This window comes from Lolium perenne, chromosome 7 (assembly GCF_019359855.2).
Source record: "Lolium perenne isolate Kyuss_39 chromosome 7, Kyuss_2.0, whole genome shotgun sequence".
Taxonomy (NCBI): domain Eukaryota; kingdom Viridiplantae; phylum Streptophyta; class Magnoliopsida; order Poales; family Poaceae; genus Lolium; species Lolium perenne.
The window spans coordinates 280817301-280888271 of NC_067250.2; the positions used below are offsets into that span (position 1 = coordinate 280817301).

A 70971-nucleotide genomic window follows, 5' to 3' on the forward strand; every position below is an offset into this window, starting at 1 on the left:
ATCTGTTGTCTATGTTGTCCCGGTATGGATGTCTAAGTTGAGAATAATCAAAAGCGAGAAATCCAATGCGAGTTTTCTCCTTAGACCTTTGTACAGGCGGCATAGAGGTACCCCTTTGTGACACTTGGTTGAAACATATGCTATGCAATGATAATCCGTGTTAACCCAAGCTAATTAGGACAAGGTGCGAGCACTATTAGTATACTATGCATGAGGCTTGCAACTTATAAGATGTCTTATACATAACTCATATGCTTTATTACTACCGTTGACAAAATTGTTTCTTGTTTTCAAAATGAAAAGCTCTAGCACAAATATAGTAATCAATGCTTCCCTCTGTGAAGGGCCTATCTTCTACTTTATTGTTGAGTCAGTTTGCCTATTCTTTCTATCTTAGAAGCAAACACTTGTATCAACCGTGTGCATTGATTCTTACATGTTTACTTATTGCACTTGTTATATTGCTTTGTGTTGACAATTATCCTTGAGATATACATGTTAAAGTTGAAAGCAACCGCTGAAACTTTTATCTCCTTTGTGTTGCTTCAATGCTTCTACTTTGAATTTATTGCTTTATGAGTAACTCTTATGCAAGTCTTATTGATGCTTGTCTTGAAAGTACTATTCATGAAAAGTCTTTGCTATATGGTTCAATTGTTTACTCATGTCATTTACTTTGTTTTGATCGCTGCATTCATTACATATGCTTTACAATAGTATGATTAAGATTATGTTGGTAGCATGTCACTTCAGAAATTATCTTTGTTATCGTTTACCTACTCGGGACGAGTAGGAACTAAGCTTGGGGATGCTGATACGTCTCCGACGTATCGATAATTTCTTATGTTCCATGCTTGTTTTATGACAATACCTACATGTTTTGTTCACACTTTATATCGTTTTGATGCGTTTTCCGGAACTAACCTATTGACGAGATGCCGAAGTGCCAGTTGCTGTTTTCTGCTGTTTTTGATTTCAGAAATCCTACAGAAGAAATATTCTCGGAATCGGACGAAATTAATTCCCACGATCTTATAATTCCACGAAGCTTCCAGAAAGTCAAAGGGGGACCAGAGGGGGGCCCTGGGGGCCCCACACGACATGGCGGCGCGGCCACCAGGGGGGGGCGCGCCCCCCTACTGTGTGGGCCCCCCCGTGGCCCTTCCGACTCCGCCTCTTCGCCTATAAGATGCCTCGTGACCTAAATCTTCGACACGATCGATGAAACCCGCAAAAACCTTCCAGAGCCGCCGTCATCGCGAAGCCAAGATCTGGGGGACAGGAGTCTCTGTTCCGGCACGCCGCCGGGACGGGGAAGTGCCCCCGGAAGGCTCCTCCATCAACACCACCGCCATCTTCATCACCGCTGATGTCTCCCATGAGGAGGGAGTAGTTCTCCATCGAGGCTAAGGGCTGTACCGGTAGCTATGTAGTTCATCTCTCTCCCTATGTACTTCAATACAATAATCTCATGAGCTGCCTTACATGATTGAGATTCATATGATGATGATTGTAATCTAGATGTCATTATGCTAGTCAAGTGGGTTTTACTTATGTGATCTCTGGAGACTCCTTGTCCCACGTGTGTAAAGGTGACAGTGTGTGCACCGTGTGGGTCTCTTAGGCTATATTTCACAGAATACTTATTCACTGTTATGAATGGCATAGTGAAGTGCTTATTTATATCTCTTTATGATTGCAATGTGTTTTGTATCACAATTTATCTGCATGCTACTCTAGTGATGTTATTAAAGTAGTTTTATTCCTCCTGCACGGTGTAATGGTGACAGTGTGTGCATCCGTGTTAGTACTTGGCGTAGGCTATGATTGTGATCTCTTGTAGATTATGAAGTTAACTATTGCTATGATGGTATTGATGTGATCTATTCCTCCTTTCGTAGTGTGAAGGTGACAGTGTGCATGCTATGTTAGTACTTGGTTTGGTTATGTTGATCTGTCATGCACTCTAAGGTTATTTAAATATGAACATCGAATATTGTGGAGCTTGTTAACTCCGGCATTGAGGGTTCGTGTAATCCTACACAGTTAGTGGTGTTCATCATCCAACAAGAGGGTGTAGAGTTTAGCATCTATCTATTTATTCTGTTATGTGATCAATGTTGAGAGTGTCCACTAGTGAAAGTATGATCCCTAGGCCTTGTTTCCAATACTGTTATCGCTGCTTGTTTACTGTTTTACTGCATCTGTACTGTCCGCAATATTACCACCATCAACCACACGCCAGCAAGCACTTTTCTGGCACTGTTACTACTGCTTATATTTATTCATACCACCTGTATTTCACTATCTCTTCGCCGAACTAGTGCACCTATTAGGTGTGTTGGGGACACAAGAGACTTCTTGCTTTGTGGTTGCAGGGTTGCATGAGAGGGATATCTTTGACCTCTTCCTCCCTGAGTTCGATAAACCTTGGGTGATCCACTTAAGGGAAACTTGCTGTTGTTCTACAAACCTCTGCTCTTGGAGGCCCAACACTGTCTACAGGAAAAGGAGGGGACGTAGACATCACACCTCTAAAAATCATAGAAAATCACCCCCCACTGATTTCCATATTTGGAGACCGGTTTATAGTTTAGTTGCCGTTCTATCAAGAGGGCTCTCGAGTGAGTAACTCGATCGTATCGTTCGGAGAGAGCTCAAACCTTTGCATCCTTGCATCATCTTTCTTGGTTGTTATTTGGATCTTATCCATGTGATGTTTTAGAGCTTGTGTTTACTCTCGTGACAAGCTCTAGTTCATCGAAAACGGATTTTGCATAGATCACTTGTCGCGTTTTCGAGTTTGGTGATTTTCTCAGTTTCTCATGTTGAGGTATTGCACCTCTAAAAATCATAGAAAATCACCCCCCACTGATTTCCATTTTTGTTGGGTAGCTCTTGTTGTCCTCTTTCCAACAAAATTGGTTTCATCTCGTTTGGATTCTCCAATCTCAAGATATTTGCATTTCCATATTTGAGTTTAAAAGAAAGAAGAAAAAGAGAAGAAAAGGAAAGAAGAGGAGGGGTGGTCGCCGGCGGTGGTGCGGGCGGTACCACCGGCCACGCAGCGGCCGGAGCCTCCGGGCTTGGTACCGCCCGTGGTACCGGGGAGCCAATTGTGGCTCAGTACATGTGCCAGGGAGGTTGGAGCCCCGGCGGTACCTTGGCCGGTACCCCGGCCGGAGGCTCCGGCCTCCCCTCCCGGCCCTCGCGCCCCAGGCCTCGCCCTGGCCACGTGGCCCGCTCCTACTCGCCGCGCTGCTTGACCATGGCCGGTAGTACCGGCCCTACCTGGCCGGTACCTCCGGCCTCCCCCTCCCAGCCCACAGCAGCCTCCAACGGGCAGATTTTTTGGGGGTCTCTTTTTAATCCCCCCTTCTCTCTCACCTTGGTACTTCTTCTTCAACCTTTGTCTCTCCACCATTGTTGCATCTTGAGAGGTCCTCCTCTTCCCCAATCCCTCCATGATTCTTGCTCAAATTTGAGGAAAAGAGAGAGGTGGTCTAGATCTATATCTGCACCAATCAAATTCCCCTCTTTGTGAGGGAATCTCTAGATCTAGATCTTGGAGAGAAATTTTGTGTTCCTCTTCTTATATTGTTCTTCCTCTCTTATTCCCCCAATAGCTTTAGTAGCTTTGTTGGAATTTGAGAGTGGAGGATTTGGACATCTTTGTGGTGTTCTTGCCATTGCATTTGGTGCATCGGTTTGAGTTCTCCTCGGTGATTTGTGGAGGTGAAAGCAAGAAAGTTGTTACTCTTGGGTTCTTGGAACCCTAGACGGATTCTAGGCCTTTGTGGCGATTTGTTGGGAGCTTCCAATTAAGTTGTGGATGTGTGCCCCAATCTTTGTGTAAGGCCCGGTTTCCGCCTCGAAGGAAATCCCTTAGTGGAACCGTGACCTAGGCCTTTGTGGCGAGGGTCACCGGAGATTTAGGTGAGGCGCCTTCGTGGCGTTCGGTGTGTGGTGTGAGTACCGCATCTTGGGGTGAGGCCTTTGTGGCGTTGGTGTGCATCGAGCAACCACACCTCAAGGTGAGCCTCTTGTGGCGTTCGGGAGCACTAAGCAACCGCACCTCTCCACCGGAGATTAGCACTCGCAAGAGTGTGAACTCCAGGATAAATCATCGTCTCCCGCGTGCCTCGGTTATCTCTATACCCGAGCTCTTTACTTATGCACTTTACCTTGTGATAGCCATCGTGCTTGAAGTTATATATATCTTGCTATCAAATACTTGCTTGTATTGCTTAGCATAAGTTGTTGGTGCACATAGGTGAACCATTTCTTAGAATAAGTTGTTGGTGCACATAGGTGAACAATAGTATATAGGCTTTGGGCTTGACAAAGTAAACGCTAGTTTTATTCCGCATTTGTTAAGCCCATCTCGTAAAAGTTTTAAATCGCCTATTCACCCCCCTCTAGGCGACATCCGTGTCCTTTCAGTGTTCCGGGGCGCACCCTCGAAAACGTCATCCGCGGCATCCGCAACGGCGCTCCAAGGTTGGAGACGCCGTCATCACCGCCACCGTCTCCTCGAGGAGGACCAGCGCAATGGCAGCCGAGGAGGACGACGTACTCGTCCTCCTCGAACTCTTCTTCCTCAGGACCGTCCCGATCGACGCCGACCTCGTCGTACCGCTCGACGCCCTACATCGTCCCCAAACGCGAGGTGAAGGAGGAGCCGGCGACGCCCGTCAACACGAGACGTGGCGGCAGCGGCAGCGGCAGCCGGCGGCAGCAAGAGAGGCGCGGCGGCGCCGTCCTCATCCCGAAGCCGGAGGTGAAGGAGGAGCCGGAGGAAGCGGCGCAAGCGGCGCTGCTGGCGGAGTACGAACGGCAGCAGCGACGACCCCGAGGACTGCCCAGGGCTGCGGGCGGCGTGCTTGGCGTCCATGAACGACAAGGACGCCTGGAGGGGCGACCTCGACATGGCGATCGCCATGTCCATCCGCGACTCCGACAAGCCGCTCGTCGACCTCACCGACGACGGCGAGACAGGACCAAGCGGCTTGGTGAAGGACAAGCCCGTCGACGAGCGCGTCAAGCAGGAGGTTGTCACTGACGACATGTACAACTTCCAGCAGTACTACGACGCCTCCGGCCGCCGCAAGTACTTCTAGATTAGGTTTAGTTTAAATTTAGTCAAATTTTGTTCAAATCTATGTAAGTTTGGATGAATCTAATCGAATCTCGCTTAAGTTTAAAATTTCCAAAATTTTGTTTGGGGGACGCGACTGGGGAGCGACATCCTCCAAACACGGCACGAACGAAACACGTCCCCTAAACGCTCAATCCGACGCGTTTTGAGGGACGGTTTGGGGGACGCGACTGGAGATGCTCTAAATCCAGTTACTACTTTTACCACAAAAATAAGTCCAGTTACTACAGTGAGCATTTTGACATTTATCTAATATAAAACTAATAACTAAACCATAAGTGAAATTTTTATGAAATTGGACTAATACATGGGTAACGTTGTGAAATATTTTGGCAAAAAATGAAACTGTTGACGTCATTGTGGTATATTTCACAAAATAATCATGTTTTAATTATGTTTCAGTTTTATTTCACAATTTTGTGAGAGAATTGGGTCATCACATGGCTGATGTCACCGTTGATGTCCCTGATGTAGGTACTGTTGCCTTTAAAAAGAGGTTTTCGCATGAAGGAGGTGTTGTAGAGGATATGGCCCGTGGGGCTCGTGTACACTAGATTGGTTGCCCGGACCCGTTTCTCGTATCCTATGGGTCAACAAACGGCCAATTAGTTACCCGGCCCGTATCAAAATCTCGGGCCGCATGCTTCTTAAAGCACATTTTCCCCTGCACGCGGATTCCGCCGTTTCCAGTGAGCCAAGCTCGGATTGGGAGAAAAGGGAAAACATGCGCCCCGCCCGTGTAAGCTCGATGATGGCGGGAGCACGTGCACATCTCTGAAAAGACGGGGGAGAAATTTGGTCACCTCCCACCGATTTGAACCATATATGCAACAAACTTGACAAACCTTTGGTGCAAAGTAGGAAGAGATAAGGACTGATTGGATCCCATGTCTTATCCCCTAGATCGGACAATCGACAAAGGGAGTTCCCCATCAACCCGGACCGCATAACGAACACTCATGACACATCTCATGACCATTTCAATCCACTTAGGTGTGAAACCCAACTTCCCAAGACAGCCATGTAGATAATCCTATTCCACACGATCGTATACTTTGATCATATCAATATTCAGGGTAAAGTAAGGTCTTTTTCGTGTTGTCTTATGATTGTATGGAGGCATTCGTAAGCAATCATTGCATTGCCAGTGATCAATCTGTTAATATCTATGGATCGACTAGTGTAGATCTAAACGAATAGTATCTATCTATGTAACATAAAGTGTTCATGTTCTGAGAGAGGGAGAGAGAGATGTACATGTACCGTGGGTTTACCTTCTCGTTTGGAGGAGGAACTCGCCGATCTGGACATGGCGAGGACGGCGGTGCGTTGGGCGAGGTGGTGGTGGTGCTTCCCGTCGGCACTGCACTACCCTGATCGGTGGGCTGTCTGGTGGGGCGAGTGGCAGCTCCGGGTAACCTCGTGCCTTGTGCCACTGGCTCCCACCACTCTATATAGTGCAGGCGACAGGGGCCCACCAACCAGGGAACGGTTGGGCGCCCCCGATCAGGGCGCGGTCAAAGGGTACGTCGAGCCGTTGGGCTCGAACGTGGTGGAGATCAACCTAACATTCTCCCCTTTGATCTCAACTTTACTTTTAACTTTATACTTTTATTTTATTCGTTTCATTTTGGATCAGTCCATAGGGCATGTTTCATCGTCACAGCTCTATTGCCGATAGAATCAGACAGCCACCATACACTTCTCTGTTTTGAAACAAATTCTTTTACTTTTGGGCCTCTTATGATCCAGGATAGGTAAGACTTTTCCTTAAACCCATGCCGGCTACGTGCTCCTTGAACACGCTGGGTGGTAAGCCTTTCGTTAGCGGATCCGCAAGCATATCTTTTGTCCTTATATGCTCGAGACTTATAGTTTGATCCTGGACCTTGTGTTTCACAACATAATACTTAACCTCAATCGGTTTCATAGCTGTACTAGACTTGTTGTTGTGAGCATAAAATACTGCGGCCTCATTGTCGCAGTACACCTTTAGTGGTTTGTCAATACAATCTACCACTTTCAAGTCGGGTATAATTTTCTTTAACCATAATGCCTGCCCCGTGGCTTCATAACATGCTATAAATTCTGCATACATCGTGGATGATGCAACTATCGTCTGTTTGGAGCTTCTCCACGAAATAGCTCCCCCTGCGAGGGTGAATACATATCCAGATGTGGATTTTTATCATCTTTATCCCCCGCAAAATCTGCATCTGAATACCCTCTTATTTCAAGGGAATCAGATCTTCTGTATGTTAGCATGTAGTTTTTTGTGCCTTTCACATAACGCAATGCCTTCTTTACCATTTTCCAGTGTTCAAAACCTGGATTTTCTTGATATCTACCGAGTACTCCGGTGATAAATGCTAAGTCAGGGCGAGTGCACACTTGTGCATACTGTAGGCTTCCAATGGCCGAAGCATATGGAACCGCTTTCATTTGATCGAGCTCGTATTGATTTTGGGGACTTTGATGTTTCCCAAAACTGTCGCCCTTGACTATAGGGGCAGGTGTGGCACTGCACTTATGCATATTATAATACTTAGAATCTTTTCTAAATAAGCCTTTTGCGATAGTCCTAATACTCCATTGTTTCTATCTCGGTGAATTTCTATGCCCAAAACATATGACGCTTCACCAAGATCTTTCATATTTTCTTTAAATCCAAATATCTTAATTGTTTCATTAAACTTTAGATACCACTGTCTGGAGGCTTGCTTTAATCCATAAATGGATTTCTTTAGGCGGCATCCCATTTCTTCCTTGCCTTCCATGATAAAACCCTTGGGTTGTTTCATGTAGACATTTTCTTCTAAATCTCAGTTTAGAAATGCCGTCTTTACATCCATTTGATGCAACTCTAAATCAAAATGTGCAACTAGTGCCATGATGATTCTGAAGGAATCCTTACATGAGACCGGAGAAAATGTCTCATTGTAATATATCCCTTCTCTTTGTGTAAATCCATTTGCCTATAGCTGTTATTCTTCCCTTTCATGCTCAACAAATGGTTCATTCGGCTCCTGACGGATAGGTTCCGAATTTTCACTCACCGTTGTCATGGGTGGAGTTACAACAGGCGCTTGCACCACAATCGCAGGGATCGTCGGTACATGTGCACATGGTAGCGCAAAAAATGGATTCTGAGTCATCGGATTAGGTGCATGCACCCTCTTCTCCTCAAGATCAATTTTCCGAGCTACCATGCTCCCCCTCATCATTTCGTCCTCTAAGAAGACAACATGTCTCATTTCCACAAACTTTGTGTATTTCTCTGGGCAGTAGAAACGATAACCTTTTAACTTTTCAGGATAGCCAATAAAATGGCAGCTGACTGTTTTGGTATCTAACTTTGCGATGTTTGGATTAAATACTTTGGCCTCAGCAGGGCTCCCCCACACTTTCAGGTGGTTTAGAGAAGGCACTCTCCCTGTCCATAGCTCATACGGCGTTTTGGGCACCGATTTGCTTGGTACTCTGTTTAGAATGTGAATAGCGGTTTTTAACGCCTTAATCCACAATCCCAATGGTAGGGTGGAATAGCTCATCATACTGCGCACCATATCCATAAGGGTACGGTTGCGCCTTTCAGCTACCCCATTCTGCTGAGATTCGCCCGTCATCGAGTACTGGGCGACTATTCCAGTCTCCTGTAGGAACCTTGCAAAAGGTCCAGGGACTTGGCCATATGGAGTATGTCGACCGTAGTACTCCCCTCCACGATCAGACCTGACTATCTTTATTCTTTTATCATGCTGAATTTCAACTTCAGCTTTGAATATTTTGAATTTATCCAACGCTTCTGTTCTTTCTTTTATTGGATAAATATAACCATATCGGGAGTAATCATCCGTGAATGTTATGAACGAATCATAGCCATCCACACTTTTTCACAGTGTTGATGTGCTTCGATTTGCATCCTTTTAAATTTGCTTTATAAATTTTCCTTTAATGCAATCGATGCACTGTTCTATGTCTGAGAATTCTAATGGAGGAAAAATATCATTTTTAACGACGAGTCTTTCTATTCCCCCCCTCGAAATATGGCCTAAACGACAATGCCATATTTCGACGATTCATCAGTTATTTTCTTTTCTTTTGTTCTTTGTCCAACGCGGACAACACTTTTTCACTCACATTACACACAAACAACACCCAAATTTAAAAGGATGATGCTCACATAAGCATTATTACACCATATGGCACACTTGCCATGTCCTTCCTATCCATGTGTACTTTTCTGTCACCAGTTGCTTCAGCAGCTGGGTCGCACATATCTTTGAAGAACCAGTGAACTGGCTCTTTATTCTTTCAAGATACTCCCCTACGGAATCACACTCTGCAATTGAGCCCACAATAGCGTTCTCAATTGTATTCTTTACAAATGGCACTTAGCCACCTTTTATACTGCCATGCAGCATCATCATTCTTGTCATTTCTGACTGGATCTTTGGTCTGACCGACTGTGGGAACCCAGTCCACCTCAGCACAAATCGACCTTCTTTTCTCCATTTAGTGTAGTTGTCACCTTTGAGGGTTGGAACATCCTTGATGCAGCTCATCAAGTAGTACCCTCCTTTAAACCATAATGAAATGAGATCATAGCAACAATTGCACGCAATAATCCAACGTTGGTCAAAATTAGAACATACAACTGTTTGTGCAATCTATATCACCGTTGAGCAGAAAATAGAGATAAATGCACACCTTATTGCAACAAATCATGATCATGTCATTAATAACGTTGGTTAAAATGACATATCATAATTGTTTCAACAATCACTTTTAAGCAACTTTTTAAATTTTAATCATCACTTTTGCATTTTTCCAAACTGAAAATGCATGTTAACTATTTGCAGCGGAAACTTTGAAGTCAAACTTTAAACTTTTCAGTCTGTTACTTTTTAATTCCCCAAAACAAATATCTCGTTGGTTCAATTTGCTCAGGGAAAAACTTGACAAAAAATGTTTCTTTTACTATATGCAGCGGAAACTTTGACTTTAAACTATTAACTTTCAAACTTTTCAGAGGCATAAATTTCACTTTATAATTTCTGAACAAATATTTCGTTGGTCCTATTTATTCAGAAAAAACTAGACAAAATTTGGCCAAAAATTTGACCCAAAACTGCCTAAAAATGCCTCTATAATAAATAAAACTGTAAAAAACTGCTGTTACTGTTGAGGCCCACGCGGCCCGCGGCCCGCTCGGCCTGCTCGCATTGAGAGGCACGCAGCCACGCGGCGCCCACGCTGCCGAAACCGCGGCACCGACGTGGCGGCCCGCACGCGGCTTCGCTGCGGCCTTTACGCGGCTTTGGACGCGGCCCGAACGTGGCCTCGCACGCCGCTTCCACACGGCCCAAGCACGCGTCGCCCACGATGGATCCCGGCCGTCGGATCTATCCGACGGCCAGCCTTGTTCGGGCCGTATAAAATAGGGCGGCCAACGGCCAAACCCTAACCCTAGCTCACTTTTCCCCTTCGGTCACCTTCTCTCGCCCCGCGCGCCTCCTCTCCGGCGGGCGGCGACGGCGACGGCGCCTTCTCGCGCTCGCCTAGCTCGCCGGCGGCGGGTGGCGGGGGCCCCGACTCCCCGAGCCTCTGTACACACCGGCGGCGGCGGCGGGGCTACTCCTCCCGCGCGCCTGCCCCGCCCCTTTCTGTTCTCTGGCGGCGACGTGGAGGATGAACCTCCCGCGCGCGCGGCCCATGGCGGCTCGCCGGCGACGGCGTGCCCGCCCCTTTTTCTTTTTCCACCTTCCCTTGGCCACCTGCTCCATCTCACCACCAAAACACGACGGTCCGGCGGCACAGACGAGCGGCGGCGCTCCCCTGGCCCTCTTGCCGGCGGTGCGTGCACCCGAGGGTGGGCGCACCCCCGTCAAGCGGCGCAGAGTGGTGGTGCCTTTGCCGGCGGCCGCGCAGTAACAGCACAACAGCCGGTGTCCTGTCGGCAGTGGCGGCGCTGTGCCCCACTGCCCGTGTTCTTTCTCACCGACGACCCCAAAAGCCCTTGCTTCTCAAGAAATTTTGCCCCTCTTTATCACTGTTAGGGTTAGGGTTCGGTGTTCGCGTCGATCTAGGGTTTTTTCTTTCTTTTCTACCGATTAGGATCTAGCACTAGAAGCTCTGATACCAATGTTAATATCTATGGATCGACTAGTGTAGATCTAAACGAATAGTATCTATCTATGTAACATAAAGTGTTCATGTTCTGAGAGAGGGAGAGAGAGATGTACATGTACCGTGGGTTTACCTTCTCGTTTGGAGGAGGAACTCGCCGATCTGGACATGGCGAGGACGGCGGTGCGTTGGGCGAGGTGGTGGTGGTGCTTCCCGTCGGCACTGCACTACCCTGATCGGTGGGTTGTCTGGTGGGGCGAGTGGCAGCTCCGGGTAACCTCGTGCCTTGTGCCACTGGCTCCCACCACTCTATATAGTGCAGGCGACAGGGGCCCACCAACCAGGGAACGGTTGGGCGCCCCCGATCAGGGCGCGGTCAAAGGGTACGTCGAGCCGTTGGGCTCGAACGTGGTGGAGATCAACCTAACACAATCTACCCAGTACAAAAGTGATTTGATGTTCAGAAATGACCACAACTAGTATCAACTTCAACCTATTGACAACTACCTTGGATGCAATCTTGTACAACACGTTAGATAAACTGATAGGAAGGAAGTTTTTCAGGTGTTCCGGATTATTCACCTTGGGATCAACACGATTACTGAGTCACAGAAGCCAGTAGGAATTTCTTCACCTAACCGCGGAGCAAATATCATTCTTTAGCCGGTCTCAATGTTCCTGGTAAAGCAAAGGCGCGAAGCCATTTGGGCCTGACGCTTAAGTTGGTCCCATCTAAAAAAGAGCAATCCTAAGGTTTCAGTAACTCATAATGCATGTCATGCATTACCTTAGATTGGATAGCATCAAGGACAATAGAAGAATTACAAGGTTTAGACGTGAAGAGGTTGCCATATAACTTCTCGATCATACCTTTAATTTCGGATAGCTCCTCGCAGCGAGTCCTATCCTCATGGACTAGGGCTCAGATCTTCTTTGTGCGACAATGAGGAGATGCACATGCATGAAAGCATGACATGTTTCCATGTCCCTCCTTCAACCGGGTCCTCCTATTTGAGGCTTTTAGCATCAGCGATGCGACGGACGCACGAGCGACAGCGTGGTGGGCCAAGGCCGAGCAAGAGTGTCTTGTTCCTCCCACGGTCATCTTCTCCCTCAGACCACACCGAACCTCTCATCCACTCCGCCTCCTCGACCCCCCTCTCCAACGCCGGTCGGACCTCCTGCTGTCGCCACCCGCGGTGTCTCGCCGCACCACCCTCCTCCATCTGCCGCCCACCGCCCGTCCGTCACCGCCCTTACCTACCTCTAAACCCACCCACCTCCCCCAACTCCGCGAACCCCTGCTCCCAAAGCCCCAAGAACGGATGTCAGCGAGCACCCCGCACCCGCACCTGAAACCCTAAGTACCATTCCTCACCTCCGCTGGAGACGCCGCAGCCAGCCGCGTCGACCCCATCTCCGGCGAGGTCCTTTCCTCGCCTCCGACGGCGATACCGCGGCCAACCGCGGCCATTCAACACGTGAACGCTGGCGAGCCATAACTTGGCCCAATCTTGTGCGCGCATGGGCTTGAACCGTTTTTGCTTTTTTGTGAAATAGACGATCGCGCCAACTCGGCCCAACTCAGCGACTCAGAAATTGGGCCTTATTAGTTGGAGCGACTCAGCCCAACCCCTATACATAACATAACCCTAATCCCCTCACCGGTTCTTTCATTTTCCCTCCCACCTCCCACCTCCCAGCGCCGCCGCCACCTCTCCCTCGCGGCGCCCCAACTCCGTCCGCCTCCTCCTCTCCGCCACCAGCAGCCATGGCGACCGAGCTCGCGTACGCCCCACCAATGAAGGCCGGCAAGGAGGGCTTCCAGGGCACGCAGGAGGTGCAGCACAGGATCCGCATCACCCTCTCCTCCAAGAGCGTCAAGAACCTCGAGAAGGGTAACCATCTTCGTCCGCTCTCCGCCATCGACTCTTCGTCCTCTTCTCGTTTCTGATCCGATGTTTGCTCTTGTGTCGCGACAGTCTGCGCCGATCTGGTGAAGGGAGCCAAGGACAAGAGCCTCAAGGTCAAGGGCCCCGTGAGGATGCCCACCAAGGTGCTCAACATCACCACCAGGAAGTCCCCCTGTGGAGAAGGTGATGCCTCTAGTCCTCTCGTGGTTCGCGCTGTTTGATTTCCATTTACAAACATAAACCCAGCAATATTTATAGAAAATAATGGGTTACACTGTTATAACCAAGGAAAATTACACCGTTGAAGTGCTGGCCATTGAACTTCTTAAGTAAACCTATATCTTTACTGATCAAACACGGTCGATACTTCCTTTTGTATGAGCTCGATGCTTAGCCGGGGAGATAGTCTCGGAAGTACTTCCTCTTAAATGAGGCGTCAGAAGGCATTTAACGCACTTTGGATTGTTCTTTGCATCTGCTCCCGTAAAAATCGGGATGTTAAGTTTCATGATAATGTGGTGCATGATAATTGTCACAATAAATTGTTTTTTAAAGGTCATTACCTTTTTTTATATTGTTGCAGTCATGTTTCATTTCTGTTATTTCCTTTTTTTGAAAGCTTTTTACCATCTGGAATGATGAAAGTTAGCCAAATCATATTATGATGTGCTCCTCTATATCCTTTTATCTGTGCCTTTGGCGAAGTTTTCTCTTTGCCAGGCACAAGAAAAGATGCAGAGTTGAAGTTTGCATTAATGATGATAAAATAGAGATCGGTAACTTACTGACTGGAAACTTGCATGGACCTGGATAAAGTGTTCCCATAACTTGAGATTTTATTCATATGTTTTCTTGTCTGGGTGGTAAAATTTGTACCTTGGGATTGAAAATAATAGGAAAATAAGCCAACATTGCAGCAAATGGATGGATGGCAGCTTCCAACCATATGACTGAGTTGTTGTAATGATGATGTGCTGAGCAAATGATGTGAAACATTTAGATCACTGAGGCCTTCCTGGTCCTTGGATGTCTCTAAAATCGAGCTTTTTAAAACTGATGCTTAGCATGCCATCGCTGTACTGTTTTGTCCTTGTGTATCTAGTGATGTGTGTGGTTAGTTCTGGTTAGTTTTTGGATACTTCAGTTCTATGATTGGCTGGTCAAATGATGATAAACCAAATTATTTCTGAGATTTTCTTTGAGGTATTACAAATCGAGCTTTTTAAAACTGATGATCAGCCTTTCTAATGCTTTGTATTTTCAAAACTTTTGTGCCTGCTAGTTATGTCCATTGCAATTGACTTGTTCGTGGATATTTGGAATTTACTTGTATATTATTGGTTACCACTATGATGTGATGATTACTTGTTCTTGTTCTGCAAATAGGATTTCTTGTCATTAGTTGTTGAACATCTCATTTGATAACAGAATGAAGCTGATGTACTTGTGGTTGGGCTGAGCATATTATGATGATTCCATATGTTCTCTTTTGATACATTTGATGTTTTAAAATGGAGCTTTTTAAACTTATACACAGCCTGTCACAAATCAGTCATTTCTAACTGCAATTATGTGAAGTTGCGATTACAAACTGAAAATACAAACTTCACTCTTCTTGGTAATCAGGTACTAACACCTGGGATCGGTTCGAGATGCGGGTGCACAAGAGGGTGATTGACCTTGTCAGCTCCCCTGATGTTGTCAAGCAGATCACTTCAATCACCATCGAGCCCGGCGTTGAGGTGGAAGTGACCATCAGCGACCAGTAGAATGCTACCACCCCCAGCTTCTTGTATCTGTTTACAAGTGTGGAGAGAAACAAGATATGTTTGAAACTTTGTAGTATGGGAAAACTGGATTTTATATGACTAGGTTCTTTGCATTCTGCTTCTGAGTACCTGTTGTCTAAGTTACCGTCATCAATTTTCATCGTGTTGCGAGTTGCGTATTTCCACTCGGAAGAATCCCCTCTGATCCATTGGAAGTTTCGTTGTTTTTCAAATTTGAACTAAAACGACAACACTTATTATGGATTGAGGGACTACTATTTATTGGCATATGTTCATAAGGTTCTGCTATATTCAGCCTATCACCTGCTCTTATAACCGCAATGGATGGTTGATAGAAGCAATTCCTTTGACATACAAATAAGCAGAAGTTTATCCAGATTCATTTCTAGTTTTCCATCATTGTTTTTTTAGGCCACTGCCCCATTCCATCTCCATAGAAAATGACAAGAAGTAAGAGCAGCAGTTTGTGAGTCCATCATTGTTTGTATGTGTTGAAACTGACAGGAGGCTTTGGAGATCTCTTCTCTGGTACTATATAGTGAGTTTAATTAAAGATTAGCTAATAAAATTTATTTATTGTAATTCCGTATTATTTTCATTGATCGTGTTTTATAATCCAGGGAAATGAGTTCTCATATACCATGATCTATTCAAATTTAATTTTAAACAAGTATTTCAATCTATTAACTCTGCCATTGATATTTATATGTGATCAAGCACCTTATTTTATCGAGTTATGTTCATAATGCTAGTACACTAAATATTTCTATCAGCATGAAAGAGGCGAATAGTGTTGAATCTATCCTTGGATATACAACAACTGCAGTTCTCTCAGGCAATACTTATCAACTCTGGCCTGTTTCATTTCATTATATTCATCCCTCAAGGTACAGTAAACTGTTTTCAAAATTTTATCATCTGTGTAATGTTGCCATGCTTCGTATGTACATTTGGTGCAAACTTTATAAATGCATTCCTGTTGGATGCATTTGGACTCTAGTATTCTCATGGGACAGTGTATACTTAAGTTGATTAGTAGGCAACTTGTGTTGTAGGTTTCTGTATGTAAAACAGAATCATATTATGGAATATTAGAGCATTCTAGGTCCTAAAACTATTTCTGTGGTCTCATGTCGGTCCTAGAACTTTGAAATTTGCCATCCTGGGACCATATGATGATTTTCGACGTTTGAGAACCTATGTAAGACTAGGAAAACAGTTCGAGGACCTATAATGCACTTTACTCATTTTAGAATGTCGAGTACCCTATTAAAAGCTTTTGCAAAATCTACAGATCGAGTTGCCGTTTGGATGTACAAAATTTGCATTTGGCAGCTGGCACTATAATGTGTTGTGACATAATCACGTTTGACTCTAATCTAAGCTTCCTTTTATTTTAAAGTTGGGTTTAAGCTAACTTGTTTCAGTTAGCTGGCATTATTTATATTGTAGGTTATTGATTATGGACTTTAGGCAAAGTCGTGCATTAAAGATCATGCAAATTAAAGTGTGTCTTATATTTTAGAATATAGGAAGTATGTTAAATAAGAGTTGGTCGTTGTCATTCATCCGCCCTCTCATTTGAGTTCCATCTCCCCCAAAAGGGAAGGCAATAAAGAAATGAAATAAATGTTTGTCTTTGATTGCAAGGAAAAAGCTTTACCGAATGAGTTGGTTGATTAGATCATGTTAAAATGTTGCCTAAAATTTGTCTAGATTCACCCCAACACCAATTGATTTCGAACGGAAGAAGTACTAAATCAAAGTTGGTGGCGGTCAATCATCCCACCTCTCTGCCCCCACATCTTCTCATAAAAAATAAGGCAATAAGTGCAAGAAAAAATAATAATAAAATATCATTTGTTTTATGTTCAGGAAGAAAAGAAGTACCCAACAAAGTTTCAAAACATGGATAGACAATGTTTATATTTTGAAATAATAAACATTTAAAACATATATATGGACTCATGGTGGTCGGTCGTTTTTTCACACACGCTAGCTAGTACAAGACGTCATGAAATGCCTCCTCGTATCATATTTTTCGAATATTTTCTCTTTGTGTAGCCACACCCAAGGATTTAACTAGTCATTTTTACCTCCTCGTTGTCTAGGATTACGGGCCTGTTTGGTTTCCAGCCACACTTTGCCAAGCCAAAGTTTGGCAATTTGGCATGTGTTTGGTTCTTGCCACACTTTAGAGCTGCCACACTTTACTATTCATATGGCCCACTTGTCATAGAGTGAATTTTTTGCCAACTTTTGCCACACTTTGTGGCTCCAAAATCATAGCCACACTTTTGTGGCTGCCACACTTGCCAAAGTTAGGCTTGGCAAAGTATGGCTGGGAACCAAACAGGCCCTACGTAACAAACTTGATTAACTTACCTAATTTTAACCGTTCAAACATAAGAAAATACCATACATACCATTAGAAGCTTTATTCAAGTACAAATGCAATGGTATAATGTTTAGGACGCCCTTAACTAGCCAAATAACGACTAAAGTTATAACATTGACGAATCAATACAAGTTTGACCAACAATTTGTACTTTCTACTAATAACTTGCATGTTAAATAGTGCAAAGATGTCAAGTATTTATGGCTGATATCTCTGATCACCTATGCCCACTAATACATCTACACACTTCTCTATTTCTCTTTCTCCCACTTGTTCATTGAGATGTACGCTGCGCATGGGATCTGTGTAACCAGTCCTGTGTGCTGCCGTACATTGGAAGGGAGCGCACCACGTGTGCTCTCTTCCCTTGTTAAGAAACTGAAAAACCGTTTCCTGCATACTGCATGCCACAGGAGGAGCAGCAGACTCGATCGTCTGCTCGCTCGCTCGTCAAAAGCAGAGACGAGGGCGCACTCCGTCGCCGCCCTCCTGCGGCTCCGGTTGTCTTCACTCGCCCCCTCCTTCTCCGCCGTAGCCGTCTCCTGCTCGCTCCGCCGTCGCGCTCTCCTGCTCGCCTCCGCCGTCGCGCTCTCCTACGCCGCCGCCTGGACCGCCTCTGCTCTTGCCCCCTCGCTCCTCGAAGGGGAGAGTCAGAGAGAGACAGAGAGCCAGAGGGGGCGTATCTTCCTACATCAACAATGGTGGTATGTGCTCCACTTATCCTCTCACCCGCTTCCCAGTTTTACGCCCCCTGATTCAAAGCTTCCGTTCTTTTAGGACAGAGAATCGCAACGTATCCTAAATTTTCTACGCCAGGAATCTTTCTAAGAGTTCTTTCGCACCGCATTTAGTTCCCGTTGATTGACTCGAAACAATCGGAAAGATTCGTTCTTTGTTTCTCATAGGGCAATCAGGTTTTTGTGGTTTTGCTTGATCGAAAAAAACATGTTTCCCCACTTCCTCGATGTGTCCTGGAACCAGTTAGCTGTATGCAATCTAGCATCAGAGCATGGCCAAAATACAGAGATTAGAAAGCACCAGCGGATGGACAGAGAAACCGCATGGCCACCAGGCTATGTTCCTACGGTCTCCTCACTTCTGATGCAGATGCGTACATACTGCTAGATAACGTTGGGCCGGAATTAGCTGGCATCAGCTGAAACTAGATAACATCTCATGCATTCGAGCAGTTAATTTTGACCTTAAAGTATCGTTTTTTAAAATTGTCCATGTGGTACAAAGTATCAACAAGTCGTACTGCACCCGTGTCTTTTTTGGTTAACCTTTGCTCCAGGCGACACTCTCATGTGTATTTTTTTTTAATGGTCTGTTCAGTCTGATATATGTTTTCCAAATATTATTTGATGCATTATGGACCCTAGAGGCTGTGCTGATTTTTTCCTTTGGGATTTCGACCGTCGTTTCGTATGTTGTTCATGACCAACACACTCACACACAGTGATCAGACATAAGCATTTAGCAGGTCGGGACTCTTTTAACAAGGAATTATGCGGTTTTAGTTTTATGGCCCACCTATATGTTCCAAAATTCTTACTTCACTGGCACTACGTATCTTGCATTTAAGTAGTTAATTTTGACCGCAAAGTGCCATTTTATCTATTTGATACAAGGTGTCATCCAGCTGTAATGCAGTAGTGTCTTGCTTGATAGTCTTATGCCAGTGGACACAATGTGGCAAACCTGGTTAACCTGATCGCCTTCTTAGATTTACGAACCTGGTCGCTTTCCTCCCATAAAAGCTCTGTTATGCATAATGTGTTCTACTATTTCAGAGAAAAGCTAGCATACTTCAGTTAGTTAGGCATCCCTTAATGAAACTCAAACTCTTCTCTTCTGGCTATTTTAGCCCCCCTGATTCAGAAGGTTCTTTCAGTTAGTTAGGCATTCCTATAACCATAACTTAAACTATTTCTAACTGTACAAATGTATTGCGCATTAGCCTAATGTTTTGTTGTGACCAGGGTGGTGGGGGTTTGTTCAATAAAAAATATGGACTTTTCTTCTTTCTATTTAATGCTTCATAGACTCTAGAACTGTATCTTGCTGTTCTGATTTCAGTTTGTGAGATCTTGTGGTTGTTCTGGTCTTACAAACAACAACAACATCAAAGCCTTTTTCCCAAGCAAGTTGGGGTAGGCTACATATGAAACCCAACACAAATAAAAGGAAGCCAAAACATGAAATTGTTCTGGTCTTACGGTGCAATTAATTTTTTTCCTTTGTGTAATTTTCTTCTCTACTATTCTATTGCTGGTGATTTTCTTTTAATATTGATCCAAGGCGTGCTTAACTCGTGGTACAGGATAGCGATGATAGTTTTGAGTGGGAAAGTGATGGTGACGCTGAACCCTCATCAGCCCCGGCCTTGAGGAACATGGATGCTGCTGGTCCATCAACTTTGGTACACCAGGTAGTAACTGACAGAAAATTTTATCTTTCAGCACAAGAGCTAGTCATGACTTGTTATTATAATGATCTTACTGTGATATTTGTTCATCTGCCTGTCTAAAGGATCCTAATGGGCGGGCTAATGGGGAAGCACCACCTAATTCTTTATCTATTTGATACAAGGTGTCATCCAGCCGTAATGCAGTAGTGTCTTTTTGATAGTCTTATGCCAGTGGACACAATGTGGCATACCTGGTTAACCTGATCGCCTTCTTAGATTTACGAACCTGGTCGCTTTCCTCCCATAAAAGCTCTGTTATGCATAATGTGTTCTACTATTTCAGAGAAAAGCTAGCATACTTCAGTTAGTTAGGCATCCCTTAATGAAACTCAAACTCTTCTCTTCTGGCTATTTTAGCCCCCCTGATTCAGAAGGTTCTTTCAGTTAGTTAGGCATTCCTATAACCATAACTTAAACTATTTATAACTGTACAAATGTATTGCGCATTAGCCTAATGTTTTGTTGTGACCAGGGTGGTGGGGGTTTGTTCAATAAAAAATATGGACTTTTCTTTCTATTTAATGCTTCATAGACTCTAGAACTGAATCTTGCTGTTCTGATTTCAGTTTGTGAGATCTTGTGGTTGTTCTGGTCTTACAAACAACAACAACATCAAAGCCTTTTTCCCAAGCAAGTTGGGGTAGGCTACATATGAAACCCAGCACAAATAAAAGGAAGCCAAAACATGAAATTGTTCTGGTCTTACGGTGCAATTAATTTTTTTCCTTTGTGTAATTTTCTTCTCTACGATTCTATTGCTGGTGATTTTCTTTTAATATTGATCCAAGGCGTGCTTAACTCGTGGTACAGGATAGCGATGATAGTTTTGAGTGGGAAAGTGATGGTGACGCTGAACCCTCATCAGCCCCGGCCTTGAGGAACATGGATGCTGCTGGTCCATCAACTTTGGTACACCAGGTAGTAACTGACAGAAAATTTTATCTTTCAGCACAAGAGCTAGTCATGACTTGTTATTATAATGATCTTACTGTGATATTTGTTCATCTGCCTGTCTAAAGGATCCTAATGGGCGGGCTAATGGGGAAGCACCACCTAATTCTTTAGTTGAGGGATATGTGGGAATGGGTTTCACAATAGAGATGGTCGTGAAGGGCATTAAACAGATTGGTAATAGTAAAAGTAATAAATTCATTTCATTTGTCATACGTGTTTACAACTTCTGTTTCAGCCGAGTATTTTCTTTCAGGGTACAGTGATTCAAATGCATTGCTTGAGCTACTTCTCACATATAAGGTACTTTTTTTTACAAGGTACTTGTATATGTGCTTATGTTATTTAATTTATCCTATAATTCTTTTGCTCCATGGTCGCAAGGATTGCATATTACAATTGGTCATATGAAATGCAGGCAATTGGAGATGAGGCTGCGGGTAATTGCTCTACTTCTGGTCTCATCTCCCAGAGTGTTGAAGATGATGATGATTTTGATTTTGAAAACTGGGATGGAGATGACGATGCTGATGGGAGAGAACCCAACTCTGATGATTCTGGTCATGAGGTAGATGATTCCCTATCATTAGTTCAGGAACTGGAATTTTTTTGTTCATATAAATGCTGATGCCTGTGACATCTTTGCCATGCATACCTTTTTTTAGAACATGAAGCTTATATCGAAATGTCAGCAAAATTACAGTCAAGGTGAATACACATTGCTAGAAACTCAGGAACTTGGTCAAGCCAGACACACACCGGATTAGTAAGGGATGCAGATTTTGCAGCTATATGTACCGGATTAGCATCCCAAGCCTATAGATCATTGTCTAGTTTTCCCAAGGGTTTTTTCTTGATAGCAAGTACGTCTGGGCCTACAAAATTTACATCGATTGCTTCAACATCCCATTTGGAACCATCATGAGAGATTAACTTAGCCATTTGAATTACTTCTGCCCCAGCTGGTTTAAAAGGAGGTTTGCCACCAACAACATCAGGGATCCATCTGTCTTGCCAAGCATTAGTCCACCCCCAGTTCTCCTAGTAAGTCCAAACTCCAGAGTCTTTCGACCCTTAAGGATTGCTCTCCAGGTGTGGGAAGATCCCCATTTGTGAAATATTTGCCCTTAGAACTCTAGCACATAGAGAGTTTGGGTTGGTAATAAGCCACCAACCTTGCTTGCCAAGCATTGCAATATCGAACACATACCATCAGCATATTTAGGTTGATCAATTTCAGAACATTTACGCCAATGCATTTTCCTTTTGTCACCATCTCCTCCCTACAAGTAGCAAGCCATAGCTGAAGAGAGGTGTTTACATGTTGTTTTGGAAAGAGCAAAACAGCTCATTGAGTATGTTGGGATTGATTGAGCCACAGTTTTAAGAAACACCTCTCGCCTGCCAAACTCAGCTTCTTTTCACACCCGCCACTAAGTAAAGAAAACACCGAGGTACACACCTTCTCAGAGGCCTCTGTAGTGCTTCTTCCAAGGCAGCAGGGAGACCTACTTATTTTTCTTCAAGGGCCTCACAATCAATATCGAGGATATGAAGAAATTCAGTTTTGCGATGCATACCAGAGAAATCTTTTATCACATGTATGCTGATACATGTGAAATCTTTGCCATGCATACCTTGAACACCCTTTTTCTTATCTTTTGATCTCTTTGTTTGTTTTGCTCCCAGCCTTTCATCAGTGTAGAACTGCATTTTGAAGTTTGATCACTTGTGTTGTTTACATAAAGTTCTCATCGTGTTAAATTTTTATCGTGTAAGAGTGCAATATATTGAGAAGTGAGGTTAAATACCATCAATCTATACCTCTCACAGAGTAATCAAACAAACTCGAAAAGAATATAACTGAGTGTGCTATTGTCCTGCTTGTCTTTGATTGAGATGAATAAAATGAATAGTTCTATTTACACTCCACTCACATTCCTTTCAATTCTTACGCATTTGAATATAAGTTGCAGCTTGTATGCATTTTGCTTAATCACTGATACACTCACCCATCAACACCATCATATGAAGCTACAGATTTGGACATGTGCCTTCAGTTTATTCCAGCACAACCTGAAGTGCTTCCTATTGCTAGTGTAGGTAGTTATTTCAAGTGTAAGGCGACTAGGCGAGGAGCATTTGTGTTCATGCATACATTTAGTATTCTATTTGCTCAAACAGCACTGGAGAATAACAAGTTGAGTTCCTAAATTATGTCATCGATTTAATTCTCGATCAGTCTTGGTTACTGCTCTGTGTATTCCGTGATCTCTCCCCCTCTTTCGTATCACTAGTCACTTAGCATTAAAAAGGAAGTAAGATGTAGCTAGTCATTTCTAATCTCTGGTTTTGTTTTGCTTTTGCGCAGGATTTTCCACAAGAGATGTCAGAGAAGGACAACAAGATAAAGTCCTTAGTAAACATGGGTTTTGCTGAAGATGAAGCAAATAGGGCTATTACCAGATGTGGTATGTTTTTTTTTTTTAAATTGCTACCTTGTGATCATGCTTCCATGGAAAAAACACCTTATGTTGTATATTTTGGTTAAAACTAACTAGGTGTGGATGCCTCTGTGTGTCTATTAGTCGATTCGATCTATGCATCCCAAGCTGCAGGAAATTGTAGTTATATGAATCAATCTGAATATGAGGTAACTATTGGTTTGACTGCACATTTGAATAACAAAACTATTTCCTCGTTTAACTTGATGTAATGACACTGGAAATTTGTGTATAATTTGGCAGGTTACTGATAGGGGCTTTGATTCCTTTGGAGTGAGAAAGAAAGCAAGATTGATGGAGGAGAGCAAGAAAAAAATGAAACATTATGGAAGTGGAGCACAAGGAAGTCGCTCCTCCTTGGATGGTAACCATGGTGAACTAATGTGGCTCCCACATCCGATGGTTGGATTCAACCTACCTACTGATAGGCTACGGTCAGTGACAAGAAGTCTTCCTAAACAAGCTAGTGGCCCACCTTACTTCTACTATGAAAATATGGCTAGAGCTCCAAAAAATGTATGGAAGGAAATTTCCAGATCCCTGTATGACATAGAACCTGAGTTTGTGGATTCTAGATTCTTCTGTGCAGCTGCTCGGGAAAGTGGCTATGTCCATAATTTGCCGATTGAGAAAAGGTCACCTCTCCGTCCTCTCCCTCCAAAGACCATATTTGAGGCCTTTCCTCATTATAAGAAGTGGTGGCCTACCTGGGACCACAGAGAGCAGCTCAATTGCTTTGAGACCCGTGTGGCAAGTCCAAAACAGATAAAAAAGATCGAATGTGCTCTTGTAAGGTCAAGTAATCCACCACCTCTAACAGTTCAGAAGTATGTAATGGACCAGTGCAGAGAATGGAACCTTGTTTGGGTTGGAAAGAACAAGGTTGCCCCTCTAGAGCAAGATGAGATGGAATATTTACACGGTTTTCCAAGAAACCATACGAGAGGAGTGGCCAGTAGAAAGAGGTACAAGTGTCTTGGTGATTCTTTCCAAGTTGATACTGTCGGCTACCACTTGTCGGTGTTGAAGGACATGTATCCGAATGGTGTTAATGTGCTATCCTTATTCACCGGTATTGGAGGAGGAGAGGTAGCTTTGCACAGGCTTGGAATCCACATGAAAACAGTGATATCTGTTGAGATAAGTGAAGATAACAGGAGGATTCTGAGGGGTTGGTGGGATCAGACACAAACTGGCACGCTAATTGAGATTGCTGATGTGAAGTCTCTCACTAATGATAGAATTGCATCATTTATTGGTAGATTTGGTCGATTTGACTTGGTGATAGGGGGCCTGGAGTGTGAGCAACCTGCTTTATTCTACCACTATTGTAGAATCTTGAAAGCCGTCAAGTCAGCTACGGCAAGGATGTAGCTGAAGCTATTCCCGTATCAGTCGAAAGGATCTTGTTTCCTGGCCGTCATTATGTGAGTATTCTTCTGCTTGCTGTGTATAGTTTGTTTTGATCCTAGTCATAGTAGATATATCGGTTAATACTTGATAGTTGTTCTATCCTGTGTGTATGGTTTGTTTTGATCCTAGTGATAATGGATGTTGGTTGATATTTCTAGGTTTGAGTGATACAGGTTTTATCATTAACGTGTGATGCCACGGTTTTTTTTTTCTCCAAAAAGGAGGTTGAACCCCAGCCTCTGCATCAAAAAGATGCATACGGCCTTTATTATAATTTATTCAACAAAGGTCTGACAAAATATACATCAACAGCCCGAAGCCACCACTCAACACCTACAAACCTGACAATGATGGGAAGATCATGCCATCAGGGCCTTGTGCCCTCACACACAAACAACGCCCCACCAGCTAGGTACCAGGTGCATCACCGAGTCACCCTATAGCAAACTGGGAGCACACTTACGGTCCAGCAGACCCTCAACGTGATGTTCCAGAAGTCTCCACCACCGTCGTACCGTCGACCCATCTCTAGGGCAGAGATGGCGTTTCTTTTTGGCGCATAGGGTCAACTTGTTCCTCTGTACTTCCAGTGAAAAGTGAGGAGGATGACCAAGTAGATAGACTAGTTAATACATAGTTACTGGTACCATTTAGCAACAGACGCCATATTTTCGATCATTCCTGTAATATTGGTGCCTTTTTCCACACTACAGTGTGATGGCTTGATAATAGACTGAAGACCCTGTTTGACATGTCCAGGAATTCTAGCTATACATTCTCCCATTGTCAAAGAACGTATATGTAACTTGACAACATACATTTCTTTCGCGAAAGAAGCCATAGCTTGCATTTCAGGACCACTTGGTTCCTGTCTACCATCTAGCCAAAAAGAAACGCCATCTGTGTGCTGATTCAGAACAATGCATCTGTTCTTACAACTTTGCTTGCTGTGCTCTGTTCTCCAGCCAAACATTGGCTTCCTTTTCACTGCTGTAGGTCACTACAGATAGCCATCTTAGTTTAAAAAAAGAATATAAGCATCTTATGCGTGTCTTAATTCGTGAACCAATGAGGTGGTGAGCTGAATTTCTGAGCTACCTGTTTCTGTCAGTACCAGCTTGTTCCTTTCCCTGCAGTCCAGGTCAAATCACATAGTTTTTCACAAAGAATTGGAGCATTGCATCTCCTGCTAGTAATTTTTTTGCAGGGGAGCAGTGATCAATCCTCTGCATTCTGGCACACTTGATAACGGCAACTGAATATTCAGTATTTTTTTTCTTTGTTGGCAAATTAGCTCTGAGATTGTATTTGGTTATGTGCATCGCACAATGTAGAGTCCTGGAGGATGATCTTTCCATTATCTGGGAAAAGAACTCCGAGATTATGTGGTCTGATGTCTATGTTCTGAAGAAAATTGCTGCCACTGAAACATGGTATTCTTCTATGACGTTGACAAGTCGTCTTTGCACTTTTTGGAGCATAAGGTTGATAACTTATTCCTCCGCACTTCAAGTGCAAATCGAGGAGGATAACCAAGTAGATTGGGTATTTAATACGGTAGATGGTAGCATTTAGGAACATACACCATGTTTTGGACCATTCCTAGGCTATTGGTGCCTTTTACTCCACTGGAGTGGGATGCCTTGATAGTAGACACAAGTCTTCTTTGACATGTCATTACCACAATCTGGTATAGGTCTGGGAGCGCATGCTATGTTGTCGTCTCATAGAAACATTCTGCCACTGCCAAAGAACTTATCTTTCACTTGAGAACTTGTATTTCGTTGGTGAAGGGAGCCTTTGCTTGTTGTCATATCAAATATTTTACTCCAAAGAAGCAACATTTTAGTCGCCTTGGGATTGTCATCATCTGTTTTATCTTCTACAGTGGAGGTTGTTACACGATTTGATATGTGTCACCTGAACGTAGGCGTGCTGCTTTGGTATTTGTACACTTTCTTCAGTTTTGATGTTGAAAATTTGTTGTCGACTGCAAGATGTTAACAGTGATATGCTTCGCTTCAATGTCAGGTCAAATTCAATGATGTATCTTGTTCTTAATATTTAAATAAAAACATTTTAGTGTAGAATTGCACATGAACCATTTGCCTTTCTAACATGCTGAGGTTTGAGAATTCCAGATTGACGGACAAGTTTGGTGTGCATAGCATATACGCCTTCATGTTTTATACCTTTATATGGAACAAGTCCACTCCCCCTCAACGGGCGTGTAGTCCCAAAAAATATCCAGATCGTCCACTTTACACTAGCCAACTATCAAAATCAGTGCAACCTGCCTCCTCGCTCCGAACCACATTGTTTTGGGCTTTGTCCTGGCGTGGCATGTATCTTGTGTTCTTGATATGTTGCATTGATATGGAGCCAGTAGATCTTGATTACAATTTTTTTCAAAAGTGTGTCCCAGTAGTCACTAGTCATAGTCATTCTCTTCCATGATTCCATCCTCCTCTGCCTACCTTCAGTTCTTCATATCTATTTTTCTGCTCAAGCCTAAGCGAGTGGGTATGAAGTGGACATGTTCAGACTAAGGTTGCAGTGTGTCTCAGTCAAGAGTAATTATCAACTAGTAGATGATTATCTTTATGACATACAAGACATTCCTTATTCAGGATACATGTGCATTGGATCAAAGGCTAGTTACTAATAGATTGCCTGTGCTCTTGCTTAAGATTGCCATAGCTTCGTTCTCGTTCTTGATCTACCCATTTTGGCATGTGCTCCACGCTGATCAGATTGTTAACGTTGGAGTTCAATGCATGCTCAGATAATATTGAACTGTCGCTTCTATTTCTTAAATTAAAGATGGCCTAACTGTTGACTGTATTGTTTTTTCAGACTTGGTTGCTATTGCTGAGCGGATGGCTACTGTGAAACACAAGATACTGGTTTTGTCAGGAAAGGGAGGCGTTGGAAAGAGCACGCTTTCCAGCCCAGCTGTCATTTGCCCCAGCTGAAAAGGACTTTCAGGTTGGCCTTCTTGATATAGATATATGCGGCCTTAGCATCCCAAAAATGTTAGGCCTTGAAGGCCAGGATATTCATCAGAGCAATCTTGGCTGGTCGCCCATCTATGTTGAGTCAAACCTTGGTGTCATGTCGATTGATTTCATGCTGCCTAACCCTGATGATCAAATAGTTCCATAAGGATGTTGACTGGGAGGAGATTGACTATCTTGTAGTGGATGCTCTCCCTGGAACATCTGATGAGCACATCTCAATTGTCCAGTACGTATCTACAAGCCACAGGAGTTGATGGTGCGATAATTGTTACGACTCCACAGCAAGTGTCTCTGATTGACGTCAAGAAGGAAATCAACTTCTGCAAGAAGGTTGGCGTGCCAGTGTTGGGTGTTGTGGAGAACATGAGTGGCTTGAGACAGCCATTTTCAGATCTCGAATTCATGAAGCCAGGTGCTGCAGGGGAGACAGATGCCACAGAATTGGTGATGAACTATATCAAGGAGACACTCCCGAGCTTTTGTCGGTTGCCGCGTGCAGCGAGGTGTTTGACAGCAGCAGGGTTGGCGCGGAGAAGATGTGCATTGAAATTGGAGTCCCTTTTCTTGGTAAGGTGCCGATGGATCAGCAGCTGTGCAAGGCAGTCGAGGAAGGGAGGTCATGCTTCGTTGATCAGAGGTGCAGTGCCATTGCACTGGCTCTTGAAAGCATAATCGACAAGCTGATCAAAACCAATCGAGGAGATGTTGTTTGACCTGCTGGAGAAGTAGTAAACGGTGGATGTTACAGTGATGTCTGGCAACTCTCATTGTACGGAGTACCACTGTTTGTCCAAATATCTCAAAGAAAAGTCACAGCAGTAGTTCTGCAACAAAAGACTAAAGCATACAGCATATCTGGCTACATGCTGCAAATATCAACAATCTGGAGGCCGCCATTCTATAGTTCGTGATTCAGTATATCAGTTGATGGCAATGATGTAGTACCAAACTGACACAGCAAGCCAAAGACTATAAATTTGGGGATCACCTTGCCGGACACAATCTCGGGCGCATTGAAAGAAAGTGATAGGTTCATCATCTCATCTCCTATGATATTCTAGTTATTGGAGTAGTGAACTACAAACTCTACTGAAGATGCTTCAAGTAAAAGAGAGCTGCATGCTAAGTTGCTAACGAACAATGATCGGCTCAGTGGCCACAGACGTCAGACATACATAACAATCAGAGGGAATCCCTGTCCAGAGTGATGGGCTCACTGCAGCTGTTAGGCCACGCGATGATGCCAAGCTCGTTAAGGACTTCCTTCTCGCTGAACAAGCCGATCGAGCGCAGCTTCACCGCCTCCTTGCTCCGCCAGGCGCCGCCGTTCTGCCGCGCGATGAGCACGGCACATCACATGGTGTCATAATTTTCGATGAGCGCAACGTGGCGGGCGCTCAGGAACGTCCCGCCGCGGCTCCCCCACGCCGCGCCCACGCCGTCGTCGGTCTTCTGGACCTTTCTGATCGCGTCGTTTATTGTTGACGGCGCCCGCCTCACGCTCCCGCCGTCGCTGCTATTTGAAGTGAAGGAAAACAAGAGAATTTGTTAGATTATCAACCCTGCTCACAAGAATGTATGAGTTAAAGACGGACGCTTACTCGGATGGCTCAGAAGGATCAGCACCGGACACCGCCAGGAGGTTGGAGGTTGGCCAGTAGGAGCACCAGCACCATTGTCGGAACCTTTGGAAGAGACATTGTTGATTGTTTAAGTCTGTATTGCTAGACGATTGAGCAATCTGGCTTGTTGTATAAGTCCATGAAGCAATGATGTAGGTGGTTCATGCCAACTGTATGCTGCATTCAGCAGTGAAGATGAAGGGAAGTGGGCACTACGGTGCAGTACTGGCTGATAGAGAAATGAGCAACTAACTTCTCTGGGGGCCAAAGGCCAGTACATATACAAGTGTGTAGTGTGCAGGAAACCCCTTATACACTGGGGATATACAGGAAAAGGGAAAAGGGGTCTATACATATCTAACACCCCCCTCAAACTCATGGTGGGTCAACAACACTGAGTTTGTAGAGAAAAAACCCATGTTGTGCTCTAGTCTGTGGCTTCGTGAAGAAATCCGCCAGCTGTAACTCCGAAGGCACATACTGAAGAGCGATAACCTCATCCTGCACAGCCGCGCGCGAAAAGAAAGCATCCACACCAATGTGCTTGCTGAGCTCATGTCGCACCGGGTCACGCGCAATGCTGATAGCACCAGTACTGTCAGACGAGAGAAGAGTCGGTGTAGCAGCAGCAGAGACACCAAAGTCCTCCAGTAACCAGCGTAACCACTTCACCTCTGCCGTCGCAGAAGCTATGGCTCGCAACTCGGCCTCTGTACTCGAGCGGGAAACAGCTGTCTGTTTCTTGGTCTTCCAGGCGATGAGAGAGCCACCAAGAAACACACAGTAAGCAGACAAGGACTTGCGATCCGTAGGATCACTAGCCCACGTAGCATCAGAGTAGGCCTGGAGCTGTAAGGAGCCGGAGCGAGGGAAGAATAGACGGCGAGAGATCGTGCCACGAAGATACCGTAGGACACGAAGGAGGTGACTGTAGTGGACCGAGGTGGGAGCTGAAACAAACTGACTCAGAATGTGGACTGGATAGGAAATATCTGGACGAGTCACAGCAAGATAGACAAGGCTCCCAACCAAGTGACGATAGCGTGTCGGGTCAGACAGTGGAATACCATCAGTAGGACGAAGCTGAACATTGAGCTCCATAGGAGTCTCAACGGTGCGGTCATCACCAAGAGCAGCACGAGTAAGGAGGTCATGTATATACTTCTCCTGGGAGATATAGAATCCATCGGAGGTGGAAGAGACCTCAATCCCAAGGAAGTAGCGAAGAGGACCAAGATCGGTCATGAGAAACTGCTCATGGAGACGAGCCTTAACAAAGGCAATATACTCAGAGTCGTCACCGGTGATGATCATGTCATCCACATAGAGCAGAAGAAGAGTCCGACCACGAGAAGATGTGTGGACAAACAGCGCTGAGTCATGATAACTGGGAGCGAAGCCAGCAGCAGTCACAACCGAGGCAAATCGCTCAAACCAGGCGCGAGGGGCCTGCTTAAGACCATAGAGAGAGCGCCGGAGACGGCAGGCCATGCCGTCAGGAATAGAGTAGCCAGGAGGTGGCTGCATGTAGACCTCCTCGCGTAGCTCGCCATTAAGAAAGGCGTTCTGAACATCAAGCTGAGAGACAGACCAACGACGAGCAGCGGCAACAGCAAGAAGGGTGCGAACAGTGGTCATGTGAGCCACAGGGGCGAAAGTCTCATCATAATCGCGCCCCTGCTCCTGCTGAAAACCGCGAGCCACAAGACGCGCTTTGTAGCGCTCAAGGGAACCATCAGAGCGGGTCTTGATCTTATAGACCCACTTGCACGTGATGGGACGAACAGAAGGAGGTGGGGTAACAACATCCCACGTGCCAGTGCGCTCCAGCGCAGCAATCTCCTCCGCCATCGCTAGCTGCCATTCGGGATGAGCAAGAGCATCCCGGTAAGAAGTGGGCTCAAGGGCAGCAGAGAGACCATAGTGAGTAGGGGAATAGCGGTTGGGGGCACGACGAGGCCGAGCACCAAGAGTAGGAGGCTCAGGCACCGAAGAGGACACACCGGAAGTAGAAGGCATGTCAGCAGAAGCATCAACATCACGAGGGCGACGAGTGTAGTGAAACGGAAAAGGAGAGAGAGGAGGAGCCGCCGTAGGCGAGGAAGGAGGCGTAGAGGCAGCAGACAGCGGTGAAGAGGGTGTAGAGGGAGGAGAGGGACTGGTGGGTGGAAACTGGGGCGGAGCGACAATGGGGGAATGAGAAGGAGTAGGAACTGGAGGCATAACAGGAGGAGAATCCGGAAAGACAAGAAAGGAGATGTCCTCCACAGAAAAGGAAGAGGAGGATGGACGCGGGTAGAAAGGACGGGACTCATCAAAGGTGACATCCCGAGAAATGCGCATCCGACGAGCAACAGGGTCCCAACACTTATAGCCCTTGTGCTCATGACTGTATCCAAGAAAGACACACTCAACCGATCGAGGCATCGGCTTCGTGCGTTCGCGTGGAGCAAGGAGGACATAGCAAACGCAACCAAATAAGCGGAGCACCGAATAATCAGGAGAACGACCAGTAAGACGTTCAATAGGAATACCACCCTGCAAGGCCGTGGAGGGCTGAAGGTTGATGAGATAGGTGGAAACAGCCACCGCTTCAGCCCAAAAATGAGGAGGAAGAGAGGCAGCGATCATCATCGCACGAGCTGTCTCAAGCAGGTGGCGATGCTTGCGCTCAGCCACGCCATTACGAGCGTGTGCGCCGGACATGAGAACTGGGCAAGAGTGCCCTGCTCAGCAAGAAAGCCACACAACAACTGGGAGATGTACTCGCCAGCGGAGTCAGCCCGAAAAACTCGAATAGGCGTGGAAAACTGAGTATGAACCATGGCAGCAAAACGCTTATATATCGAGAGCACCTCGCTACGAGAAATCATAAAGTAAATCCATGTGTGGCGAGAGAAGTCATCGATAAAAATAACATAGTAGCGATGGCCCCCCTTCGAGGCGAAAGGAGCCGGTCCCCATACATCAGAATGGACCAAATCAAAAGGACGCTGAGATACAGACGCACTAGTAGGATAAGGTAACTGAGTCTGTTTGCCAAGTCTACAACCCTGACAACCCTGAAGCGAAACATCTCCTGAGACAGACCCCAGAAGACCGCGACGAAGTAAAGACGACAAGCGAGAACCACAAAGGTGACCGAGTCGATGATGCCACTGCTGGAAGGAGGCGGTAGTGGAAGCAGCAAGCACACGGGGATCAGTGGGTGTAGTGGTGGCAGAGGGAACATGAAGCCAGTCAAGCTCCCAAAGTCCCTGGGAGTCACGGCGCCGAGGGCCAGCCCCAACTAGTGCCCTCGTGTGAGCATCCTGGACAGAACAAGAATCAACATCAAGGATAACCCGACAACCGAGAATCGATGGTGAGCAGCGGAAAACAAGTTCATGGTAAGACGGGGGACATGAGAGACATTGGGAACTGAAAAGGAGGAAGTAGAAAGAGTGCCACGACTAGCAACAGGAAGAGAAGTGCCATCGGCGATAAGAATATTAGCAGGAAAAGGAAGAGGGCGAAGCGAAGAAAGAGCGGAAGAATCGGGAGACATGTGGAAAGAAGCTCCGAGTCCAGAACCCACGAAGATGTACTGGCGTGTAGAGGAACCAGCCACAGCGGCAGCAGTGCCCGTCGGGGAAGAGCCGAGGAGGCAAGGAGGCGGCTGAAGCCTCGCAATGTCCTGCTCGGTGAAGCCAATGGTGGAGCGTGGAAGAGGGAGCACGAGGCACTCCCCGCTGCAGAAGCGATCGAGGCTCAAGGTGACCATGCCTCGACGGTAGTCGTAGAACCGATCGCGGCGAGGACGCCCTCCACCGCGAGGAGGACGACCGCCTCTAGCGGCGGCGGTGTGGGCAGAAGGGGCCCCGGACGAGAGGGCCCAGGTGCTGTAGGCGTCAGAACAGGGGATGGCGCAGCAAGGACAGTGGGTGCCCTAAGCAGACCAGCACCACGCAGACGAGTCTCCTCAGCTCGGAGCTCAGTCAACACCTCTGAGATAGGAACACGGCCTCGAGCAAACAGCTGAGCACGGCGGGGCTCAAACTCTGGGCGCAGGCGAGACAAGAACTCATGGATCCTCCTGAACTCCACATCTGACCGCACAGTCCGGCAACACTGGCAAGTACCACAGACAACACTGCTGAGGGAGTCAAGCTGGCGCCAAATCGCAGAACTCTGGGTGTGGAACTCATCAACAGTGGAGTCACCCTGCTGAAGGTCATGCTCCTGGCGCAGCACAGATAGAAAGAGAGAATCACCAGAAGGCTGATAGTGCTGACGAAGCTGGGACCACATGTCAGCAACAGTAGTAAGGTCCATGAACTCAGAAGCAAACTGCGGCTGAACACTCTGGGAGAGAACAGCAGCAGCCCTCGCATCCTCATCACACCACTGAGTAAAGACAGCAAGACTCTCTCGGTAGGAACCAAGCGCCTCTGAATAATCAAGTACCTGTTGCTCATATGCTTCATCAGCAGTGGTTTCGGCAGCCTTGGCCGTATCCTTGGCAGTCTGTGGAGCATCAGCAGCAAGGGCCTGTGGCACAGGCGGCGGGGTAGGAGGCACAGGAGCAATGGGGCGCGGCGGACAGGGGACCTCGCCGGTAAGAACGCCCCAAAGACGAAGACCGCGCATATGAATGCGCATGAAGCTAGCAAACTCCCCATAGTTAGTGCCATCAAAGATCACCGGGCACCGAGGAATGCTAACATAGCCTGTAGACGACGACGCCATGCTTTCTGATTTTTTTTTTTTTTTGGATTTTTTTTTTTGCAAGTCAAAGGAGAGAGAATATGGATCTCAGCTCTCACCAGCCCGATGCAGCAGCTGCTCACCAGCACGAACGGGACGGAGGCAGCGGTGCTCAAGCGGCGAGCCACCGGGGACGGGGCGGCGGCCGGAGCAAGCAGGTCGGCCGGAGTAGCAGCCACCAGGGACGGCGCGGCGGGTCGTGGCGCGGCCGGCTGCAGGCGAGCGAGCCAACCGGGCGACGGTGTCGCGGCCAGCACGGGGAGGCGGCAACGCGGCCGGCGAGCACGGGGCGGAGGCGAGCTAGGGCCGGGCGGAGGCGGCCGGGGACGGCTGCGGCGCGTCCGGCACGGGGAGAGCGGTGGCGCGGCCAGAACGGGAACGGCGACGGCACGTCCAGCACGGGGACGGCGGCGATGGTGGGCTACACGCGGAGCTGCAACGCGCGGGAAGGAGAGCAGAGCCTGTGCTCTGATACCATGATAGAGAAATGAGCAACTAACTTCTCTGGGGGCCAAAGGCCAGTACATATACAAGTGTGTAGTGTGCAGGAAACCCCTTATACACTGGGGATATACAGGAAAAGGGAAAAGGGGTCTATACATATCTAACACTGGCAAGCTAGTACTGGGCTGCTCACGAGAGAAGTTCCAGTGCTACGGATGGTCCTTGTAGATCATGCCACTGGTATGTTACATTTCACACTTTTGTTGGTTTGACTTAATTACCTGGTTATGTTTTCTCTTTTCAGACAATTTTTTTTTGCCAGATGGCTTCGTGACGTCTTATGTATGAGGCTGCTTTCGCATCTCCTTTGGGGTCATGTGATAAACTTTTGACTTTGAGTGATAGATAGAGATAGGACCTTTCTCAGTTTTTCACGTGAAGCACAGAGGAGAGAGATAGAATGGTTCAGTGAGGGAGAGAGAGGGGGTTGACCTAGCACAGCGTTTTGGCTCCCTGGACCAGTTTTTTTTATAAGGGCAGTATATTAATTTTAATTCAATAACTGATATCAAGTACTCCAATTAATGCGACCGTTGCATGCAACGATAGAGAAAGATGCACCATATGAATATGTATAATTATCCCAAAATATGAGAGCATTTTTACATAATTAATCTTCATATTTATTAGTTTGCTTTATTTTCTTGGTATGGAAGAGCGGAGTGTTTCCCCTTTTCCAAAAACGTGAGCAATAGTGTGGCACATGTCTTACCGCAATTAGGCTAGAGTGGTACAAGTGGTGTTTTCAGTGACTCCACGCGGGCATACACGTCGGGTTTCGTCGTAAACAATTGTAATTTGTTTATGTCAATTAATAAACCTCATGGTTCCTTTAAAAATTGTAGACAATTTCTCTCAAGCCAACTCCAAACGACTCAGATTTAATTGGCTTTGCTTCTTAGAAGGTGACTGGTTGCCTTTTTTGAAACGAGGGGATTGTTTTTTCTGGATAAATTAGTTTGTTATTTTTATTTAATCCCCATTTATAAATTTAATCTCCACCATTTGGACATCTCTAATGTGTATGCAACATGCAATTGTATTTATCAAAACCAATGTTGTCTAAAGTGGCTTAATGGTTTTGAAAAAACAATCAAACTATTTAGCAGCACTGGCATTTAGGATAGATACCAACATTTATTATTTCCTCAAGTCGGAGCCCGTTACTTCATCATTGATTCTTGATGAAGTCTCATAATTTGCTCTCGATAATTCACTATAGGATAACTTCATTTAATCACCACTTCAAGTGTTCATTATCACCAAACAAACACCAATTTCCAAGCATATGATCCATTCGATATGTTGGTTTTGAACTTGCGCTTCTCAATCTCGATGACCATCACCACTTTATGCTCTCCTCTCATGGGTTATATGAAATATTTATTTTGATGCAAACCCATGAAAAGATACCTAACTCGCATAGAAATACCAAGCACATAAATTATGAGTTAGTTCGTAAAGTGCAATTCACAATTGCTTATCATACCACTAGATCACATTTGAATCCACGCGGTACATCATTTATGCTTTGTGTGTTGATCAACCAGAATCCAATCTTTGCACTCTGTTTGGTCAACCTTGTATCTTTGCTTCACCTCTCATTACAAGATGTCTTGAAAACAATAGTGAACTCTTCACTCAATCCCATGCTCGCAAAAATCTCAACTTTCTCAAGGCCAATGTTGGGGTTCACCATGAGTCATGAAATGGTACTTCATGCTCTATCATGATCTCTTGATATGCATAATAAATTCTTCACTCGAATGCTTGCTTTAAGCCTTGATCAACCATAACTCAACATATGAGTCCATTTTGATATTGTATTGAAGCCATATCTTCAGTTCTTCTCTCTTATTGACCTTCTCATGATATTAATCCTTCATGGCTTAACTCATAAGCCAAAACACAACTTCTTTTGAGTTCCACAAATAACTCCATATTTATTGAACTTCGCTTGGATGCTTTGAAATTCTTCATATTTTCTTCTTTCTGAAGGGATTAGCTATTCTCACTACCAACCAACCTACTAACCGTAGTCTGGATTACCTTTTGTTTTGTTCGATTGATGTCCAAGGTATGCATTTGACTATTAACAATTGTTTCAGATTTTCCGCTTCCAAATTTTGTACGGTTGTTGGCCAAAATTGGAGGATAAAATTGTGCTCTACATCAGCTGCTTGGTCACAACTTGGACAGTTGAGCTTGACTGAAGACCAGCAGCTGCACATGGCTGGAGTAGTTGGCCCATGACAGGAGTTTGCACTGTTGTATTTGGGCCATGGCTGCTGTTTGTATGAGAACAAATGCAAGTATTGGTTGCGAATGAATTGCTGAACAAATGCAAGTAACAGTTCTGCAGATTATCCTAATGTGTCCGTGTCAGCCTTGTTACCCAACTCTCGTTCATCCAAATACAACCGATTTTCTTGCTCCGATGGTCCAAGCAGATGGCCAGTCAACAGATCAGAACATGAGCTTTACGTGTCATGGTTTATGCAGATTGTCCCAATGTATCCAGTGTCAGCCTTGTGATATTTTTATCTGGCTATCTTCAGTACAAGCCACAGGATCCCGTTATTCGCTGGATTATTGTCAAAGGAATGCATGTGCACATGTATGTTACAGTATGAGTAGCGGGTAAGTAACTTCTGAATTCGTTTCAACATAATTGCGGGAAGAATTAATGTGGATCGATTCAACATCTCATATTCTAATCATGTGGAGTACTGAACTACAGCAAGCTCTAGCTATTAGAGATACTTGAAAGAAAATAGAAGGAACAGTGATCGGCTCAATGTCCACAGATGACAGATGGAGGCACATACATAATCAGAGTTCAGAGGGAATCCCTTTTGATAGTGATGGGCTCACTGAAGTCGTTAGGCCAGGCGATGACGCCGAGCTCCTTGAGGACGTCCTCCTTGGTGAAGTAGCCCATGGAGCGCAGCTGCGCGGCCTCCTTGCTCCGCCAGGCTCCACCGTTCTGCGCCGAGATGAGCACCGCACAAGACATGGTCTTCCAGATGTGGACGGGCTCCCCGTGGTGCCCGTCCAGGATGAGGGAGATGATCCTCGAGCCAGCGTCCTCGTCGTGTGCCGCGCGAGCTGGAAGAAGCCGTCCAGGAGCGACTCCTTGCCGACGCGGCGGCGGAGGTCCTTGTGGCGGCTGACGACGCTGGCGTAGTACTAGCCGTCGTCGTCGCTCGTCGGCGTCGGGGGCGTCAGGCCGTGGAGGTCATCGGCCCAGGCGTGCCAGGCTCCGTCGTGGCTGGCGAACCGGGGGGACGTGGAGTTTGTCGCAGGGCGACGGTGATCTTATCGTAGCCGCGGCCTGCCAGGTGGAGGTGGCCAGTGCGCTCCGGTGCGGTGTCGCTGCCTCGCTGGTACCGGAAAGGATGAATGATGTGAAAATTGTAGAAAGGTACAAAGGGGATGTAGATTTGGAATACAAGATGGCACCAAATCCTAGTCTATCTCTATCCTAATATACACACGTATAGTCTAACAACTGAGACAGAGATATAGTGAGATTAGTTATAACGCTGCTCAAAACTCGAGAGGATCCACGCTAGACAACGCTAGACACCACCACCTCCACCATCAGGAGGCTAGCCAGCAGGAGCACCACCGCCATGATCGAAACTTTCTTTCAGCAGAAGCACCATTTCGGAAACAGAGGAAACAAACATTTCGGCCGCCGGCATCGAGCTCTTCGAGGCGGAGTCACAAACAAAAAAAAAAATAGTTGCAATTCAACTTGCAACTCATATGCACGAATCATGATGTTATTGAAAGGTGTAGCCCTTGATTGAGCACCAAGTAGTAGTAGTTGAGAACTAACAAAACCATTTCTTAATGGTAGCCACCTAGATTGCCTCTCCAGTCTCCAGTATGAGTAATGAGCCCATTAATGCTCCCCCCTCCCACATGATTTTCCCTTTTAAAAAAAGAAAGTCATCGCTTGAGATGATTCCACTCAAATATAAACAAGTTGCAGTAGGAGCAAGTAAGATCGTTCAGTCGCCTCCATTCTGCTCCTTTCCCCATTCTTCATCTCAAAGACAAAAGGAACATTTCTCCATTCTGCGCTAGCCATACCATACTAATAGCAGCACTGCCGCCGGAATTAGCGACTGATCTGCGGGCTGCGGCTGACAAGCTACAAATCCCATCTCCGTCAGTAGGCTCACCATGTCGTCCGCCTCCGCCATCGTCGCCCCTACGTGGAGCGGGCACCACCTGCTGAAGATCGACGGCTACTCCTTCACCAAGGACGTCCCCACCGGACAGAAGATCGAATCCCGCCCTTTCGACCTTGGCGGACATCGATGGCACATCGATTACTACCCCAACGGCTGCACCGCTGAGGATGCGGACTACATATCCCTGTTCCTTGTTCTCGAGGACAGTGTTTTCAAGGCGGTGAAGGCGCAACAGAAGTTCTCTTTCGCCGGCGAGGTCAAGGGCCAAGCTCCATCACTAGGATCATCCGTAACGGTAAACAACTACACTTGTCTGCAGGGCTGGGGGACTAGTAGTTTCGTCAAAAGGGAAGACCTGGAGGAGTCGGAGCATCTCCATGATGATTCTTTCACGGTCAGATGCGATATCGTCGTCATCAGCGATTACCAGGCTGAGGATCTGCCCGAGAGCACTCCTCCAACCTTCGTCTCTGTGGAACCATCTGACCTTCACCAGCACCTTGGCGACCTCCTTAGGAGCGAGAAGGGCGCCGACGTGGTTTTTGAGGTTGCTGGCGAGACCTTCGCAGCGCACCGGTGCCTGCTCGCCGCCCGGTCGCCGGTCTTCAGCGCAATGCTCTTTGGCGGCATGAAGGAGGGCAACACGGTGCACATACATGACATGGATGCCCAGGTGTTCAAGGCGTTGCTCAGCTTTGCGTACACGGACTCCTTAGCAGGGGAGACAGAGGAAAACGAAGAAGACGAAGAAGACGAGGCCATGTTCCAGCATTTGCTTGTTGCCGCGGACAGGTACAACATGGAGAGGCTGAAGAGTATCTGCGAGGATAAGCTATGCAAGCACATCGACGTGGACAAGGTGGGGATTATCCTGGAGCTGGCCGAGCAGCACCACTGCGACGGCCTAAGCAAAGCATGCTTAAGTTTTCTCGGCTCCCCGACAAACCTTCGAGCTTTTGTAGACAGTGACGGCTTCAATTGTCTGAGCAAGAGCTGCCCTTCTGTTATTAAGAAGCTGATTGCCATGTTGGCCTTTGTTTCGTGATGCCTGTTGCGCTAGCAATCAGAGTTCACCGGTTTGGAATATGTATCACAAGGTATTTCTGTTGCTATCAATGATGATGTGCTCCCTGGTAATCTAGACTTATTATTAGGTAGTTATCTTGGATTCTTGGTATATGGCTGTCAGATTATCTATCATAATTTTCCTAACTTTCTATTGAGATGCAGAATAGTACTATCATATTGTCACTTTTTTGTTTTGTTTCAGTGTTTTTATTTCATTACATATTTATCAGCAAGTACATTTCTTTTTTTTAAAGAAAGTACATTGCTATCAGGTAAATGTGAAGATTGAAGTCTGGGCATGCTCGTCTCTAGTTATTTTCTTTTTTCTTAGAATGATTTGAATCAGTAACACAAAACAGTTGTGCTCTATCTCTTATTCCAAGAATATGTCACAGAGTAGTTTCATCTCTGCTCTGATGTTTCTTTTTTTTTTGAAAATTTTAAATATATATATTAAGCAATAATATTTGGATTACAATCATTCCAGGCTGTCCTCGACACGCAGGTCGGGACCGAACCCGGCAACACGCCACAACTCAACTCTCTACGACTAAATTGACAAAGCCCATGCGCCACTTCATTACAACATCGATCAACTTTGGAAATCTGCACAAATCTGTCTAGAGGCTTCTTCCTCCTAAACTCTTTGACAATGATGCTCATTTCAGATCTGTTAGTGCTTTCTTTTCCTAGAGCTTCAGTTACTGCCAAGCAGTCAGATTCAACAATGATGTGTGAAGCAGTATTATCAATCGCAAGCTGAAGCCCATTGAGACAAGCAGTTGCTTCAGCGACCACCGCAGATCGACAATGAGGAATCAACCCCCACGCAGAACAGACGATGGTTCCCATAGAATCTCTAATCACCGCTCCCCACGAGCCATTGTTGGCATCAGACAGGAAGCTAGCATCAACATTACATTTTACCCAGCCCTCTTGGGGTTTCTCCTAGTACTTCACTTTGTTATCAGAGCTAACCAAAGATTCTTTTCTAGTGTCTTGATTTGGAAAAACAGAACCCTTTCCTTTCCTATCCACAGAACTACATCCTGCATTTAAACTTTGGGCAGTAGTTAAATAATTCTGAAGAAAAGAAATGGAGTTTTGAACAGATGCAAGGCCATCATCAAAAATAATGTTGTTTCGGTGATGCCAAGCTCTCCACCATAAGAACATCATCTTGCACCTCATGTCATGAGCAAGCCTGTCTAACAGAACAAGAACCCAGTCATTACCAGATTGGGCCAAAACTGGCTCAGGCGGCAGGTTCCACACTTTTTTAAGCCCCTGTCTTAGAGCAAGAGCCTTTGTGCAAACCATAGTTGCATGGTAACCTGTCTCGTCTTGCATACCACAAATCGAGCAAGTAGGGAGGATATTAGGAATTCTTCTAGCTCGATTTGCCTGCACAGCTAAACTGTTAGTAGCTAATTTCCAGGTAAATTTTTTTACCTTCGGAGGGGCCTTAGTATTCCATATCACCTTCCAAATATTCCTATCTCTATTTGTGCTATCACTCGAGCTAGGAGGCTCCGCAAGATTTAAATCTAGAGCCAGATTATAAGCACTCTTGACAGTAAACATGCCATGGTTCTCTAAAGTCCAAGAGATAAAATCTGTTTCATTGTAAGATGGTAATCTGATGCTTAGGACAATATCTTCATCATGTGGTAGAAAGGTACTTCTTACCAGCTCTTCTTTCCAAGTGTGGTTTTGGTGGTCAATAAGTTGAGACACTCTTCTTAATCTCGAATTATTTATATTGCATGAGATTTTTAGGTTCCATCTTGGAATCCAATTGTCCCTCCAAATCCTCACATTTTCCCCGTTACTGATTTGCCACATGGCACCTCTCTTCAGCAACTCCAGCCCATGCATAATTCCTTGCCATCCATGAGAGGTATTTTGGATGAACGCAATGTCCATTAAATCCCCATTTGGATAGTATTTTGCTTTCATTAATTTTGCGCATAAGCTGTCCGGATAAGCGGTCAACCTCCAGGCCTGCTTGGCTAATAAGGCTTGATTAAAAAGATGGAGGTCTTTAAACCCCATTCCTCCTTGACCTTTCCTTCTCGTAATTTTTTGCCAGCTCATCCAATGCATCCGTCTTCTTTCTTTTTCATCTCCCCACCAGAAATCTCTTGTTAGTTTCATCAACTCTTCATAGAGGCCATCCGAGAATTTAAAGACACTCATTAGATAGGTAGGTATAGCTTGGATCACCGACTTGATCAGCACATCCTTGGCTCCACTGGACGCATATTTTTCAGCATAGTCAGAGAATTTCCTTTTTAGCTTCTCTTTAACCGGCTGAAATTTACCATCTTTCATGCGCCCTTCTGGCACTGGCAAACCTAGGTACTTCTCCTCGAAGCCGACAGTTTGTATGTCCAGAATGTTAGCCACACATTGGCCTTCCTCCAACGTGCATTTGTTACCAATCAGCAAGGAGCACTTTTCAGAGCTTAGTAATTGGCCAGTTGCTCCTTCATATTTATTCAGAACAGTCTTGATTTTATTTGCTTGGTCTGAATTTTCTTCAAAAAATAAAAGACTATCATCAGCAAACAGTAAGTGAGAGATCATGGGCTTCTTCTGCAAACCTTAATTTCTTTTATTTGTCCCTCATCTACTTCCTTTTGTAATAGTCTTGAAAGTCCATCTGCAACAAATAAAAAGAGATACGGGGATAGAGGGTCACCCTGTCTCAACCCTCTAGATGGAGAGAATTTCTTGAGCAGCTCACCATTGAACCGAACAGAGTAGGTAACTGTTTTAACACAAGCCATAATCCAACTAATCCATTGATCCGCAAAACCAAGCTTACTCAGAACACCTAAGATAATTCTAATCAACACGGTCATAAGCTTTTGCCAAATCAAGCTTATAAGCACATAATTTACCTTTTTTATCTTGGCATTTTTGGAGAGAATGGATGCATTCAAAAGCAATCAAAGCATTGTCCGTGATCATTCTTCCTGGGATAAAAGCACTTTGATTTGGTGCAATTATATCTTGAAGAATCGGTCTCAGTCTATTCACCAAACATTTTGATACCACTTTGTAGATGACATTACATAAGCTAATTGGTCTGAAATCTCTAAGGAAAACATGGTTCTTCTTTTTTGGAATTAGGACAATAACCGTGTCATTGACACCTTCAGGCATACTTTTAGTTGCAAAGAAGTTTTTGACAGCCGCAATGATGTCTTCTTTAAAAATCGCCCAATGCCTTTGAAAAAACCTCGCTAGAAACCCGTCTTTGCCAGGGGCTTTCAGGGGTCCAATTTGGAATAACGCATTTGCAATCTCATCATCAGTGAATGTTGTGGGTATACTTCATGGGTGTACCATCGACAGTGCCTAGATCCGGCAAGCCCGGGTGGCCCACAGACGGTGATGAGGCATGTGGCCCATCGGGCGGCCCAGTTGCTGTTGATCATGAAGGAAGAAGTCCAGCCCAGGATCAGCAAGCCGGATCCGTACCGACATAGGAGTAACCCGGATCCATGGAGGCCCACGAGGAACCCGGATCCAGTACGACGTGTATGGGAGGCGGATCCGTGACGTGCACGGCAAGATATTGTACCGTAGCTAGGCTATCTGTAATCCGGCTAGGACTCTCCATGTAAACCCTAGATCCGTGCGCCTTTATAAGCCGGATCCCGGGAGCCCTAGAGGCACAACCACAACTCATTGTAACAACGCGAAAGCGCCAGATAATTCCAGACAAGCAGCAGTAGGCCCTGTCATCGTGCAGGTGTTCCGAAGCTGGGTAACTCGCGTACCACCGTCCCGTGTGCACTCCGCCCTATGGCCCCTACTTCTTCTCCCCCTCGTGAGGATCCCTCCTCCGGGGTACCGTCGATTAGGCAACGACAGTTGGCGCCCACCGTGGGGCCTGTGGCGTCTGGAGGCCGGAACCGGGAGGGTTCTGCCATGGGAAGCTACGACGACACCATCGCTGTGGGGCGCGTCCTTTACGCCGGGAATCTGCCTATCGTCCCTCCGGATGAGTGCTGGATTCCGGCTAGGGCAAACCCCGTCAAGCTCTCCATCGTCCCAATTGGCGGCATTCACATCTTCATCGGGGAAACCGTCGATTCCGACGGAAACCCACTGGTAAGTAACGCAGACGCGACCGCCGCAGAGCTGGACGCTGTCGCGAAGGTCCGATCTGAGATGCAGGAGCTTCCCAAGGAAGATTCCGCCTTGGATCTGGAAATTTCAAAGCCCACCCAATCCGCCCCTGAGCAGGAAACAAAGGTGGAAGACCAATGCAGATCCGCCTGGGTCTCCCAGGTGTTAGAAAAGCAGAGGTGCCACTTCGTACACTTCTTGGCCCATACCGCCGGAACCGCCCCTCAAGAAGACGGAGCTGGTCCTGAGCAGGTAGAGGCACCGGAAAACAGCGCAGATCCGGATCAGGCTCAGCCTGTCGGAGAAAGCGAAGCTCCGGTTGAAGAGTCGATTTTGGGCAATCTAAGCCCAATTTCCGGCGACACCCCGTCCATGGAATCTGATGACTTCGTCCGCAAGCTAGAGGAGTACGGTCTCGGCGATCAGCCTGAAGTCGACTCCGCCCAGCCTAAGCAGGTTCTCGCAACGGTAGCAGCGCTGGGACAAACTGGATCTGGAGACCAAGTCAGCCAATCTGACCCCCAACCATCCCAACAAGGATCACCAATGTCTCGGGTGCGACCCCAAAGGGATTCTTCCTCGGAGGAAATCCTGTCAGCAGAGGAGGTGGCCGCGCGTGCAGTTCTTAACACACCTATAACCCCGGGCGACGCCGCAGATCTGGAGGCTCTAGAGACCGCCAGAAAGGAAATGCTAGCTACAGCCAAGAGGCTCGCCGATACCGAAGCTGCGTTAAAGGTAGGAAGGGCAGATCATGCAGCCTGGCTGGAGAACTTCGACAGACAGGACCGCGAGATCACTGCCACACTCGAGCAGGTCAAGAACATGAGGGCTGAGTGGGAAGTAAAGATGATCTATGCGCAGGCGGAGGCCGATCGTATTGTTAGAGAAGCAATTCCGCCTCGCAGGATACCCTTCAATACGCCCGCAGATCACCAGCCGCTGGAAACTCCAAAGGACAACATGCAGAAAGCAGCGGAATTGCTGAAGAAGAAGGACGAAGAAGTTGACATCAACTATCTCCGCACACTTGTCGCTTCAGCAATGCAGCAGCAGAGCAAGGCAGATACTTCGCGCAGGTTGGAATCCAATCCGGATAACTGTGTATCTACCGCGCAGAAGGACGATGAATCGCACACCGGATCCTCGGAGCGCAGAAGAAGGGCCAGGGAGCACCCAAATCCGATCCCCGTTCCGTCACAGACGCCTCCGTCGGATCCAAGAAAGGGAAAGGATGCGATGTACTCTGGAAGAGACAAATACCGCAACCCCTCTCCTCCGCCCAACGGTTACCCGCGACCCCCTCGCCGCCGTAGTCCAGCCGGAAACACCAGGCCCATAGGGCATGGTGCGATTGTTATCCGCGACAACGTGCTGCCAAGAAACAGAAACAGGGAGCGCTCGCCGGAACCTCGCCGGAATCAGAACAATGTTCATGAGCCCGAGCCCAGGAGGAGTCGGAATGTAGACCGCGGTCCAGAGCCTCGCCGGAACCGTGATCCAGAGCCTCGTCGGAGCCGCGACCCACAACCTCGCCGGAGCCGGGACCCAGAGCCTCGTCGGAGCCGTGACCCGGAGCCTCGCCGGAACGACCAGGGCAGCCAGCGCCAAGGCGAAGGCAGCCACAGGAGCCGGAGTCAGCACCAGGAAGGCCGAGGAGATTCAGATGGCGGAAGCAAGAAGTCAGACCGCCCACCTCGCAGGTCTCCCTCACCACCACCTAGCGGTGGCGGCGGAGGTGGAGGCGGAGGCAATGGCCGGAGATCTCGCTCTCGCTCAAAGTCTCCTCGCCACGGCTCGCGCGACGCGCGGGACCGCCTTAACGAGTACAGAACCGACTACATTGGCCCGAAGTGCTTTGGCAGGATGATTCGAGAGGAACCAAAGCCAAGGATGAACCTCAAGCTACCCGGAAATCTGAAGCATTATGATGGCACCGAAAGGCCGGATACCTGGATCGAGGATTACTACAATGCTGTAACCTTCGCCGGAGGAACCCCTAACATCGCCTGCCGCATGCTCCAGTTGTACCTTGTAGGTCCAGCCCGGATCTGGCTCAGCGACCTCGAGAAGAACTCCATTTTTTGCTGGTTCGACCTGAAGAACGCTTTCGAGAAACACTTCAGGGGAACCTACAAGAGACCTGCCACAACAAGCGACCTACAGGCTTGCATCCAGAAGAAGGGCGAAACATCGAGGAATTTCCTCACCCGATGGTTGGCATGCAGAAACGAGTGCGAGAACGTTGACAACCGCACAGCAATGCACGCCTTCATTGGGGGCTTGCAGCGAGGAGGATTGCTGCGACACAAGCTAACTTGCTTGGTCAATGCAAATAAACTGACGTTGGATGACATGATCACCATCGCCAGCGATCACACTGCCGCCGATGACGACGCAGGCGGTGATCTCGCAGCTACAGCAATCCCCCTGCACCAACAAAAGAAGAACCGTGACAACGGCGGCAGCAGCAGCCATAAGCGCAAGAACCCTGATGACCAGAAGAGTGGCGGATCCGAGATGGTCGCCATGGCGTTTCAATGCGGAGGTCCAGGAGGCGGAAGAGGACGCGGACGCGGAGGCGGAGCCGGCAGGGGTCAACAGCATACCTCCGAGGTCACTGCTGCCGGATCCCGCGCACCGCAAACCTATGAGGAGTACAGAGACATGCCCTGCCTGGCCCATCTGGATCCGGTTACAGGGAAGTCCACTCATACCAACCGCAACTGCAAGTGGGTCAATGATCTAAAGAACGACCCAGAGGCCGGATACAAGCGCGCCCGGAAGCACCGCCCTCGCGGAAATGGTGGCAAGGGCAAGAACAAGGACAAAGAGGACGATAGTTCCGAGGCGATGGATGAGGATGATAACTCGCCGGATCCCAAGGCAGGATCCGCAGGAAAATCCAACCCATTCGACAAAAAGAGCGTGGGGGCTTACCACACTTTCCTCGGAACCCCGACAGTACGCGCCTCCAAGTCAGCTACCCGGATCCTGAACGCCATAGTTCCGGCTGTGCCGCAGTACGTCAGGTGGTCGGAAATCCCGTGCACATTTGACAGGAAGGATCACCCCGCTATTGTGCCAAAAGAATGCTACGCCTTGGTTGTAAGTCCCCGCATAGACGGGTATGACTTCTCCAAGTGCCTCATGGATGGCGGAGCCAGCTTGAACATCATGTACCTGGAGACTCTAGAGCGGATGAACCTCACCAAGGAACAGCTCAAACACAGCAACACTGAGTTTCATGGCGTGGTTCCGGGTAAGAAGGCGAACTCCCTAGGCAGCATCACACTTCCCGTGGCTTTTGGCGATGTTCATAATTTCCGCGAAGAGAAGATCACGTTTGAAGTTGTGCCCTTCAAGAGCTCCTACCACGTCATCTTCGGCAGGCCCACCTACCACAAGTTCCACGCAAGAGCGTGCTACATCTACAACAAGCTCAAGATTCCGGGTCCTAAAGGTATGATTACCGTATCCGGAGACTACAAAAAGGCTCATGAGTGCGAGTTAGGTGAAGCCGCCTTCGCAGAGTCTGTGATATCCGGAGAAGAGCTGAAAGGCTACAGAGCCGCGGTGGATCCGACTGAGATGCAGACCACCAAGAAGCAAATCTCCGAGCAGAAAACCTCCTTCAAGCCCGCGATAGAAACCAAGAAGCATGACCTCATCCCAGGTGACTCTTCCAAGCAGGTTTCAGTCGGAGCCAACATGGACCCCAAATAGGAAAGCGCGCTCGTCGAGTTCCTCCGCGCTAACATGGATATCTTCGCATGGCAACCTTCTGACATGTCCGGAGTACCTAGGGAACTCGCCGAGCACTACCTCAACATAAATCCGGGGGCCAAACCAGTAAAGCAAGCTATGCGACGCTTTGGAGATAAGAAGCGCCGCGCCATAGGAATGGAACTAGCAAAGTTACTAGAAGCAGGTTTTGTAATAGAAGTTATCCATACCGATTGGGTCGCGAATCCCGTCCTTGTACCCAAAAAGAACACTGAAATACTAAGAATGTGCATCGATTACTCTGGCTTGAACAAACATTGCCCGAAGGATCCGTTCCCCTTGCCGCGCATTGACCAAGTCATTGATTCGACGGCGGGGGCGGAACTTCTGTGTTTTCTTGATGCGTATTCCGGGTATCATCAGATCCGGATGAAGGAATCCGACCAAAAGGCGACTTCATTCATTACCCCGTTCGGTACTTACTGCTATGTTACTATGCCCTTTGGTTTGAAAAATGCAGGTGCTACCTACCAACGTACGATGCAGCGGTGCCTGAAGGACCAAATTGGCCGGAACGTGCACGCTTACGTCGACGACATCGCGGTCATGACCCGAAAAGGATCCGACTTGATCAGCGATCTCACGGAAACCTTCGACAACCTCCGCAGGTACAAGATGATGTTGAACCCGCTGAAGTGCGTCTTTGGCGTGCCAGCCGGAAAACTCCTTGGCTTCATAGTCTCTCACAGAGGCATTGAGGTTAACCCGGAAAAGATCAAGGCAATTCTGTGTATCAAAAGGCCAACTTGTCTCAAAGATGTGCAACGACTAACTGGTTGTGTTGCAGCAATCAGTAGGTTTGTTAGCCGTCTTGGCGAGAAGGCACTACCTCTGTACAAGCTGCTGAAGAAAACAGACAAATTTGTCTGGGATGACGCAGCCGATGCAGCTCTTCGAGGGTTGAAGGAAATACTTACCTCCCCTCCTATCTTGGCAGCTCCAGTAGAGTCAGAGCCAATGCTCCTTTATCTGGCAGCTACCAACAAAGTCATCAGCCTCGTCATCGTGGTGGAGCGAAAGGAAGAAGGTCATGAATATGACGTCCAAAGACCTGTCTACTACATTAGCGAGGTGCTGACGGAGTCAAAGCAAAGATACCCTCACTTTCAGAAGCTAGCCTACGGAGTGTTCCTAGGCAGCCGGAAGCTGAGGCACTACTTCCAAGAGCATCCAGTAACAGTCGTGAGCAAGGCTCCGCTGGCAACAATTCTCAACAACGCTGACGCAACAGGACGTACGGCTAAATGGGGCATCGAATTATCCGCCTTCGACATCGCTTACAAGCCAAGGACTGCGGTAAAATCCCAGGTTACGGCGATTTCGTTGCAGATTGGACAGAAGCTCCGGATGCAAGTCTGGAGCCGGAACCAGAGACATGGGTCATGCACTTCGACGGATCCAAGCAGCATCAAGGCTCAGGAGCCGGAGTCACCCTGAAGTCCCCTACCGGAGAAGAACTGCAGTATGTTCTGCAGATCCACTTCGAAGCTACTAATAACATGGCGGAATATGAGGCTCTACTACACGGTCTGCGCATCGCTAAGGAAATTGGGATCAAGCACATCATATGCTGCGGAGATTCCGACCTGGTGGCACAACAAGTAGCCGGAACCTGGAACGCCAGAAATTCCGTCATGGCGGCCTACAGAGACGAAGTTGACGAGATCGCCAAGTGCTTCCTCGGATACGAAGTCAAGTACGTCAGGAGAGACGATAACACAGCGGCAGATATGCTATCCAAGCTCGGATCCGGCAGGAAACAAATTCCGCCTGGCATTTTCTGGAGCATCTCCGGATACCCTCGATTAAGGGCGCTAACCCGGAAAACCCGCAGGTGGCAGTATCTCCGGCTAAGGAAGTGATGGCTATCACTCCGGCTTGGACACAGCCTTTCCTGGACTACCTCATCGATCGAAGTTGCCGAGGACGAGGTCCTCGCACGACAGATCGTCAGACGAGCAAGAACCTACACAATAGTTGATGGACAGCTCTACAAACGAAGTGCAGCAGGGGTATTTCTTAAATGCGTCTCCAATCAAGATGGCATTGAAATCCTCAGAGAGATCCATGCAGGGGACTGCGGGCATCACGCCGCTCCCAGATCACTCGTTGCAAAAGCTTTTCGGTTAGGTTTCTATTGGCTTACAGCTAAAGAAGATGCTGATAAAATAGTCAAGACCTGCCGAGGTTGTCAGTACTACGCTACTCAACCAAACGCTCCAGCCCAAGAGCTGAAGACCATACCTATCACCTGGACATTTGCGGTCTGGGGGCTCGATATGGTTGGTAAGTTAAAAAGATCATCTCCTGGCGGTTTTGAGTACCTCCTGGTCGCTGTTGACAAGTTCAGCAAATGGATCGAGGCTAAGCCAGTGAGAAAAGCCGATGGTGCTACGGCACTAAAATTCGTCTGCAGCCTCGTGATGAGATTCGGCATCCCACACAGCATAATCACAGATAATGGCACGAACTTCGCTCAAGGAGAATTAAGGGATTATTGTGAAACAATGGGGATACGACTGGACCTCGCATCTGTTGCTCATCCACAGTCCAATGGTCAGGTTGAAAGGGCTAACGGCCTAATATTATCAGGAATTAAACCACGCCTTGAAGGACCGCTGCGACGAGCAGCTGGAGCTTGGGCTGATGAGTTGGAAGCTGTTCTGTGGAGTTTACGAACTACCCCTAACAGATCAACAGGGTTTACCCCTTTTTTCCTGGTATACGGATCCGAAGCCGTGCTTCCCTCCGACATCATCCACGATTCACCGCGAGTTTCCGCCTACAATGAAGAAACAGCTGACGAGGCCAGACAGCTATCTGTGGACCTGATCGAGGAAGCTCGGAACTTAGCAGACCAGAGATCCGCCATCTACCAGCAAAAGCTCCGACGTTATCACAGTCGTCGAGTTCGGAAACGCTCCTTTATGGCAGGAGACCTGGTCCTCCGCCTTCGACAGGTGAAAGACCATAAGCTGCAATCTCCATGGGAAGGACCCTTCGTCGTTAGCAAAGTGCTTCATAACGGGTCGTACTACCTTGTTGATTTCCGCGAGTTAAGGGATAGACCTGCTAACTGGCACCGGAAACGCAAGCGTGAGGATCCGGATGACATCTACGATGAAACAGATCGCCCCTGGAATATCGCACAGCTACGTCCTTTCTACACTTAGCATATATTTTCCGAGTTCTAAACTCTGTAATAGTTATACATGATCAATGAAATAAAGCTTCTGGTTCACTCTTTGAGTCTTTTACCTCCTTTACTTGTTCATTTTAGATCGTGTATGTTTTTTCCGACTAAAACCGCAGAGCTGGATATTTCCGCCTAGGCGTGTATGAAAGTTGTGATTTTCAAAATCGTCCTTTAGGACGTACGCTTAAGTTTTCTGATTAAGTTGTTGTCTGTTGCGAACTCGTGGATTCCTAGTAGCGATTTCCGGCACCTATGCCTGGGGGCTTGTTTCCGCGGTTATGGACGGACTGCCATTGGGCTTCGTCGCCGCTGGCGAGCGTTTCCGGCTAAGGTTTTCCGGCTCGTGGAAGGTCAAGCGGGCAAGCCGGAAAATAACGAAGTCAGCACTTGCTTTCCGACGTAAAACGAAACATGCACGGATAGCAGGATAAGTGTTTCCGCCCCATGCATAATTGTTTCGTTCCTAGCTACTTAAGAATTTAAAGTCTTATTACAAACCCTCGCTGGGGCCAAAATGATGCAACTTGTTTCATTGTTTCAAACAGGAACTCTACTCGGAGTCCTCCTCTTCAGATTGCTGGTAGCTAGAGCCGTCGTCGCTGCCACCAGATCCGGCTTCAGAGTCGTCTCCAGAGTTTTCTCCGGAGTGCTCGCTGCTGGACCCGGATCCTTCCCCATAATACTCTGGCTCGCCTGCTTCCTCCTCTGCATCGGAAAAACCTTCGGGCAGATTGTGCTTGTTGTACCAGAACGAGTGATCCACTCGCCTGACAAACAGCTCTTCATAGCCTTCAGTTTCCGCGAGGAGGGCGCTCATGTCGGAACTCTCGGGGGCTCCGCGTGCAACTTGCGCCAGGTTGAGTGAGGGGAAGAAAGCCTTGCAGGTGGCCAGGACTAAGGAGGCGGCTCCGCGCGCTGAAGACTTTTGCCAGTCCTTGATGAACTCCGGCACCTGTCGCATAAGTTTGGTCATCGTATCGATGACTGTGGTTTTGGCCTTCTTTAGTGACAGAGCCGTGGCGATTCCGCGACAGGCTTCAAACAGTGCATCAATTGACATCCGCGCTTCATCGTAGGCCTCCATCCTCGTCAGGTTTGAATCTTTTGTCCACTCAAAGCCAAGGCTCGCTGTGGAAGAAAGAGGTTCAGTTCCGTCAGAGAAAACATGCAAGGTGGTCGGAGCAACGACGCGGAAAAATGCTTACGGAAGATAAGCTTGTCAATGGCTTCCGCCTCCGCTTCCAGGGCTTTGTTCTTGGCAATTGTGGAGATCACGCGGCCCTGGCTTTTCTCCAGCTTGTCAATCAGCTCCGCCTGCTCACGGGCATGCTTCTCGGAGAGCTCCTTCCTCGCCTCAGTCTCTTTGCTTGAAGATTCTTTCATGAAGTTTCTGAGGGACTCGTTCTCCGCCTCAAGCACCTTGACCTTGGCGGATAATTCATCAAGTGAGGAGTGCTTGGCAGTTTCTTCTGAAAGCAGAGTTGAACATATTATGCACCCTGAACAACTGTCAGCACAAAAAAGTGAAGATCCGGATCTCGTACCTTGAAGTCGGGTCTCAAGCAGCTGGATAGCCTTTCGGCTATTTTCCGCGTGTTGGCGCAGCCCCTCGATCTCCGTGATTTGCTCCAGCACGTGTATGCGCAAATCTTCGTGCAGTTTCCGCGTGGACTGAGCAGCAGAGAGTTAGTCGGATATTAAAATCTGGGGGGCTGGCGAAGATTTCAAAGACTTGGATAAAAATTTCAAATTTCCGCCTAACAGTACATTTTGAGAAAGCATCGGCTAATACATGTTACACGGAACTATATCACCCAATGCTTGGGGGCTAGTATTACCTGCCGCACTTCCTTGTGCTTGGCGAAAAATTCCTTCAGGCTGTCTTCCAGCTCGGCGAGATAACCCACCTCCTCCTCCGGCTTCCCCCATACCTTGTTCAGCATGGCGGAAACTTCCGCGTGACGCTCTGCAAGGGTAAGCTTTTGGAGGGACGGAGTTGGCTGGAGGCTGACTCGGGTCACATTGGTAACTTGGAGGAGCTTGACCTTTTGCTCTTGCTCTTCATCAGTAGGCCCCGCGAAAGCGGAACTTGGTTGATCTGGTGGAGGAATGGGTGAGGAGGTCCCCTGGGCGGAGTCGCCATGGTGGGCAGGGTCTTCAGGAAGGTCATCGAGATCAATGACGTCCTTCGGATCCGGCTTGCTGGCAGATGAAGCCTTGGGCGGAACTTCCACCTCAGGAGTGATAGGGAAAGAAGCCGGAGATGGTTTGGCTTTCTTCTTAATGACCCTTGGGGCCTTGGGAGGCTGGCTTCCGGAACTTCAGGAAAAACATACAAATATAAGAGCAAGTGTTAAACCAGAACTTGGGTCTCGGAAGAAAACGCTTACCCGGAAGGCTTGAAAAAGTGCTGGATAGCAGGCTGCCCTTTGTTGCTGGTATTAATCAGCGCGAGGCGCTTCTTTTCCGCCTCAGCTTTCCGGGTAGCCGCGATGCTGAGCGTTTCGCGGGGGCGTTTCGCGTAAGGGCTGGAAGGGGCTGGCTTCTTCCTCTTCGCGGGACGTGGAGCTTCAGGAGCTTCCGCCTCTGACGTGGCTTCCGGATCCGCGTGGCCGGTGGATGGGACTCGGAGGAGAGTTCCGAGCTCATTTTCCTCAAGCGCCTCGAGCTAGTTCAAAGTTACACTTAGCCAAAAGTTTGAAGAAAAACGATAAACCAAAGTCAAGACGACGTACCGCAGTTCCGGATCCCTCCGTGTGGATGTCTTTGTTGCATACGTGAACGTGGAGTTCACGTGGGATTTTGATGAGGACCCGGATCCTCTTGTCGATGGCGTCGGCGGAGAGATTATCCTTGGTGGCGCGCATTGGATCGTCGCGCCCTGTGTATTCAAACATCAGGCGGTCTCTATGTTGCAGCGGCTGGATCTGCTTCGTGAACCAGGAGAGGGTTAGGTCTTTCCCCGTCAGCCCCTCCTCCGTGAGCTTGCAGATCCGCCTGACAGCGCGGGTCAGCTGAGGCGAGTCGGAGAAGTGGGGACAGTGCGTCCATGACGGAAGCTCGGTGGCGGGGCAGTTCTTGAAAGGTGGTAGCTTCTTGTCGCTCGCGAGGTCGGAGACGTCCTTCAGATAGAAGAAACACCCAAACCAGTATCTCGCGGATTCGTGGCGGTCGGTGGGGGGGTAGACGCGGCCCGGGCGGATGATGAAGGTGACAGATCCGCAAGTCGCCAACTCGGAAGTTTGGCGGATCTTCTCCTTCTTGACAGAGAAATAGTATTGGAAGAGGGAAAGCTCTGGAGTTACCCGGAGGTGGCCTTCGCAGAGAGCGACGTGGTTGCTGATGGCGAGCACGCTGTTCGGAGATATGTTGTGGGGTTGGAGTCCATACGTCTTCAGAATCTCCTGGAAGAAATCCGAAGGCGGAAATGAAAATCCGCGCTCCACCAGTGCTTTCGTCAGCACCATCTCGTCGTCCCTTGGAGCCGGAGCTGGTTCATTTGGAACTGACCTCCAGCTTCCGGGTTGCAGGAAGCCCTCCGACTCGAGATTTTTCAATTCCATCTCGGTGGTGGTGCAGGGCCACCACTTTCCCTTAGCTTCGGAGTCGCGCTTCCGAGCTTTCGATTTCTTGGCAGCTTCTTCTGTTTGCTGCTCCGACTGGCCCGCCCCGGAGGTTTTCTCCGGGTGAGCGGAGGTCCCCTCAGTCTCCTTGCCGGAATCCTTTGAAGGATCCAGCCTGATTGGGACAAAGGGAGGAGGGGCGGAGGAGATTGGCGTCGCCATGATTGGCTCCGAGCTCGGAGGCGGAGTCGTTGAAGACATCTGAAGAAAAAGGTTGGCGGAAACTTTCCTTAGTCGGATCCCACATCGTCTTCCCCAAGTTCATCCCTACCAACTACGGCGCGAAAGTGGAGCTCGAAGGTTACCGTAATGGTGCGTGCGGTGGACGGAGCTGATCGGCGACGAGTTTTCCGTGCGGTGGCTCGCCGGAGTTAAGAACACGAAGAACACTGCGGCGGAGGGCTCGTTCCGGCGATGCTCCGGCGACTTTCCAGCAGGTTCCGGCGCGGCGGAGGAAGGGCTCACGGGCGGCGCTCGGCAGAAGGATGAATAGGGGGGTGAATGGGGTAAAGGGGTCGACGGCTGATATTTATAGGCTGAGGGGATAAGATTCGTGTTCCGCATCTTGTGGTCGGAACGCAAGCGTCGCGCCGTTGGATGCGTGACACGTGTCCCAAACCCTAGCGGTAAAAATGGCTAGAGATAAGTTACCGCGCGAATCGCGCAAAAATGGCGCCAGAATTGGCGGAACCGTTTGAGTCTTTTAAGATTCCGGGTAATTGCGTGAAGATAAGTTGGCTCTCGTTCGCGAGCAGGGAGTAACCCGGAAATGTTCTTTGGAACGTCGATGGATGAAGTCCCGTAGGATGAGAGCATTTTCCGGCTGTAAGTTGGAAAAAGAAGAAAATGCAAAGTTGGAGCTCTTCAAGTTTCTCCGCGTTGCCGACGATGCCGGAAACCTAAGGAACAAGCATGGCGGAAACTGCAGGCGAAACTCGGAGAACTCTGGGGGCTACTGTTGTGGGTATACTTCATGGGTGTACCATCGACAGTGCCTAGATCCGGCAAGCCCGGGTGGCCCACAGACGGTGATGAGGCATGTGGCCCAACGGGCGGCCCAGTTGCTGTTGATCATGAAGGAAGAAGTCCAGCCCAGGATCAGCAAGCCGGATCCGTACCGACATAGGAGTAACCCGGATCCATGGAGGCCCACGAGGAACCCGGATCCAGTACGACGTGTATGGGAGGCGGATCCGTGACGTGCACGGCAAGATATTGTACCGTAGCTAGGCTATCTGTAATCCGGTTAGGACTCTCCATGTAAACCCTAGATCCGTGCGCCTTTATAAGCCGGATCCCGGGAGCCCTAGAGGCACAACCACAACTCATTGTAACAACGCGAAAGCGCCAGATAATTCCAGACAAGCAGCAGTAGGCCCTGTCATCGTGCAGGTGTTCCGAAGCTGGGTAACTCGCGTACCACCGTCCCGTGTGCACTCCACCCTATGGCCCCTACTTCTTCTCCCCCTCGTGAGGATCCCTCCTCCGGGGTACCGTCGATTAGGCAACGACAGTGAAGGCAGCACATAATCTCTCATTAATGTCCTGTGAAATCTGGGGTTCAACATCATCCAAAATGATCTCCGGATTCACATTTTGGTCTGCTTTGTAAAGCTCCTAAAAAAAATTGTCGTCATCTCCTTCATTTGTGTTTTGTCATCTGTATTAGACCCATCAGATTTCTGAAGCTTTTCGATAATGTTATTTTTTGCTCTCCAAGTAGCTTTCCTGTGAAAGAACTTCGTGTTACGATCCCCTTAGTTTAGCCTGATAGAGAAATGAGCAACTAACTTCTCTGGGGGCCAAAGGCCAGTACATATACAAGTGTGTAGTGTGCAGGAAACCCCTTATACACTGGGGATATACAGGAAAAGGGAAAAGGGGTCTATACATATCTAACACCCCCCCTCAAACTCATGGTGGGTCAACAACACTGAGTTTGGAGAGAAAAAACCCATGTTGTGCTCTAGTCTGTGGCTTCGTGAAGAAATCCGCCAGCTGTAACTCCGAAGGCACATACTGAAGAGCGATAACCTCATCCTGCACAGCCGCGCGCGAAAAGAAAGCATCCACACCAATGTGCTTGCTGAGCTCATGTCGCACCGGGTCACGCGCAATGCTGATAGCACCAGTACTGTCAGACGAGAGAAGAGTCGGTGTAGCAGCAGCAGAGACACCAAAGTCCTCCAGTAACCAGCGTAACCACTTCACCTCTGCCGTCGCAGAAGCTATGGCTCGCAACTCGGCCTCTGTACTCGAGCGGGAAACAGCTGCCTGTTTCTTGGTCTTCCAGGCGATGAGAGAGCCACCAAGAAACACACAGTAAGCAGACAAGGACTTGCGATCCGTAGGATCACTAGCCCACGTAGCATCAGAGTAGGCCTGGAGCTGTAAGGAGCCGGAGCGAGGGAAGAATAGACGGCGAGAGATCGTGCCACGAAGATACCGTAGGACACGAAGGAGGTGACTGTAGTGGACCGAGGTGGGAGCTGAAACAAACTGACTCAGAATGTGGACTGGATAGGAAATATCTGGACGAGTCACAGCAAGATAGACAAGGCTCCCAACCAAGTGACGATAGCGTGTCGGGTCAGACAGTGGAATACCATCAGTAGGACGAAGCTGAACATTGAGCTCCATAGGAGTCTCAACGGTGCGGTCATCACCAAGAGCAGCACGAGTAAGGAGGTCCTGTATATACTTCTCCTGGGAGATATAGAATCCATCGGAGGTGGAAGAGACCTCAATCCCAAGGAAGTAGCGAAGAGGACCAAGATCGGTCATGAGAAACTGCTCATGGAGACGAGCCTTAACAAAGGCAATATACTCAGAGTCGTCACCGGTGATGATCATGTCATCCACATAGAGCAGAAGAAGAGTCCGACCACGAGAAGATGTGTGGACAAACAGCGCTGAGTCATGATAACTGGGAGCGAAGCCAGCAGCAGTCACAACCGAGGCAAATCGCTCAAACCAGGCGCGAGGGGCCTGCTTAAGACCATAGAGAGAGCGCCGGAGACGGCAGGCCATGCCGTCAGGAATAGAGTAGCCAGGAGGTGGCTGCATGTAGACCTCCTCGCGTAGCTCGCCATTAAGAAAGGCGTTCTGAACATCAAGCTGAGAGACAGACCAACGACGAGCAGCGGCAACAGCAAGAAGGGTGCGAACAGTGGTCATGTGAGCCACAGGGGCGAAAGTCTCATCATAATCGCGCCCCTGCTCCTGCTGAAAACCGCGAGCCACAAGACGCGCTTTGTAGCGCTCAAGGGAACCATCAGAGCGGGTCTTGATCTTATAGACCCACTTGCACGTGATGGGACGAACAGAAGGAGGTGGGGTAACAACATCCCACGTGCCAGTGCGCTCCAGCGCAGCAATCTCCTCCGCCATCGCTAGCTGCCATTCGGGATGAGCAAGAGCATCCCGGTAAGAAGTGGGCTCAAGGGCAGCAGAGAGACCATAGTGAGTAGGGGAATAGCGGTTGGGGGCACGACGAGGCCGAGCACCAAGAGTAGGAGGCTCAGGCACCGAAGAGGACACACCGGAAGTAGAAGGCATGTCAGCAGAAGCATCAACATCACGAGGGCGACGAGTGTAGTGAAACGGAAGAGGAGAGAGAGGAGGAGCCGCCGTAGGCGAGGAAGGAGGCATAGAGGCAGCAGACAGCGGTGAAGAGGGTGTAGAGGGAGAGAGGGACTGGTGGGTGGAAACTGGGGCGGAGCGACAATGGGGGAATGAGAAGGAGTAGGAACTGGAGGCATAACAGGAGGAGAATCCGGAAAGACAAGAAAGGAGATGTCCTCCACAGAAAAGGAAGAGGAGGATGGACGCGGGTAGAAAGGACGGGACTCATCAAAGGTGACATCCCGAGAAATGCGCATCCGACGAGCAACAGGGTCCCAACACTTATAGCCCTTGTGCTCATGACTGTATCCAAGAAAGACACACTCAACCGACTGAGCTGTCAGCTTCGTGCGTTCGCGTGGAGCAAGGAGGACATAGCAAACGCAACCAAATAAGCGGAGCACCGAATAATCAGGAGAACGACCAGTAAGACGCTCAATAGGAATACCACCCTGCAAGGCCGTGGAGGGCTGAAGGTTGATGAGATAGGTGGAAACAGCCACCGCTTCAGCCCAAAAATGAGGAGGAAGAGAGGCAGCGATCATCATCGCACGAGCCGTCTCAAGCAGGTGGCGATGCTTGCGCTCAGCCACGCCATTCTGAGCGTGTGCGCCCGGACATGAGAACTGGGCAAGAGTGCCCTGCTCAGCAAGAAAGCCACGCAACAACTGGGAGATGTACTCGCCAGCGGAGTCAGCCCGAAAAACTCGAATAGGCGTGGAAAACTGAGTATGAACCATGGCAGCAAAACGCTTATATATCGAGAGCACCTCGCTACGAGAAATCATAAAGTAAATCCATGTGTGGCGAGAGAAGTCATCGATAAAAATAACATAGTAGCGATGGCCCCCCTTCGAGGCGAAAGGAGCCGGTCCCCATACATCAGAATGGACCAAATCAAAAGGACGCTGAGATACAGACGCACTAGTAGGATAAGGTAACTGAGTCTGTTTGCCAAGTCTACAACCCTGACAACCCTGAAGCGAAACATCTCCTGAGACAGACCCCAGAAGACCGCGACGAAGTAAAGACGACAAGCGAGAACCACAAAGGTGACCGAGTCGATGATGCCACTGCTGGAAGGAGGCGGTAGTGGAAGCAGCAAGCACACGGGGATCAGTGGGTGTAGTGGTGGCAGAGGGAACATGAAGCCAGTCAAGCTCCCAAAGTCCCTGGGAGTCACGGCGCCGAGGGCCAGCCCCAACTAGTGCCCTCGTGTGAGCATCCTGGACAGAACAAGAATCAACATCAAGGATAACCCGACATCCAGAATCAGTAAGCTGAGCAGCGGAAAACAAGTTCATGGTAAGACGGGGGACATGAGAGACATTGGGAACTGAAAAGGAGGAAGTAGAAAGAGTGCCACGACTAGCAACAGGAAGAGAAGTGCCATCGGCAGTAAGAATATTAGCAGGAAAAGGAAGAGGGCGAAGCGAAGAAAGAGCGGAAGAATCAGGAGACATGTGGAAAGAAGCTCCGAGTCCGTAACCCACGAAGATGTACCTGACTGTGTAGAGGAACCAGCCACAGAGGCAGCAGTGCCCGTCGAGGAAGAGCCAGAGGAGGCAAGGAGGCGCTGAAGCCTCGCAATGTCCTGCTCGGTGAAGCCAATGGTGGAGGGCGTGGAAGAGGGAGCACGAGGCACTCCCCGCTGCTTCTGGAAGCAGTCAGGCTCAAGGTGACCATGCCTCTGACAGTAGTCGCAGAACCGATCGTGGCGAGGACGCCCTCCCCCGCGAGGAGGGCGCGCGCCTGTCGCTGCAGGCGGTGGGGGCAGCAGGGGCCCCGGACGAGTGGGCCCAGGTGCTGTAGGCGTCGGAAACGGGGATGGCGCAGCAAGGACGGTGGGTGCCCTAAGCGGACCAGCACCACGCGAGACGAGTCTCCTCAGCTCGGAGCTCGGTCAACACCTGCGAGATAGGAACACGGCCTCGAGCAAACAGCTGAGCACGGCGGGGCTCAAACTGCGGGCGCGGGCGAGACAAGAACTCATGGATCCTCCCGAACTCCACATCCGACCGCACGGTCCGGCAACAACGGCAAGTACCACGAGACAACACTGTGAGGAGTCAAGCTGGCGCCAAATCGCGAGAACTCGGGTGTGGAACTCATCAACGGTGGAGTCACCCTGCTGAAGGTCATGCTCTGGCGCAGCACGAGATAGAAAGAGAGAATCACCGTAAGGCTGATAGTGCGTGAAGCTGGGACCACATGTCAGCAACAGTAGTAAGGTCCATGAACTCAGAAGCAAACTGCGGCTGAACACTCTGGGAGAGAACAGCAGCAGCCCTCGCATCCTCATCACACCACTGAGTAAAGACAGCAAGACTCTCTCGGTAGGAACCAAGCGCCTCTGAATAATCAAGTACCTGCTGCTCATATGCTTCATCAGCAGTTGTTTCGGCAGCCTTGGCCGTATCCTTGGCAGTCTGTGGAGCATCAGCAGCAAGGGCCTGTGGCACATGCGGCGGGGTAGGAGGCACAGGAGCAATGGGGCGCGGCGGACAGGGGACCTCGCCGGTAAGAACGCCCCAAAGACGAAGACCGCGCATATGAATGCGCATGAAGCTAGCAAACTCCCCATAGTTAGTGCCATCAAAGATCCCCGGGCACCGTGGTATGCTAACATAGCCTGTAGACGACGACGCCATGCTTTCTGATTTTTTTTTTTTTTGGATTTTTTTTTTTTTGCAAGTCAAAGGAGAGAGAATATGGATCTCAGCTCTCAGCAGCCCGATGCAGCAGCTGCTCACCAGCACGAACGGGACGGAGGCAGCAGCTGCTCAAGCAGCAGGCCACCAGGGACGGGGCGGTGGCCGGAGCAGCAGGTCGGCCGGAGACGGGGCGGCGGCCGGAGCAGCAGGTCGGCCGGAGTAGCAGGCCACCAGGGACGGCGGCAGCAGGTCGTGGCGCGGCCGGCTGCGGGCAGGCGAGCCAACCAGGGGCGACGGTGTCGCGGCCAGCACGGGGAGGCGGCAACGCGTCCGGTGAGCATGGGGCGGAGGCGAGCTAGGGCCGGGCGGAGGCGGCCGGGGACGGCTGCGGCGCGTCCAGCACGGGGGAGGCGGTGGCGCGGCCAGAACGGGAACGGCGACGGCACGTCCAGCACGGGGACGGCGGCGATGGTGGGCTACACGCGGAGCTGCAACGCGCGGGAAGGAGAGCGAGCACGTGCTCGATACCATGATAGAGAAATGAGCAACTAACTTCTCTGGGGGCCAAAGGCCAGTACATATACAAGTGTGTAGTGTGCATGAAACCCCTTATACACTGGGGATATACAGGAAAAGGGAAAAGGGGTCTATACATATCTAACATAGCCAACTAATCCTTGATCTCTGTCTCCAGTACACTTCTTCCTGCTCCAGCAATTTATCGAGTTCTCTTTCAATTTCTCTCTTTTTCTCTTCTTCCTCAGTTTTATTTCTCATATTAATATTCTTCAGCTTCTTTCTTAACTTCCCAATTCTGCCATTTACCGACCCAACTGTCTTCTTTCCCCAAGCCTGCAAGCAATCCATTACACCAGAGAGATTTGATGCAACAGCACCCAGGTCTTTCGGCTTGGAGTGATTTCCCCACGCCGTTTTAACTTCTTCCACCAGAGATGCTTCAGATTCCCATACAGCTTCATATCTTCTAGGTTTAGCATCAACATTCATTATCTCCTCTTTGCAAAGGTCCAGGAGGATTGGACAATGATCTGACCGGGAAGAAGTAAGATGAGTAACATTACAATTTGGGTACAGATCAATCCAACTAGGCGTCGCTACAGCCCTATCCAATCTCACTTTAACATTATTTACACCTTTTTGTTTATTATCAAACGTCCAAGGTGTTCCTTTAAATCCTAAATCATGTAAGTCACAGTGAGAGAGAACTTCTCTAAAATCAAGCATTTGTTTTTCATTTCTCTTCTTTTTTGAAAGATGTTCACATTGCCACATGGCCTCATTAAAGTCACCTATCATAAGCCAAGGAAGGTTTAACATAGGTTTTAATTTTTTTACAATGTCCCACATTAGATGCCTCATGTGTGTTTTAGGTTCTCCATACACAAAAGTGCACCTCCACTTTATTTCACTTTTCAAATCGGTCACGATTACATCAATGATTCTATTATTAATTCCCTTCAGCTCTACTTCTATATTCTCATGCCAGAAGAGGGCTAGACCCCCCTTCCCTTCTTCATAGAAAGTCACTTTGAGGCCCAATCTCCAGCGCAGGCTTTCAACCACGTCAGTGCGCTTCTTTGTTTCCGACAAGAACACGAGCTGAGGCTTATGAGTGTGCACTAGGCGTTCAAGATCCTGAACTGTCCGGGAGTCGCCCACCTCCCGGGGGTTCCAAGCCAGGGCTCTCATTGCTTCTGACAGACGCTGTCATTAGCGCCTGTCAGTTGACTAGCGGCCCCATGGCTGGTTGCCTCCGAGTTTTCCTCCTCAGTTCCTCTGTCCTGTTGTTCCACCTCTTGGCTTCATTCCCCAGTCACCTTGTTGCGCTTGTTATCAGATCCCAACCTGATAATAAAGCTTTGCCCACCATCAGCTGTGCTTGTATCTTCCGACACCTGGCGCTTGCCAAGCACTTGGGTCTTCTTCTTCAGAAAAATAGCAACAGTCTTCTCAGCATCTCCCTTCAATTCTGCACACAAGCTCCCATCCTCTCTCAGACAATCTAGGATGGACGGCATCTTCATCGGTCCCAGCTTTGGCTGTTTTTCCTTCCTAGCCCAGCGTACCCTCTTGGTGGTCTCCACCGTTGCCTTTGTCACTTGGTCATCAGTGATCCCTACAGCAGGCCCATCCACAACCTGGAAGTTGTTGACAGCTTCAGCTAAAACATCTTGCACTAGCTGCGGCACGGCCTTGGTTCCTTCCTCTTCATGATGTCTTGCGTTGATGATTTTTCCCATGGAGTTAGTCTCAGGCGTAAGCTTCCATCCAGAGCTAGCGGAGAGAAGTGCAGGCTTCTTTTTATTTTTTTGTCATCAGCAGGTACATAGTAGCTATGATTTTCAGACATCCTAAATGGAGAGGCCCGCTATTCTTCACAGTACTTGATGATCTTCTCTTCCTCTGGCAGCATGCAAGCTCTCTCTTGATGCCCAAACAGACCACAAAAGAAACAGAAATGAGGAGCTCCTTCATATTTGACCTCATACCTCTTTGGCTTGCTTCCTTCCTTGCCAGAAATTGGGATCCACCTCCTGATTGGCATCTCAACATTGTGTTCAATCCTGATTCTGAGAAACGTGGCCCAGACATGACCGTGGTTATCTTTTCCTACTTCCCTCACCTTTCCCAGGAACTTTATTCCAATCTTCTCTCCCCATTCTTTTGTCATCATAGAAAAGGGCAGATCCAAGACTCTCACCCATATGGGCATAATATTGGAGTTCTTTTGTGGTACCCCCAATTAAATAACAGCCCTTCATTCGCGTCCATCCAATGGCTAAAAATGTTTCATACCACTGTCTAGAACCAGCCAGGTATGTTACATACCGACGCCAATTTTCGCATGTCAGGATAAAAAACCGTAGACAGGCCTGGCCCAATCGAGCTGAACCAAACACTAGTCCAGGCCCAACATCTGCCGATCGCAGTGGGTAAGGTGAGGCTCGTATCCCTCTCCGATGGAGAGGTGCCGCCGCCGCCGATCTCTCTCCGTCCCCAACTCCGGTGCCTCCGCCCTCGCACCCTCCAGCCAGCACAATGGCGTGATGTAGACCTACCCCCGTCCACGGCCCCTTCTCCAATACTCTCCCGGCGGCGGCGGCCTTGGCCCTTGGCCTCGGCGTGGCATCCTCGTCGCTTGCCCGTGACCAGCCAGGTTCATTCAACGCGTGGCACGGCGGCAACAGGAAAATATACAAGCGCGATAAGAGAAGCCCACAGTAAGCTCGTGCCGTCTCAAACGGCGCGGCCGGTGTTGGTTGGCGGTCCTGAATCCCGATGGTGGTCGGCGACGAGGTTCCTGCATGGGGGGTCATCAGGAAGGTGAACTGCGCAACGTGGATACGGCGTAGGGGCGGCGGTGCTAACCATCTCCTCGTGTTGTACGGCCGCTGCGGCATGGCCACGTCCCCTCTCATCCTCGACCTCTCTGCGTTTAACGTTAGGGCTTGCGCGCTTGCCTACGAACCCTGGTGAGCGGTCGTCCCCGTCCCCCGGTGCCTACTGCTACGTGTGACCAGGTCTCTGATCGTGTGCTTTATTTGCAGTTGTGTGTCGCAATGGGCGAGGATGAAGACGACACGCCCCGCGCCGTCCCTGTGCACCCGTCAGCAACAAGTTCGTCTGCGCCACCGTCAAAGGCTGCAGGTCAGTGCTCGTTGTTCTTGTGCATGCTTTGCTCTGCTTTATGCGACTGACTGCAAATCATTTGGAAATTGTGCTTCATGCCTTCACTACTACTGAGAGTACAATCAGTATGAGAGCATAGACATTCTGCAGACTTGCATTCATTTATGTATGTATGCGGTTGCCTGCAAACATTTGAAGTTTTGTTTCACTATACCGAAGGGAATAATCAGCAGTAGGAGAGCATACACATTCTTCAGGCTTCTGTTATCAGAAATTGAACCCTTTCATTTTCTCTTCTTGTATATCAATTCCAGTCTATTTGTCCTCTTTCTCAATCTTTATTTAAGCATGAAAACCCTATCTAGATAACACAACATTATATCACACTTGCAGGCTGTTCAACCTGTCTTTGAAGACTTCAGTATCAACCTTATTGCGTGTGGATTCTCCACCTCTCCAATCAGTTGGGCCTCATGGATGTGTTGCATTCAGTACTGACGATGCTAGTTTGCTACTGGTGGTGAGGTATCAGGCCATTCCATCTTCTTTTCTCTGGATGTATTTATAATATTATTACGCACATGACTTTCTTTTTGCTATTGCCTCAGTATCTATCACCTGCGGCTAGTTGTCAAGTCTCTTTTACTTGCGTAGCTTCGACATTCAGTTATGACATATTATACATACCCTGATCTGAATATCATTAGATTCTGAGTAATGACATGTAATATAAGGAATATATGCATCTTTGCTATGCGGAAAACTGAAACAAATTTCATTTGCAAGAATGTTTCTATGGGTTTGTGTGAATATGAGACGTTGAATGACTAGTTTTGCAAGATGGCATTTGGAATGTTGTTGCATCTCATTTCAATAAAAAGGTATACCACTTTGATCTAGAAAAGGAAGTTCTTTTGCTTGTAGTGACAAGTGGTATTTACTGAATGACATAATTGCCGGTATTTGGCACCTCACCGAACTTGTAGAAAGTTCTTTTGTCCATTGGTCTTGGAAACATGTGACTTGTATGGAATTGGTGGATTCATGGTTGAGAAGTTGAGATTGTTAGAACTAAATATCTAGCTAGCAATACTAAAGCAGGGCCAATTATATTTCTATTTCATGCTCTGTCAAGACACGCTACATTATAATTTTTCCATTCGTTGTAAAGTAGGGCCATTTCTTTTCTTGAAATTTTATTTGGAAGGTGTGGAGAACAACATAAGGAAAAAAAGAAAAATATACTGTCCAGTTGCAGCCCAAGATGATTCATACAATTGCATTGCATGCTGCTCTGTTCATAAGAAGGTATTTTGTGTTGAACTTAGGTGTTTATCCCCATGCTGTCATTGTATTTCAGTTTTTGATTGGAGGTGCTTTATACAGCAGAAAAAATATGGTAAAATAATTGCTATTGATGTCTGCACTGCAAATGGCGAGGTTTTTGGTCCTCACTATGCTGGTGTTATTTGGAGAAGTGCTTTTCACATAGACTATCCTGGTCTTGATAACAACAAAATGTGCCATGTGCCTAGCAGTAGTATCTTCAACTGTGCAAGGTCCACTTCAGATTGAGGTGAAAATGTGTATCGTTTTTTCTGGTTATCCCCTAAGCACAAGCAGGAGTGCAATCTCCATCTGCACGTGAAGGAGTTCATCGACGCGGCCCTTTGATGATGGAGGGCACCGATTTCTACAGTGACGTTGACGAAGACCTAAGAGGCAAGCACAAGTTTAAGACGTGGCGCGGCAAGATTGACGACGTACAGGTCTTCATAGCGCGGCATGATTGGATACATTCTTTCTCGTGTTTACTTCAGTTTGTAATATTTCATACTACATGTTTTTTATCGAGTTTGGTACTACTTGCGTTTAAATCAATTTGTCATTCTCTTTCATTGAGAAATCTGGCAGCTAAGTTATTTATCTTGTTTGATTCAGAAAATCTTGTCATTTAATAAACAAATTGGATACTCTTTATCCTTCTTTGGAATTTATTTATTTTTACTTTGGAAATAGTTCAATTGCAAATGGCACATGTGAGAACTTCACTTCTATAACATGTATTTATTTGCTCGATCAGATTAATGGTACTGATCTCAAAAAGGAGCAGGTTTATTTTGTCAAAAAGCATGTATGGAACATCAAACGAGCGGACTAAAAAATTGCAATCTAAAAATCAGTCTAGTCGATGTTTAAGTGTTGCTAGCCATGGCGATAATCCTGGAAAATGCTACACACTGACATACTTCCAGGGATATGAGTATCAGAGTAGCATGTGTGGTGAAACATATGGTCAGACTTCCGAAAGAGAATATATCGAAAATGGTTCAGTGCCAATGTATAACATGTATTTATTAACGGAGACATCCTCTATTCCATAGTGTATCCACTGAAAACAATGAGCAAAACATCAAAGTTTTCAATTCCAAGTGTATACCTGAAAATGTTGAAACCAAGACAGACAGGACAATCTTTCCAGAAGTAAGGTAGATGGTAGATTCAATAAGTACAGTTTCACATCCAGATCCTTGTCAGTCATGAAATGAACATCACTTCAGAGAAGGCTAAATTTAAACAGTAACTCGTATATAAGGATTAGATGACAATTCACATAGTATTGACCAAGGTGACGTAGACTTGGTTAAACATTCCAGTAAGGTTCAGATTGTACATGATATGTAGGTCTTGTTTCATCATGGGCTAGAGGTTTTCATTCAATCATCTTCACATCATGCAGGTGTCACCATACATCCAAAGATTGGGGTTTACAAATTGCAAGCACATACACAACAACTTCCCTAAACAAAGGTCCATAAACCAAGAGAGAGACCAGCAGCAATCTCACAAATCAAAACCACACTGCAATGTGTAACATCACTGCTACCATATCCCCCTTGATACAGAAAGCCCTTGTTACAGTAACTTGAGACTAACAAACACTTGAGAACCCCGTGAGGAGCAGCATCCATCCAGTCAATGTACATGAATGAAAAGGAGTTAATATATTAGCATCCATACATCAGCCTCTTAACTCTCTCATTATCAGTGCACAAATCATGGAGTAAACGAAACCGAACAACATTGATGCCCATAAATCTTACAGAAAGTTATAGTGCTACAGTTCCAAAAGAAATTGTTTCGCATACATAAAGGAAACCAAAAAAAATAATATTACCTATCAGTTGATACCTTTTTCCTCAAATCACAAACCACCTGTTATATGTATAAACAAAAGAGACGAGTAAGAGCCTATGGAGTTCTTTTTGGTTCACTTCTTTTTGATAGCCAGATTATATTAGCAGTTAGAAAAGGAACTTCAGAATATGCACAGAGGGGTTCTTTTTCAGTCCAGAAAATGAAAACAACAAATATCATAAAGCAAATGCGGCTCTACTGACCAATGGCATGTGCAGATAAACTTTCCTCCAATATTTCTATCTTCAGAGCGCATAACATAATTCAAACAAAAATAAATTCATAGGTTGACAACCTTACCCCGACAGATCATGCCAATGAGCTGCTTTGGCAACGTGGTCAGTTGGCTAAACAAGTGGTGTATGTGGATATGAAAATGCATTTAAAACATCAGAGAACCCATAAAGTAAAATACATGTCTAAAACCTTCCTCCATAGCAATGCCATATTGATCTATGGTAAATTTGGATGTTTATATTGATCATCTTGATGGTGCTGTCAATTCCTGAAACATGACTAGTCAGTGCTCAAGCTCATTTGTTATTGCTCTCTACATCAACATTCCTAATTTGTTAGTTCTACTGATAGCTTCACAAAGTGCAGAAATATGACCAACTTTATTGATGCCTGAGCACAATCTAATATTCATACTAGGAGCAACCGAAAAAATTAAAGAGATCAAAGTTTGGCAGCCTCTAGTAGTGTGCAACATCGATTGAAAAAGTAGAACCATATTCATTGGGCTGGCTGATTAGAGCAGAGAGTATGGAGTATTACTTCAGTCTTCAGATCAACAAGGAATAGAGCATTACGCAACCTAGACTCGGCGTCTCTCGAGTCTCGATGTTGCAGTGGCATCGACCTGGTGCCGGCGATGCAGGACCAGGGTCACCGGACCGAGCCGGTGAGTTGATGGCCGCGGCGCTCGCCCTCGATGCAGGAGGACGGGGTGTCGATGGCGGCGCCGATGATCGCTTTGGTGCAGGACGGCGGGGAGTCGCTGGCTGCGCTGTCGCCCTCGATGCAGGAGGACAGGGTCTCGATGGCGGCGCTGGAGGTCGCCTCGATGCAGGAAGACGAGGTCTGGATGCCGGCACCGGCGGTCGCCTCGATGCAGAAGGACGGGCTCTCTGTATGGACTATGGAGGACGACGACTGCATGTGGATGTTGGCAGCGGCGTTTGTGACGTACGCCTGGGCCAAACGGCCTCAGTAATTGTTTTATTCCATATCTATGTTTTCCTGGGCTGTTGGGCCTAATCTAAATCGCTTAATCTTGACCATTGCCTAAATCATACCTCTCCCTCTCTTGAGAGTGGTAAAAGGTACTGTAAAAGAAGCCAATATTGATTGGCACATCAACAGCTGCAGAGACACCATCATACTTCACCACAAGGAAAGCTTCATTGTTATACAGCCAAGGTCCTCCCTTCAGAATGTGCTTATAGTCCCCCTCTTTATCCAGCACGATCAAGAACTTCTTCTCTCCAATCCCCTTCTCTGTCATACCTCCCTGTAACTGCCATACCTGTCTCATCCGCGCAAACAAACCAGCGGTGTTAAAAATCCGCATGGTATTGTAACGCCCAACCACAATCCATGGTGTCTTGATCTTCTTCTTTGCCTCCTCAAAATCCACTACAAGCACATCTTCATCTTCAGGGGCATTTGCCACACTGATTTTCATATCAGGCTTCTTCCTTCCCCTATCAGCAGCAATGGCAGAGGCCATAAGCTTCTTCTCTGTTGCCACTGCACTAGCAGCAGCCAGCTGATGTGCTCCAGTGCGTGCAGTCATGGGCCTTGCCTCAGGAGTCTGGTTATCACCAGCACTGCTCGCGGCCTTTTCACCCATCTTCTTCTTCCCCGAAGCAATCTCAGTCCTCTTGTCCATCTGCTATCTCTGTGGCTTGTGAGTTTATTGTCTAACAGATTTTTGACCAGTGTCAATTGCCTTGCTCAGAGGCAATCGACCATCATAATGTTGGGCCAGGCGAGAGATAAATACTTTTGATTTGAACCAATACTCTTCCTTTTTTTAAGATATTTCATATCAGTTTTACCAGGTTTAGAATCATTGGCTGATTTGCAAATACTTTTTCTGTTACTTCAACCACCTTTATCAATAATGAGTTTTGATACTCTGCCATCGCTTGAATTGTTCATGGACGAGAAAGTATTTTCCATCGTGATTTTCTTCTCTATCCTAGTAATTTTTCCATCTCCACTAATGCAATCCATCGAGACAGTATCCTCTTTTATTTGAGTTTCAACTATTCGAGGTAAACACAGAAGGGGATCCGGACTTACCTTTGTCAACTCCGATTTCTTGCGATCCTTGCACAAGATCGCCATCGCCCGTTGTCTCAGGCTGTCTATTTCTGGGCAGAATCGCCCCTGATTCGTCTCCTTTTGCATCAGCGCAGGAGAGTTCATCTTGCTTGTGGCCGCTTTGTTCGCGATTTTCCTCGCTCGGAGGCGGAAATCCAGCCCTTCGAGGAGACCTCCTGGAGATCTCTCCACGAGCGTCGTATAACGCACCCAGGATCATGGGCCGTCGAGGGGCTTGACCACCGTGATGGCGGTGCTGGGGTTGATGGCCGTCGCCAGAGGCGACGCCTGTTGAGAACTTGAGATCCTGTCAGGACCCAGCGATCCTGCACAAGGAAGAAGAAAGAAGGAGCTCCGCTTGGCTCCAGATTGAACAGGAAGGTAAATTACTGAAAAATAAAGACAGGAAATAATTTGTTTTTATTTTGCTTGATCCTCCCAACCTCCCCACCTGCTGTTTATAACGCACAGCAGGCTCAAGCATTTTACAATATTGCCCTTGTCCTGTTTGAGGTACAGAACTTTAGGTTCAGGTTAAGTTGGTAAACAGGCAGAGGTTACCTTCAGATATTTGGGGTCCTGACACGGCTCCCTCCTTGAGTCAAGACTTCAAGGCTTGAAGCTCGGAAATGTTGCCTGTATGAATTGGGCATCCTCCCAGGTTGCTTCATCCGCTGATAGGTTTTCCCAATGTATCAACCATTGTGGCACAGCTATGTCATACTCTCCCGCGCTGCGAGGAACCTGTCGACGAGCAAGAACAGCCAGGGGGGCAGTTTTTATCTTACCGTCCGGAGTGACGAGTGGCAGAGTTGGGTTTGGAACTGCTCGTTTGCCCAGGTGCTTCTTCAGTTGGTTGACATGGAAAACGTCA

The 70971-nt window shown here is 47.7% G+C and overlaps 3 protein-coding genes, 2 non-coding genes and 1 pseudogene across 7 annotated transcripts; all 6 read left to right on the plus strand.

The window, feature by feature from the left end:
* Nucleotides 1–12956: 12956 nt before the first annotated feature.
* On the plus strand, nucleotides 12957–15085 carry LOC127312536 (small ribosomal subunit protein uS10). Its single transcript, XM_051343058.2, has 3 exons — nucleotides 12957–13185; nucleotides 13270–13383; nucleotides 14827–15085. Exons 1-3 carry the CDS (start codon nucleotides 13059–13061, stop codon nucleotides 14967–14969), a joined length of 384 nt encoding a protein of 127 aa, XP_051199018.1. The 5' UTR covers nucleotides 12957–13058; the 3' UTR covers nucleotides 14970–15085.
* On the plus strand, nucleotides 14177–14263 carry LOC127318198 (small nucleolar RNA SNORD36). Its single transcript, XR_007861753.1, has one exon. It is a non-coding gene; the product is annotated as a small nucleolar RNA SNORD36 (small nucleolar RNA).
* Nucleotides 14360–14437, plus strand: LOC127318194 (small nucleolar RNA SNORD36). The gene has a single exon (XR_007861749.1). It is a non-coding gene; the product is annotated as a small nucleolar RNA SNORD36 (small nucleolar RNA).
* A 2726-nt stretch (nucleotides 15086–17811) lies between the features above and the next one.
* LOC127312535 (DNA (cytosine-5)-methyltransferase DRM2) lies at nucleotides 17812–37203 on the plus strand. Of its 3 annotated transcripts, none has more exons than XM_051343054.1 (10): nucleotides 17812–18092; nucleotides 19712–19819; nucleotides 20669–20776; nucleotides 20878–20986; nucleotides 21066–21112; nucleotides 21228–21377; nucleotides 23181–23280; nucleotides 23371–23462; nucleotides 23557–24740; nucleotides 36727–37203. In XM_051343054.1, the coding sequence occupies exons 1-9, from the start codon at nucleotides 18087–18089 to the stop codon at nucleotides 24685–24687; spliced, it is 1851 nt and encodes a 616-aa protein (XP_051199014.1). In that variant the 5' UTR covers nucleotides 17812–18086; the 3' UTR covers nucleotides 24688–24740; nucleotides 36727–37203. The 3 variants fall into 3 exon arrangements, with proteins under 3 accessions (XP_051199014.1, XP_051199015.1, XP_051199013.1); XM_051343055.2 differs by lacking the exon at nucleotides 36727–37203 and adding an exon at nucleotides 26868–27055; XM_051343053.2 differs by lacking the exon at nucleotides 36727–37203 and adding an exon at nucleotides 27583–27721 and having other exon boundaries at nucleotides 17813–18092.
* Nucleotides 27263–29583, plus strand: LOC127315236 (cytosolic Fe-S cluster assembly factor NBP35-like; annotated as a pseudogene).
* A 1307-nt stretch (nucleotides 37204–38510) lies between the features above and the next one.
* Nucleotides 38511–40040, plus strand: LOC127312534 (BTB/POZ and MATH domain-containing protein 1-like). Its single transcript, XM_051343052.2, has one exon. The coding sequence runs from the start codon at nucleotides 38813–38815 to the stop codon at nucleotides 39866–39868; it is 1056 nt and encodes a 351-aa protein (XP_051199012.1). The 5' UTR covers nucleotides 38511–38812; the 3' UTR covers nucleotides 39869–40040.
* Nucleotides 40041–70971: the final 30931 nt, after the last annotated feature.

Excerpts from the sequence above, each read along its gene's own strand:
- LOC127312536 (XM_051343058.2), top strand. The coding sequence starts at position 13,059 with ATGGCGACCGAGCTCGCGTACGCCCCACCAATGAAGGCCGGCAAGGAG. Across the intron at positions 13,186-13,269 it reads CGTCAAGAACCTCGAGAAGG|TCTGCGCCGATCTGGTGAAG; the intron begins GTAACCATCTTC and ends GTGTCGCGACAG. Across the intron at positions 13,384-14,826 it reads GAAGTCCCCCTGTGGAGAAG|GTACTAACACCTGGGATCGG; the intron begins GTGATGCCTCTA and ends CTTGGTAATCAG.
- LOC127312535 (XM_051343054.1), top strand. Across the intron at positions 21,378-23,180 it reads CTGATGATTCTGGTCATGAG|GATTTTCCACAAGAGATGTC; the intron begins GTAGATGATTCC and ends GCTTTTGCGCAG. Across the intron at positions 23,463-23,556 it reads TGAATCAATCTGAATATGAG|GTTACTGATAGGGGCTTTGA; the intron begins GTAACTATTGGT and ends ATAATTTGGCAG.
- LOC127312534 (XM_051343052.2), top strand. The coding sequence starts at position 38,813 with ATGTCGTCCGCCTCCGCCATCGTCGCCCCTACGTGGAGCGGGCACCAC.